General features: G+C 35.6%; 7 protein-coding genes across 8 annotated transcripts; 3 read left to right on the forward strand and 4 right to left on the reverse strand.

The window, feature by feature from the left end:
- Positions 1-15,258: 15,258 nt before the first annotated feature.
- LOC114358924 (uncharacterized) lies at positions 15,259-20,414 on the forward strand. Its single transcript, XM_028313097.1, has 9 exons — positions 15,259-15,388; positions 16,356-16,467; positions 17,060-17,157; positions 17,246-17,356; positions 18,074-18,283; positions 18,916-19,034; positions 19,116-19,218; positions 19,502-19,728; positions 20,072-20,414. Exons 1-9 carry the CDS (start codon positions 15,281-15,283, stop codon positions 20,289-20,291), a joined length of 1,308 nt encoding a protein of 435 aa, XP_028168898.1. The 5' UTR covers positions 15,259-15,280; the 3' UTR covers positions 20,292-20,414.
- Positions 20,415-20,457: 43 nt separating this feature from the next.
- LOC114358916 (Golgi-associated PDZ and coiled-coil motif-containing protein-like) lies at positions 20,458-21,735 on the reverse strand. The gene is made up of 3 exons (XM_028313088.1): positions 21,625-21,735; positions 20,774-20,901; positions 20,458-20,478 (listed from the first exon to the last, which is right to left on the reverse strand). The coding sequence occupies exons 1-3, from the start codon at positions 21,710-21,712 to the stop codon at positions 20,458-20,460; spliced, it is 237 nt and encodes a 78-aa protein (XP_028168889.1). The 5' UTR covers positions 21,713-21,735.
- Positions 21,736-28,902: 7,167 nt separating this feature from the next.
- On the reverse strand, positions 28,903-32,212 carry Rheb (Ras homolog enriched in brain). Its single transcript, XM_028313098.1, has 5 exons — positions 32,022-32,212; positions 31,867-31,938; positions 31,345-31,552; positions 31,094-31,223; positions 28,903-30,933 (listed from the first exon to the last, which is right to left on the reverse strand). Exons 1-5 carry the CDS (start codon positions 32,068-32,070, stop codon positions 30,844-30,846), a joined length of 549 nt encoding a protein of 182 aa, XP_028168899.1. The 5' UTR covers positions 32,071-32,212; the 3' UTR covers positions 28,903-30,843.
- Positions 32,213-32,720: 508 nt separating this feature from the next.
- On the forward strand, positions 32,721-34,695 carry Vta1 (vesicle trafficking 1). 2 transcript variants are annotated; one of them, XM_028313151.1, is made up of 5 exons: positions 32,721-33,093; positions 33,176-33,326; positions 33,507-33,664; positions 33,848-34,328; positions 34,422-34,695. In XM_028313151.1, exons 1-4 carry the CDS (start codon positions 32,913-32,915, stop codon positions 34,303-34,305), a joined length of 948 nt encoding a protein of 315 aa, XP_028168952.1. In that variant the 5' UTR covers positions 32,721-32,912; the 3' UTR covers positions 34,306-34,328; positions 34,422-34,695. The 2 variants fall into 2 exon arrangements, with proteins under 2 accessions (XP_028168952.1, XP_028168951.1); XM_028313150.1 differs by having other exon boundaries at positions 33,848-34,695.
- A 347-nt stretch (positions 34,696-35,042) lies between these two features.
- On the reverse strand, positions 35,043-42,802 carry LOC114358959 (transmembrane protein 35A). The gene is made up of 4 exons (XM_028313154.1): positions 42,080-42,802; positions 38,849-38,987; positions 37,605-37,749; positions 35,043-36,191 (listed from the first exon to the last, which is right to left on the reverse strand). Exons 1-4 carry the CDS (start codon positions 42,188-42,190, stop codon positions 36,116-36,118), a joined length of 471 nt encoding a protein of 156 aa, XP_028168955.1. The 5' UTR covers positions 42,191-42,802; the 3' UTR covers positions 35,043-36,115.
- A 265-nt stretch (positions 42,803-43,067) lies between these two features.
- LOC114358958 (NADH-cytochrome b5 reductase-like) lies at positions 43,068-44,457 on the reverse strand. Its single transcript, XM_028313152.1, has one exon. The coding sequence runs from the start codon at positions 44,141-44,143 to the stop codon at positions 43,259-43,261; it is 885 nt and encodes a 294-aa protein (XP_028168953.1). The 5' UTR covers positions 44,144-44,457; the 3' UTR covers positions 43,068-43,258.
- Positions 44,458-44,875: 418 nt separating this feature from the next.
- On the forward strand, positions 44,876-46,812 carry Hmga (high mobility group protein A). The gene is made up of 4 exons (XM_028313155.1): positions 44,876-44,982; positions 45,613-45,718; positions 45,805-45,960; positions 46,047-46,812. The coding sequence occupies exons 2-4, from the start codon at positions 45,647-45,649 to the stop codon at positions 46,170-46,172; spliced, it is 354 nt and encodes a 117-aa protein (XP_028168956.1). The 5' UTR covers positions 44,876-44,982; positions 45,613-45,646; the 3' UTR covers positions 46,173-46,812.
- The last annotated feature ends 4,855 nt before the right edge of the window (positions 46,813-51,667 follow it).

The following is a 51,667-nucleotide window of genomic DNA, read 5'->3' on the forward strand; positions in this document are numbered from 1 at the left end:
GGAAAAACTCCAGCTACGTTGTGGTATATCTAACATGACGTCAGCGCGCACTATAAAATCATGACCGAGGAGGGTACGATTCTCAGCCCCAAGTATCACGTAGAAAGTGGTAGGTATGCTGCGTCCAGCCAGCACAACGGCGGTATTACAAATCAAAACATCTCGTACCTGCGAGGTTCCATCGGCGAGTCCTACTGTGTGACGTGCGGCGTGAAACTTAACACCATTCTCCAGAAGGATCGCGTACAGTCCAGGGCTAGCCACGGAGTGAGTAGCACCGGTATCCAGCATCGCGACACCCGCGCGGCCGGCCACCGTGATGTTAACCAGTGGGCGCACGGCGCGCGTGTTGTCAACAATAACATTCTGAAAGTCAACTTTGTTACTTTCCCTACTCACACTCGCACTTTTATTCGCACAAGTGGTACATTTAGAGCGCACTGTACCTTCCTGACCGCATCCATAACAATACAACTTACCTGCCGGTCGGTTATTAGGAACAGGTGGTGAAACATTCGCTTTAGCAGGTGTAGGTTTCGATCTACATTCATCGGTGACGTGCCCAAAACGCTTACAGACATTACAACGTGGACGATTACGTATAGATTTCGCTGTGTTCGTACTAGAAGAGGCCGTGCTATTTAAGGCGATTAGAGTCCTCAATGACCTTGAGCGTTTGACCTTCACGCTTCGCACAACACCCGCGCACCCCGCACGAAAACTCCGATTTGACACCGATCAAAAATACACGGGCATAGGTAGGTACAGAATAGAAGCTCTTTCTTCATACATTACTGCCTATTATTTTAAACTTGAATTGATGAACCTTGATGTCGATGTCATTCAACCCAGGCGCAAGTGATCGCCCGAAATGTTCTAAACTAGCGCACCGTATAGTAAGGTATTTATATTTAACAAAAATTACAAATCCATGAACATTTTGTATGGGATAATATTTTTTATTTTATTTTATTTAGCTTAAAATGTATGTTGTGTGTAAACTATGTTTGTTCGGGTGGAATTTTGCAAGCTGAATTAGTTACGGCCGAATACTGAAACACTACTCAAATCTGTCACTCAGCTGACGGGCTCCTAAATTTAAGTATCCTTCAATTTTAAATGGTATTCTCAAACGCTACTCAACGGATTTGAAGCCGTGATCAGCTAAGCAGCTCTCAAATGTTTACATAATGGCAACATTTACCAAAAAAAAGTATGTTTTTATTTACACAAATGATGACTTTACGTTTTTTATACATTACACGCAGCATCATTTGGTTATGTATTGTCTTTTATGGACATATACTCAATCAACTTAACATAGAACAGTTTATTTTTAGTTTGTATTATATATGTCACCGTAAGATTATAAACATCGTTTGATTACAATCTATCTCGTGAGATTGTAAACTGTCGAAAAATTGTGAACCGTAACATATGATTGCAATTTAACGCATTATTTTTCGCTTTATTGTAATCTATCGATGGGAAGCGGTCAAATTGTGATCTCAGGCGCTGATTGGTTGAACGTTATGTACCCCCCGCCGTCCCGGCACTCGCCATATTTGTTTGTTATTTGGTTTGTTGTTAAATGTAAACTATTGTTTTTGTGATTATAAATAATTTCGTGTTAAAAATAACAAATATATAAATAAATAATTAATAGAATTAGTTATGTAAAATTATTGTGGACGTAAAAAAATCTGTGATAAACCAACGAGTTAGTGCTAGTTTCCGAACATAACGTAAATTACATAAATTTTTCGTGTTTTAATATTTGTATGCGTGTGAAGTGAACTTAAGTGATCATTGAATACTATTTGCCATGTCGGATATTGAGCCTGGTCAACAAAATACCTCTGAAAAAACAGGTATTGTTAATCCAAACGAATTTACCATAGAGTTACAAAAATATTACAGTGGGCATAATGAAAATAGTAAAAAATTAGAATGGACAAATCAAAGAATACAAAGTATAATAAAATTGTTAGATGAGTACAGCATAATTAAATCTCAAGGTATTTTAATTTGTGTTAGAGGACAAAATGATTGATTTTTTATATGTTTTTTTTTATAATTTCCCAATTTCAGTTCGTGTTTGAGGACAAAATAACCGTTTTTGTTTAATTTAATTTTTTGTTACACGACAAAATATTTTTTATAAAAGTGTTTTTTTAATATTTCCAATTTTATTTTATGTTTAAAGACAAAATAATTGTTACCTACTAAATAATAAATAAATACTTGAAGAATTTTTGAAGTGTATTTATTTTATTTAACTAACAACTCAATTTCATTTCTAACTCTGTGGGGACAAAGAACGGCTGGTCGTGATTGGTCGCTCTTACAATAAGACCGACCAATCAGGAAGAGCTTTCGGACAGTTGACAATTTGACGCGGGACAGATTGTAATTTTACAGTTTCACTTCGATAGATTACAATATAGCGAAAAATAATGCGTTAAATTGCAATCATATGTTACGGTTCACAATTTTTCGACAGTTTACAATCTCACGAGATAGATTGTAATCGAACGATGTTTGTAATCTTACGGTGACATATATAAATCTCGTTTTATTATATAAAAAAATTAATGCTTGCATTTTTATTTAATTTAAAAAAAATTTAAAGGTGATACTTTTTATTGTTGAAATCTATTAAGTGGCGATCGTGGACCGAAACGTAACCACAATTGACATTTATCATTGTTGACAGAGCATCAAATTGACAAATTAACAACTCTTCGAAATGCTGCTATAGATGACCCACGCTGAACTGTCCCACCAAACTCAATGACAGGGAGGCGCTACCATCGTTAAACTAAATGGTTTCGAACATGGCAAAAATCGGAACCAGCGATCCGGTATTGACGGTGGCGCCCCACTGTCAATGTCATTGATAGGACAGTTCAGTACCTACTTTGGAACTATATAGCTTAAACCCATTTGCGATGTCCCCATATTCCTCAGAAATAGGCCTGTTTATGTAAAGCGATTTCATAGCAGCTATTTAGGTTGTTACTTTGTGCACTATACGATGCACAGTTACTGTTGGCTGTNTTTTGTCGTGTGTCGGGTGGAATTTTGCAAGCTGAATTAGTTACGGCCGAATACTGAAACACTACTCAAATCTTTCACTCAGCTGACGAGCTCCTAAATTTAAGTATCCTTCAATTTTAAATGGTATTCTCAAACGCTACTCAACGGATTTGAAGCCGTGATCAGCTAAGCAGCTCTCAAATGTTTACATAATGGCAACATTTACCAAAAAGAGTATGTTTTCATTTACACAAATGATTATTTTACGTTTTTTATACATTACACGCAGCATCATTTGGTTATGTATTGTCTTTTATGGAAATATACTCAATCAACTTAACATAGAACAGTTTATTTTTAGTTTGTATTATATATAAATCTCGTTTTATTATATAAAAAAATTAATGCTTGCATTTTTATTTAATTTAAAAAAATTTAAAGGTGATACTTTTTATTGTTGAAATCTATTAAGTGGCGATCGTGGACCGAAACGTAGCCACAATTGACATTTATCATTGTTGACAGAGCATCAAATTGACAAATCAACAACTCTTCGAAATGCTGCTATAGATGACCCACGCTGAACTGTCCCACCAAACTCAATGACAAGGGGGCGCTACCATCGTTAAACTAAATGGTTTCCAACACGGCAAAAATCGGAACCAGCGATCCGGTATTGACGGTGGCGCCCCACTGTCAATGTCATTGATAGGACAGTTCAGTATTTTGGAACTACACTCGACATCAAATAAATCGCACCTCCCGCGACAAGCCATTTCAAATGTATGCATCCCCACTTGCTACCAATATTGGCACCATTTAAAAGCCTCGTTCTAAACTTCGTTTCATTAAAGGAAAGGTTTTTACCTTAATAATGTGTCTTTAGAAGGATCCAGAGTCATTTCTTCAAAAAATAGGTAGTTACGCTTGAGCCAACTTTTATGGCTATAAAACTGTTAAGTTGAGATTAATCGCTATCCACCTGTTAAAGAGGCCACGTGAAATCATTATTTGATTTTATAACCATAAAAATTGGTCTAATTGATCCCAGAGGTGAGCCCCAAGTGAGGTCTTTTTTTAAGTCACATTTTTTATGGTATATGTTAATCGTTTATTAAGAAATTAAATGTGTTAATCTTTAAGTTTATTTATTGGGCTTTCAAATAACACCAATATTTTTGGGGCACCATCATTGTGTCAGAAGAAAACCTTTAAAGTTCGCGTCGCGGAAGGTGCGGTTTATTTGATGTTGAGTATAAATAGCTTAAACCCATTTGCGATGCCCCCATATTCCTCAGAAATAGGCCTGTTTATGTAAAGCGATTTCATAGCAGCTTGTTACTTTGTGCACTATACGAGGCACAGTTGGCTGTTCGATGTGAAAGAATCACTTAGTACACGTTCATAACTTCCCGTTGCGTAGAACCGTAGGGTTATAATAAGTATTTGGTCCACTAGTTGTATGGCGTTTGGTGAGGTGTTTCAAAGAGCTTCCAAATTATGAATCCAGAAACAGACGCGGAACCTCGCTCGGAAATGCATGCCATTATAATAATATTTTTCAATAGCGTTCAGCCTTATTGCGTTCCGTTATGTCGACTTTCAGTAGCAACAACAGGGTCAACAACAACAAAAGCATGAAATAAATTATTTTTCACTAAAAATTAAAACCAACTCTAAAACAAATTACCAAACCGTAGGCTGCCAGTGCTGCCACCGACTCCGAAAATATCAATCATGGTATAAATTTGACCTAGTAAATAAATAACGGAATATATTTTCTACTTTTACTTATTTAGTGCAGTTTGTTTTGGAGTCGATTTTTTTACACTAATAGATTATATTTAGGTAGATAATAGCGTCCAAGCATGGCTTAATTCAATCGTATCGTCTGACTGAACGTACTCTATGAACAACTCTGACATAAAATATATTGTCAAACAACGGCTGGGTTGCACCATCTTATTTTAAATTTGACAAAAGTCAAATATCTGTCAAACTCCATACAAAAAAACACCGGTTATCGCCAAAGCTACGGTCAAAGTTAGGTCACGTCAGGTGGTGCAACTCAGCCAAAGAAAAAATTCATTTTGATCGCTAATGTCAGTTTGCAGCGAGTGACACAACCTCCCCGTCTGAAGGCCAGCGGCCGACTGCCGCCCGCACCCCGCGAAGGCCCCCTCAACAGCAAAACGTTCGGAATTTATCAAAAGTAAAATTTATGAATGAAAGTAATGTTCGATTGAAAAACGCAACGTGTCATTTAAAGATACACAACCTCCCCGTCTGAAGGCCAGCGGCCGACTGCCGCCCGCACCCCGCGAAGGCCCCCTCAACAGCAAAACGTTCGGAATTTATCAAAAGTAAAATTTATGAATGAAAGTAATGTTCGATTGAAAAATGCAACGTGTCATTTAAAGATTAAAGAATTCTTAATCTATTCGTGCAAAAATCTTTAAAATTAACATAGCCGTTTGGGAGGAGTAGGGAATTGAAGTAAAAAATCGATGTCCCGTATTTATTTTTTTAATCCACAACAAAGAGACATAGGAAAAATTCAAACGTGTCAAATGTAGTCCTTAAACTGTTGTATAACATATATTTTTTTCAACTATTTCTGTCCAGCAGTAAAAGAGGAGTAGGCTTTACAAAATGACCATTTCACACGGATTGAGGACACTAATCGCCTTAACAGGCGAAGCGCAGCCCGCGCTGGATATCATAATCACCCGAGCGGGCACGGCCGGCGCTAATTGTCGGTGGCCATCGCCTGTGGCTCCTGGAGCCACTCGCAGCCGCGGGCCCTATCATTGCATAACGACGTGGGAAGCAATCAGTGAAGGGCAATATGAGAGCAAACACTCGATAACTCGCCAACGATGATTTCATACCGGTCAAGGAAACGATTGAAGGAAAACCGTGTACGCATATCGTAAGTGCTTTTCTATAGTTAATTAAACGTACGTAATATATTGCTTGCCGCTGTAATAAAATTTTTATTACGTGTTATTAATCTGGCGGGTATGCGCAAGCGCACATAGAGGCTCTTGATTGAGGGCTCGCCTTGATAGATTTTGGGTGACTAAACTTCATCAAATGCAACCCAAATAAAAAGTAATAGATATCGAATAGTGCCAATAAAGAGCGAAATTCTCAGTCACAAGACTGTTAGCTAGCTAGAGCCTCGATGAATGTAATTAATTAGGTGGATCCCACAAGCTTGAATTTCGTTATTTAGTAACAGCTCTTACGAAGATACTTCCTTTCATAAAAGCAAAACCGTGTTCGGTTCGTAAAGCAAATTCAATTATCCAGCGTACGATTATAATTAACGGCCATAAATTTTGTGCATACGCGAATATGTCCGCGTCTGGTCCTGAGACTGCAATGGACTTTCTCGCCTGTAAATTGTGTTTTGTTTTAAGCAAATAAAGGATGTAAGACTTATTATCCTGGCTGTAATGGTAGAGCAATATAATTGTAAGGAAAATAAAAATAATAATTTAACACGCAGAATTTTCTCAGTACTTATATAGGTGCATCATAATGCCACATACAGATCATGTGCGAACAGTGTGAAGCGTCAATAAAAATATGTAAACATTACATAACCTATCCTAAGCTGTTAAACTGTACGGTAGCGGTGTGGTCGTTTTAAGGCACGCGCCATTAGGGTCCGCTATTAAATCGGGAGGTATGCGTGTCAACGCGAGTAAATAACACGGTGGTGGTGCTCCCGGGTGCCACAAGTGCGTTGTATTTGCGCTGTACAAACAAGCGCCAGTCGCGTCTGGTGGGATGCACGAGACATAATACCACAGATCATAGGATAACGCACTTCCAACGCAAGGTCAAACATTGACGCCGTACTTGCTAAAGCAGACACGACTCTTCTTTTGTCGAGAAACAAAAGTTCCCACCGTGAAAGAATAAGACCTGCGTGGAAACGTTTCATGGAATATGTAAATATTATTAGGTAGACGTTCTTTATTATTACCCTTGAATTTATGTAAAATGCTTATTCTGTGTGATATTTCAAGAACAAATAAACATTCGCCACACCAAAGCGTCGAGTGAACGTTGCAAAACCAGTTGCCAAACGAAATTTATTTAGCTTACCATCGTTTGGATTAGAAACTTGAATATGGCGACGATTATTTATGGATTATGACACTATTATAGGGCTTAGCATCCTATATCTGAGTGAAGATGTAACTTTGTTTTCTTAACCTCCATACTAACGCGCGTATCAGTTGCTGCGACGCGAGAGAAAGTAAACGCTTCATTTCGTAACTTTTGAAACATGGAAAATCGATATTTGTATGAATTGTTTTCTCAGCATACACAAGTTTGCACAGACTGGCACAAAGGAATGCTTAATTAACGTTCACCAGCTTTCGGTGGTCACTTTTACATAAGTAAGACCGATAACATCTGCTCGAGCCTTCCTACCATCCCTAGACAAGTCGTCGTGCACCACGACGACTAATTTGATCGGTATATAGGATTATACATTAATAAACCTGGACTAAAACGGTTTAAGTTCTGTGATACCTAATTGCCACATCATTTGGCCACTCGCTTTGATAACTCTGAATCTGTATCACATTAACCAGTTTGGCAATTTATTATAATTTAGTGCTAAATACTGGACAGTTAATTTTAAATAATTTTATGCAAAACTACGACAGTTATAATAAACCGGATATTTTATTCGCAGTTGGAACTCTAAATTCACTAGTTAGACTGCTAATGTAACAAATAGGATGATTAATAAATCAACTAAAAATAGAGAAGCTTATTTGCACGTGTATGGTACTGATTGTGTGTGATCTTCACCTCCAGTCACCTTTGCATAGACATCATCATCATCAATATAAGTCAGCCGGAGACCTCGGTGCGGTCGTCATTTGAATATGGAGCGCAAATTATAGCGCTCTACATGTCGGTCGTGACAACTTCGCCTAATGTAAATTCAGAGCGAATCATCGCCATGCTAATAATGTGATTCCGGAGCCGGTTCGCTAACATTTGCAAGACATTATGACGACCCCACCGATGGCAGAGGTGAGCGAGGCCGAGCTTCCAAATATTTTAAGATAAACAAATACGCACCAAATCGGATTATTCGAAAAACCCTTCCTCGATGCGGACCGTCTGTCGAATGCATTCCTTCCCCAACGGGAGCACTTAACTCTGCGGAACATTATCTATTTTCCAACCATTTACGTTGTATTGTTTAAAAGTTTTGTAGCGACACAATGCATTAACGCGAAGACATTGAACCTGGTTGTGTTGAGGTTGACCCCCTTGACATGCCGGAGTCGCGCCTCGGGTATACCACAACTATGAATCAGTCTCCTTTCTAAACATTTATTATGTCGCTTGGTAATAAAGTAACCGATGATATCATACGGAGTTTCTTAGGAACGTTAAATAAAAATTACGCACGTAAAATTATCTAGAAAGACATTGTTTACTCTGTCATTACAGGTGCGAAAGGAGGTTTTCACTCAGAAAGGTGTCGCCGCGAGTCGCTAAGCAAGCGGAGTTCATCTATAACAAAGCGATATTGATCCGGTTTGAAAATCGAATTTGATTAAGCAATAGACATTGTCTCGGCTGATTTTATCTGGTTCGGAGGCACGCGTGTGCCGGGCCCGCGCGAGGTCCCCAGATTAGAGCGGCGCACATACAGGCTGCCTCATGCCAAAAGTAGTGACAACTGCAACTTGACAAGCGGAAGTCCAAAGGCAGAAACCATTGACGTACCCGGAATACCGCGATGACTATAGGAAAGTATTATTCGTGTTTATTATTCAGCAGTTTCTCTATCTAACTGGTGTCTCTAAAGTCGTCAGAAACATTAACTATTGTGGCTTATGAACATAGACATACATTCACGTTTCACTATAAAATTTTCTTAACTCTTCTGTTTTCTTTTCAATCTTACTGCTCTACTTTAATTTTCATGTGGACTTGTCTACTTTTAGCACATCCTGTGCATGCAGTAGTCTCCCAACATTGCACAATGCGAGGTGCAACCACCCACAGGCTTCGGGACACTGCTATTTCCACTAGAGATAAGCTTATACGTGTTTCTGATTTCATCATCATAATTATTTTAATTGCTCCAAAGCAAACAATTCCATTTGGTATATTATAATCAAAACGAGAAACCGTACTCACGATTCGAATTAATTATAAGAAGAAGCTTCAAAGAAACTAATAAAAGGAGATAAATGTGTAATCGGAGTGAACAGTGAAGTGCCATTATAAAATACTTTGTAGGTAGTTTTTCTATCTACACGGTATCAAACAATTGAAAGAAATATATTATTACCTTTAATAGATTTGGTATTAAATAATAATTTACAAGCTGCCTACGGGGGAATCACGCAATATTCTGACGTTTTTGGGATCCATTAAATCTGAGACCACTTTCATTTATGACTGTAGATCCCACAGTTACGCAGTCCATAGCCGATATAGGATCGATATCAAGCCTCATAAAAAGTTGAACGTTTAAACGGTAGCAGCACGTTCACGCAACAATAATTACATAAGTATCTTCGGTGATTTAAACGATTTTACCATAATTGTAACTACAAACTAAGCAGAGCTTGTACTATATCGAACTGATAACGGAATACGTAAATAGATCCCTAAAAGTCTTAACTCTAAAGAAATCCTTCAATACGTATTTATAAATAAACGACTCCAAAGATTTTTCAGCATTCATTTTTATAAAAAAAATATTATGATCGCAAACTTTGCAACCATGCAATACATAACAAATCCATAATGGTGACAAGCATAAAATGTACGGGAAAATAGAAAACTATAACCACTGGCAAAATAATAACAACCAACCTCAGAACCTAATAAATTCATAACATAAATCGCTTAGAGAACGCAATGAATGATATGGGCTATAACCTAATTTCTTACTGTTATTTACGACTAATAGATAAACCTAGAGTAGAGACATCCACAATACTTCGTCGTATTGCTTTGATTAAAATTATTATTAGAATTGTACTTGTCATCTTTAACTAAGGGTCGATTTTCAATCACCTGTTTTTATTTACTGGATAAGTTCATCATAATTTTAGTTATCAATTTTTCTAGGCAAGTAGTAAACATTTTAGTAGAGCTTTAACTTCATTAAGCGGTAAAAAGTTATCTACAACCCTATGCATAGAGTATTGAATGCTGTAGAGCTTGGCTACCGGCATTCGCAAAATTCCGAATAGGTTAAATCTATCAACTTAGTGGTTGATACCAAATAATTGGCAGCCGGTCCGGGCGAGTGGTCGCCGCGCCGTCTGCGCGCGCGCCGCGGTAACCCACTTGGGTGAAGAAGTTGACACTAGCCAGTTCAAGGACCTTTACCACATACCATTGTTTGAACAAAACACCCAAGATACTCACCTGAGGCTCACTTCTTTCAAATCCATTCCAGAATATCCATTGGTGTTACGATAACAGGCGACAGTGATGAGGCAACATTGACACGAAACGTTAAAACTATGCACAGACAAACATGATTCAACAGAAGCAAAACTTCTGAAAGGAGGACAAACGATGAAGTGACGCGAACTGATAACAGACGTACAAGAACATACCATCAACCACTATTAATAACATGAAGATAGTTTGTAGAAATTGATACTGCAACTAGTAGTAAGTAGTATTAAACTGTAATATGGCAACAAACACAAAAGTTACTGTTTGTTCATCAAGAGAAGACAGTTTAGACAGTTCGCTTACATCATATCACCCACAAGTCTTTAACGTAAATACATGTCATCAAGTGGATTAACAAGCTCCGTTGTGGGAGTGATGGTGGCAGACACACATGTCAAGCACGTCATATTTTGGAAGTGGGCTGGTACTGATGATACCTGGTGACCGGAAAGGCCTGTCTCGAAACACAAAAGCTAATTATGCGGAGTCCCTTCAATCTGTAATTTACAATATTAATTTTTTACCTTCAAGTCGAATTCATCAATGACGAAGTAATTTTAAAATGGCTGGAGAAGTAATTAAGGGCGGCTTTTTGCATTAAAAAACTTGAATTGTAAAGAGAAAATTTTAAAACTGGTGAGTCATGGAATTGCAACATAAAGGCAAATTTATAATCAGCTACCCGACGACATTCCACGAAGCTCGCGTAGTCGCGCAGAGGTAAAGTTGGCGGGACATGCCCCCGCGCCCAGCAGATCGTGGTGACTGACACAATAAACATCTACGACTAAATTCCTCGGGCGTTGTTGTCTGATGAATACTAATAGTCTTAAACGAATTAGCCAGTAAAATCCATGGCCTAAATCTGTTGACATGGAAATGGTTATTTATTGACTCCACTTTCATTCAATCGATAGCATACCCAGCCATAGAGATGTCTCACTGACCTCCTTCCGATGTCATTGCTACGTATTGGATATCGAAGGGCATACCATGCTGAACTCGAAAAGGATTTAACTAGTACTGACATGATCCGCTATTTATCTTTATTAAGATCTACGACATTAGCCCGACGGAGTGGTGGGTAAACCATTCAACACGGATTATGATATCTTGTTACGCGACTGGTGTGACTTTTGTGCATGAGGAGTTACAAACTAGTATTCGTGTAGTCATTGTACAGCCTCGTCACTATCGTGGTGCATTTAATAAATCAGACGACTGTGGAGAGAATTAAAAATAAACTAAAGACGGGCAGTGATCTCGGGTGGTCTTTCCTTTTCATTTTGTGTACATGTAAGAATCTCCGAGATGCATTAGAAAAAAAATAATAGGACATCTTCCTTCCCTACATTTTAATTTAACAACGGAAGCCGCATGACTCGGCAAGAAAAAATCAGATTAATTTTTCACCGTTACTACGCCGCGCCGCGGCGCACCGACTACTGTTGAAATAAATTGCTTCCAATGTAGCAGCTTAGATTTAGAAAAACCGAAAAAGGTAAAGAACTTACACGTTTTTGATCATGTTTTTTCAAGTAAATTGGGTATGATAATTATTAAGAATTCGTGGTACCTAATATCTGACAAAGGATAAGAAACATAATGAACAAAAAACCCAATTCCTATGTTTTGCTTTAATCATCTCTAGCTGTCTCATAAAAAATCTCTAGGACTATAAGGAACATAACTTGTTTTGAAACTTGATCCGGGAAATGTCCAGCTGGGATTACAGCGATAAATAGACGTAAAATTATAAACTCCGCGTCTAGACGTTAATTAGGTTTCATTAGAACGTTTGTGTTCCAATAAGAGCAATGAAAGTGTGTTTTAGCACCTGGAAGTGAGCGCTCTGTAGCCGCTTTGGCTCCGTTCCAGCTCCACTGAACTTTGACAAGCTCCGCTGTATTCGCCACAGGAAATCTAAGTCAGCGCGATGACTTTCTATTCACAATACATCAATATTCAGTGACACCAAAATGTCATAAACATCGTTACTTGCACATACATTGCAATCTGCAATGCACGCATTGCATTCGCGAAGGTCAATGCACCACAGGAACGTCCATTCTTTTCCCTTTCCGAATTTTCGATTGCCTCCAGGTATGTAACAGGAACAAAAAATTAATGAGGGGTTCCGTCAATTGAACTGCACTTAACAATATTTCTTTACGAGTTGTCTCGACATATTCAACGAGGCCCAGTAAAGAGAGGCGTCTTGAATTAAGGAGTGTTTTCTTTTTAGATTTATAAGTATGTGGGGCGCCTTTTGATTTCATCTCATTAAGGCGCTATCATTCATTGATCATGATTATTTAGCTGTCAATGATCAGTGTTAAATCATCGTCTAGTCTGGCAAGCGCTTGGTAGTCGGAATCGAACGTCAATTATCAGATACAATCTCCCTGGCGGAGGGGCCGTGACGAATGCTCCCAGGCACCGAAAGGAGCGCGGCTACGTGACGTGACGACTGTCTACCGGCTGCCGACACCATCAATACATTTCTTACCACATGCAATCGGGGTCTAATAACCGTCACTTTTAATACATTGACCTACTGTCAATACTGTATCTAATTGCATCCTTTCCTCTTTGGATGCTGCGTTAATTAAAACTTTGAAAGCATGCCAATGATACGCAATTTGCTTGTGTTTACAAGTTGAATTGAAGAACCTGAAATTAGAATTAAAACCTAGTAATCTTCATAGTGAAGTAGAATTAGATTAGATTAGACCTCGTCGATTCTCTTCTTTCTTCAAGTCTTAGCAATACAATTTCAGAAAAAAAAATAGTCATAATAATAGCAAGCGGGGTTATGTAATCATGTAAACGTCAAAGTCTGACGAGGCTGACCCCTCGGGCGTGGGCGTTGGTAGACAATGATAATCCCGGGGTCCACGAACTGCACCGGAATGCAAATAAATAGATGCACATAAACAGGACGAGACGGCACACCTGCCGTTGATCGGTGAAATAAACAATGCATGTCATCGCGCCGCGAATGATCATGCGCGAGCGCGAACAAAAGCACCTTTCACGCGTCAAAATTATAATTACACCTATCAAAACAAATATTGTAATTGATATGAGAATTGTTGAACACGATTTCATAACCTGATTATCCCTGACGCCTATTTATGATTCAAGTATTTCACAGCAAGTGCAAAGATTTGTGGGAGGGGAGGCAACTGGTTTTAACCAACTGGAGAGTTCTATTCTAAATCTAAGTACCTACTTCATTGACTCCACTTTTGTTAATCTTATTTTATACAACAAAATCAGAAGTTTCTCTGATTCACGTTAATGTATGCTGCACATTCCCAAATTTTAATGTTTGAATTCTCTTTATTTTAATATTTGTACTGAGGTGTCCTCACCCGGTGACCTTATTTGTGTACTTTAAAGTTCCGTTAGCATCGGTTTTACTTATTGGCACTTTCTTCAACACTCTGTCTTGAGTGGTAATAACTGCACAAGATGATATCATAAGATTAAAAAGGTTATTTATAATTGCTGTCCAATATACGGTGGAGACAGCAGCGTGTCGGATCCCCGTTGCAAATGGGAGCAGACTGATATGCAGTAAAAATTGCGTGTGCATTCCCTCGGTGCCGCGCGCGATGTTTATTTTATTTACGGCCTCGTTGATGTAGATAACAATGCCATCAGCCGCAATAAAAAACAATAAAGACGACCATATTACCAGAATCTTAATGGAGAGCTTTGGTCAAATGTTTGTTTTAAATATGTAAATTAAACTTTTTAAAACATTTTATAAAATCGATGAAAGAGATGACAAATGCGTGTTAGCATACATACTTCTAGATGAATTGTGATGAAAGTCAGCTAGTAATGCTATAATTTTGTACCGAAATGGCAAATACGTTAGTTAAAAGTTAAACTTACGCACGGGAAGAGTTAATGAAGTGGTAAGAGAAAGAGAAGAGAACTAAAATTTTTAACGAAATAAAGAATTTTAACGATTACCGCATAAAGCAAAGCCTCCTGCCTCATATCAATAACCCGGCACGCGAGACGTCCCACCGTGTTTGTTTAGCCAAGAACTGTGCTGGCAGACAAAGGAAGGCAGTAATAACAACAGATTACATTAATGCACGACTTGCGGAGGTGTAAACGCTTTGCATCATAATGCCCATTCATACAACCGCTCGTACAAAACGCACATTTAACAGACCAGAGGAATTCCACTTCACAAATTTTACTGAGATTTTAGTGGAAATGTGGTGAACAAGTTTTCCTTTCCTTATCAGTCAACGCTGAAAGATAATTAAACTTGACATAATTTACATGACTTCCACGAATAGATAAGAAAAGTACAACAATTATGTTACAGCATATGTTTCACATAAAATCTCTAATCTCTACGAGAAAATTTATGAGAACAAGCAGTAAAGCTTTCCGTTTAGAACTTTCTGCGTTGCTCAATCTTAAAACTAGGTCTATGAACAAACAGTTCAGCTTTAGATTCAGAGCTTTCATCGGTGCTCAAGGGATGGGCATCCCCAGCCTTAAAACTAGGTCTGCCAGGTTAACGTGTTACAAAGTCGTCGGATTTTTAAAATTTCAAACTTAGTACATAGTAGTTTAAGCCACGATAGCAGAACGGTGAAGGGGTCGGACTAGCCGACTCGTGATTCGGGGAACGCGGGTTCGGTTCTCGCCGCGCCTCGACTATTGTGGTGAGCTCACTCGTGACACAAGTATAAAATTGAAATGTAAAAGAGATTGATTGCATGTTTCAGACGAGGCGATGTTAAGCGCGACTGTGGCGGCGCTCGCGTGCCTCTGCTTGGCGCGCACCTCGCCCGCCGAGCCTCAAAACTTGCGTCTGTACGCCAAGACCATAGTCAACCAAAAGGTAACTATTTTCTTGTCTTTGGCATCTTTAAATCATTAAGTTTACACCTTCTTCATCCACTTGGAACCAGGATCGTTTTGCTGGGATTTTCTGAAAGGTAGCGCTCTCTGCTCGATTTGAGGCTCTATTGCTGAAGGATAAGAAATTCGTGATGAAACCTCCTCGTCCCTCTGTCACACCTCTGTATTTTAAGGTAGTTTTGTTCTTGCAGTAATTTGTATTTGTCTTTTTTTTTGTCAATACGAAAGTCATAACGAACGAACTAATGGACGGATTAACCTTCATCGTTATCCGATCTGTATCTAAACTTTAAAAAATCCCCGAAACGAATGCACCCATAAGCAGCGTCTACATTCTTCTATATCAAGGTTAAGGATAAGTCATTGGAGTCATCAAACCACCATAGGTTAAAATGTATAAGGAAAAAATTGGTCAAAAACCTTTACATTTAAAACAAAAGAACTAAATTACTTATGTAAATATAATATGTTGTACTCATTTCATATTTCCATATTTAGTAAAGATATTCCAACTAACTGTACAGCAAAGTGAAACAAACAAGGAACATTTCCGTTTGGTTAACAACTCATCATGCCGCCGGTCGGCAGTTGCGCCCGCGCGTGTAATTGTTTATTTAATGGTATTTAATTTGCTTCCCCAACCCGTCTGGCCAAATCCTCCATTAGCATCTCGTAAATTAAAGAGCGACGTGCTCCTGCACGACCGTCATCATTACAGGAAAGACTCCCTATAGACTACAGACTTTTAATCGGCGGATAGTTTGGTCAGCTTCCAATAATTTGTATGAGGAATCGGTGTAAGGTGCGAACTGCGGACTTTAAAGTTCTGTACAATGTTCACACTGATTATTATCAGCCCGATCAAACTATCAGTCTGTAGTTTGCGGGGTGTCTAACTAATGGAGACTAAATGACCTGAGGATCATGATGTAACTTATTGTTTTCAGGACTTGAGCGGGGTCCTGGCGAGCATCGACGAACGATTGCGGGTGCTGGACGCTGTCAGTGCCGCGCAAGTCAAGCAGGCGCGGCGCCTCGACGTCATTCAGGACAAACTTGGTACGAAATTTTACTTTGTAATTGCATATCTCTCGTAAAGATGACCCTGAAAGTAATGTTTTGCATGTCATAAGGAAGACAGGCAAGGCAAACCGGTGTAGCTTACGACGAAAACACATAATTTTTTTGAGGATTTAACATTGCGTTTCCTATAGGTATCTCACATGTGAGTTCAAAAGAAAACTTTTAGGGTTTCATAGTTTAACAAACATTTTACGATCTCGTGCCCTATGGGGCATATACTCTAACCTCTCTCTAACTAAAGGAACATTATTATTTCTTATCTTAAAAATTAATAGCCGCTGCAAACTCTGTCTATTAAATGGTATTTTATGGCATATTCACCGAACAAATGACTCATAGAGCATAATCTTATTGTGTCATATCCTATTTTAGAATGTACACGTTAGTCTAACTTTCGCAATATTGCTCCAACATCACCCGCAATTGACCAAACAAGAGCAACGTTTAATCAATTGGTTAAAAGATCCGCTTATATCGGACGTCTAGTTTGCCTACATTAACCACAGCCCTTTGATGAGTAATTGAAAACGAATAGGAAATGGTAATAATCGAATCGTTTACGTTTCAGATCGAGTAGAGACGGCTCTATCTCTGAAGCTGGAGAGGGCACAGTTAGCCGCAGAGCGATTGGAACATCGCTTGCATATGCTCCAAACGAGTGTACAGGTAATATACGTAGATTTTATACCAAAAACATCTCGCTATCAATAAAAAGCAGATAAAATAAAGCTGCATAATATGTTTTTCTTTACAGACATCAATTAAGGAGAGCAGTGACAAATTAGAACGCACTCAGACGAGCCTGGTGGAGTTGGCGCAGAATCTGACGAGTCAAATCGATTTACATCGACGTCTTTTAGACAAGGTAATTTGCGGAAAATAAACAATTTTTGTTTTGAGCTGTTTTTCCTGCTAAGGCTCTGTTTAAGACTCTTTCTTTGTTCTGTTCCACAAAAAATTGTAAATTGTGGTTCTTGTAGCAAATAATATCGCACTTTATGCCTTGATAACCATCGGTTGCAAAATCCCTATTAGACATTTTAATTTTACTCTATCAAGTTTTGTTCATCGACTAGGTCTATGATTCAAGCGATTTGGTAGGGCCCAAAAGATAAGGAGACATGTAAAGTGCCCCATAAGGGCTACCTTTTTCTTTTTTTATTATTTTCTATTGACGTTCATAAGTGCCACTTGTGGTCTAAACTGAATAAATATTTTTGCGTTTTTCCTGCTAAGGCTCTGTTTAAGACTCTTTCTTTGTTCTGTTCCACAAAAAATTGTAAATTGTGGTTCTTGTAGCAAATAATATCGCACTTTATGCCTTGATAACCATCGGTTGCAAAATCCCTATTAGACATTTTAATTTTACTCTATCAAGTTTTGTTCATCGACTAGGTCTATGATTCAAGCGATTTGGTAGGGCCCAAAAGATAAGGAGACATGTAAAGTGCCCCATAAGGGCTACCTTTTTCTTTTTTTATTATTTTCTATTGACGTTCATAAGTGCCACTTGTGGTCTAAACTGAATAAATATTTTTTGATTTTTTTTTTTTTTTATTTATTTGTGTTGTATAAATTTCAGGTTAACGGCGCGTATGCGGACACGTGGCACCGCGGCCTGGTGCTAGAGTCGCTGATGAGGGACGGGCTCTCGCTGGTCAACGTGACGCGGCGCGAGCTGGCCGACGGGCTGCGAGCACTGGCCCGGCGCCAGGGACACGCGCGCTTCGCCCCCCTCGATACCGGCCTCGCGAGGCAGATCAACGACAACACCAACAAGATTGATGCTAAGGTAACATCATTACTTGAGTATTTAGCTCGCCGATGGGCTGCGCAATTTGATCAGGCGCCAGGGACACGCGCGCTTCGCCCCCCTCGATACCGGCCTCGCGAGGCAGATCAACGACAACACCAACAAGATTGATGCTAAGGTAACATCACTAGTTGAGTATTTAGCTCGCCGATGGGCTGCGCAATTTGATCAGGCGCCAGGGACACGCGCGCTTCGCCCCACTCGATACCGGCCTCGCGAGGCAGATCAACGACAACACCAACACCAACAAGATTGATGCTTAGGCAACATGATCATTTTCAGGTCATTAAGACTCTACTACAGGACCACGAGACCCTCTCTAATTTACCAACGGCAAATGGAGGATTTGAGAATTCTACACTTCGTTGGCTAGACGGCTTCAAGAAGCTTGATGTTCACCTATTTGCCCCTCGGCGCTCCCTTGTAAAGCGGCGCAAGCTTTACAGTTAAAACTTTCGGATGGCACCATCAAGATTGATGCTAAGCTAGGGTTCGAAGAAACTTCGTTAGGGGAGCTCTAGTAGTGTACATAGAAACAGCTAAAAGTAACAACGGCTAGGCGTAAAAGACCTGATACCTGTTGAAAATAACATTTCCTTTTTGCATTTCAGATGAACGTATTATTGGATGCCCAAAAGCGTTACGTCGATTCTTGCCAACGAGTACAACTTGACGATCCCAATCAAGTCGCCGATGTTTTGGGAAAATTGATCGACACACTAATAAATAAGTATGTTTTTTTTTCTTCATTTCTTAAATTGGTTTAATTAATTATTAAGGAATGGGTACTAATATCTAATAACTGTTTCAGGACTGCGTCAACATTCCATGAACTTCAAAACATTCAAGTCACTATAAAGAACCACGACGCGAAAGTGACCAAATTGCTAAATTCTGGCCGTAATAATGTACAGGTACGTCTTTAGTCAAGTCAAAGCTTTTTAAGCGATAATTAAATGGTGCGTCATTCCAAGACATTCTTCCAGAATAATACAAAGATAAGCTGATTAATCATCTAAGTGTATAAAATTATTTTCCTGAGAAGGGTTTCAAAGTATGGGAACCTAATAAAACATCCTTCAATATTTAGCATACTTTGAATTCTGAGTCAATCCTTAATTTGCGGAATTCAGAGATAAAACCTAAAAGGACTATTCCGCAACTAGACACCTATTTGCAAATACACGTTTTTTCCAGAGCGATTCCACCTGTCGCCGCCTCGAAACCATCATGCGCAACTCAACGAAGCCGTCGTTCAAAGAGACTGAACTTCAGCAGCTGACGGAGAAACTGGTGGACCTCACGAACCGCGCGGACGCGGCCCTGCAACGGCTTGAGACGAGACTCAAGGACGACGGCGACGGGCCGGCGCCCAACATCACGGCTGCTGCAGACCAGCTTCTGCTGAAGCTGAATAGCATCAAGTAAGAGATATTTTAGATATTTGAAGGCTGTATTTTTGAGTAATGTTCCAACTAGCTTAATCTCTTCAAGGCTGTATTCTGATCGCATCTCCCACCCCTCAGAGATTGCTTTATTACGAAAAACATATCGCGCACAAGCAAAGAACACTGTTTGGCTATATCAAAAACTCCTAGTGAAATCAATTAAATACTTAGCAAGATTTAGATACCTACAATTACATAATATTAGCTGCTTTGTTACTAACTTTTAATGAGAGACGTGATTATTTCAAAGTTTAAGGCTTTAGGCACAGAATAAATAAGTTAAATCAGATACTAATCCATGTATGTATTTTTTTCACAGAGGTGAGCAAGAATATGATGACGAATTTAATTGGGAGGATGACGACCCAGAGTACAGCTTTTACGACGATGGCGGCGGCGGTGACATGATGGACGAGGATAAAAAGATACTCAGCAGCAGAAGCTTGGACAAGGGCACAGAGAGCCCCACGGAGCGGCCACCGCACCGAAGACATCTCCACAAACACCCATATGATCGCGGTCCAAGTCGAGGGAACTAGCCACTATATTTTTTTATGTGAAAATGTGTCATTTGTATAAGAACTGTATTATAATGTTTTAATACTATATTAATTAAGTATTACTTGATATAAATTGATATAAAACCGTATTTTGAAATTTTACCCCTGTGTTTATTTATCCAGTTCCCAGTCATAGTATTTTTAATTACGTTTTAACTTCTAAAACCTATAATTTTACAAGTTCATTAACTTTATTTAAATAACCATTTCATGTAGTACCAGTCATCTTCAATGACCATTTATAATTAATTATTTGGGGCTTTTAATAGTAAAAGTTATCACATAACACAAGGTTAAGTGATCTTTTCTTACATCCTATATGTATTGTTAAAGCTGTATACCTTTATTTTATAAGTTAAGACACACAACCCATACAGGAGATTGTATAGTAAATTATACTATTAATGAAAATAGGTAGAATCAAAGTTCATTAATTTTAAGTAAAATTCTTATACACTTACCTCCAATTTGGCACTATTCTGAAATATAGTCAGTGATTTGTGTGAGAGTTGTGCAAAGCAAGAGCTCAGTGTAGCTATCTTCTGCCGGGCTGAGAACACTATGTCAGGCTCCTCCGTCTCCAAATCCGCTGAAATTATTAATAATATTGTATTACATTCATTATATTTCATAATAATATTATCTCAGGGAAAATTTAATAAAAGTTAAATAATTTTTAACATGTTAATAACCAATGAACAAAGTCCAATTGGAACATTCAATATTCAGCATGGTTTATTGATTTACAGTCTTGATATCCAAAATCATTATATATTATTTGAACCGTCTGGTTTTTGGCACTCAACTAAAACGCTTGTAAAGTCAAGTTATCTTGATTCACTTTGATAGCTTACAAAACTAACTAACTAATAGGAGAAATGTCGGTAAATAACATTAACAGTTTTGTACTCCAAGGATTACTAATAATCCTTTTAGTCATATAAATTTCAATAAACATTGGCGTTAAGGTGTCTTTCTTTAGTGTAGTTAATTCCTTACAAAATAATAATCAATTGAGTCATAGTAATAACAAAAGAAAGAAATATAGAAACAATAAAATTGCTAAAACATGATACATAATGTACCATCGTATGCTTGAAGAAGGCTGGTCTTCTCCTGCTGTTAATAATTATAAATGTGTGCAAATCGCTTTAGATTAAACGTTTCTATAGATAAATTACATAAACAATTTGATTTGATTGATTTGAAAGGAAATAAATCGACAATCTTGGTGCAAGCGAAAAATGATCAGTGGAGAGTAAGGTTACGGTTATGGTATACCAATAACTGACTCATTGAAAATTATACTTACTTAAAGACGTTTCGAGTTCGACACATGCTTTATCGAATTCCTTTTCTAATATATCTAACCATCGAAAACCAACCCCGGTAGTCGCCATTTTCACAATAAAAAGTTGTTGTGTGTGTTGACATGTGTAACGTCAAATAGACATTTTATCTTTTTTGGCGTTAGTGCATGGAATATAGTGTTATAATCACAGATCACGTTATGTTATATTAATATTCCTAAATATTATCAAACATTCCCCAAAATCAAAAGTTGGTGAGAACCAGTCAAGATTTTTTTTTTTCTGAAGTCGACCTGAGTCGAGTTGGTATGCTAGGCTAGGTACTATAAATGCTGATTTTACAAAGTTTCGGCCAAACCAACGCGTTATAGTCTGCGTGGGCGATGGCGATGGCGATGATGGCGATCTGTAGGATCAAGTAGGATCGCCATCGCGCACTTTGGCCATAAGTTTTTTTCACTGCGCCCTAAGCATGGAGGTATTATACCTCCATGGCCCTAAGTTGCAACATTTTTTTTTTAATTTAGAAGTAGTAACTGGCGGGAAAAGTTTTAAAACTATACGTTTGCCAAGAAAGAAGTGCACAGTAGAAAAAAAGCGCGGGAAACGTTAAACTGGTCGGGCGCGTTTTTGTTTCTCTTAGCTTTAAAATTAAAATTTATCTGTTGTAGTGATCAGAAGAGGTGTAATTAGTGTTTATATTTACTTGATTATTTATATATTGTGTAGTTAGTGTATAATTGCTGTATATTGGTAAGTCTTTAAAACTATTTAGTCGTCAAGATGAACGAGCCGCCTGACCCGGGGGAGGCTCCCCCGGCGGGCCACTTTGTGACTATCCCTGTAGATGCGAATACTTTTGCTCCCCTTTTAGGCCCAATGGTGGCTATTTCCAATGAGTCAGCTATGGACACGGATGGTTCTCCTGCAACTACAGCTAGAAAACGCTGCAGAGTTCACAAATGTAAAAATTGTAACAAACGTAAAAGGAAACATATTGGACAAGAAGTAAAGGAAAATGATTGTGCCTGCGATCTGCCCCCTACACCTACCATTTCGGAATCCCCCCCAAGTCCGGCAGCAAAAAAACATAATAAAATTAAAAATATTACGCATTTTTGAAAGGACTTACTGTACATTTTGCTTGGATTCCCAGTCACAGAAACATCAGGGGAAATGAAATATCTGATCGGCTAGCAAATGAGGCAGTGCATTGTGGAGACTTGTTCCCCTATCTGAATTATTCTCACGACTTAGTGACGTTACCTAAACTACAATATATACAGAAATGGCAAGAAGAATGGGAGGATAGTAGTGTAACTAAAGGGAGAACATTTTTTAAAATTCAACCAACAATTCCGTTGAAGCCATGGTTCTTCAAAACTAAATTTAACAAGATGGAAACATCCATCATTACAAGAATGCGTTTAGGACATACTTGCACACGTGCTCATCTATATAAACTACGCATTATTAATGACGAAATGTGTGAGTGTGGGATAGAGGTCGAGGATCTCAATCATATTCTCTTCACTTGTCCTCGTTACAGTAACCGAAATGTCCTCCTGAACTCATTAATCTCTCTCCATATTCCGTTCCCAACCTCTATAGTATGTCTACTATACTTAAACTGTATAAATGTATATAAATGTATTATTTCATACTTAAATTTCAATAGTATTAAGATATAAACCTGTTGTTCTTGTATTTAATATTTTAGTCGTTATGTATTTAGTACTAGTAGTAGTTACCTATATCCTATGTCCTCTCCTGATCCTAATTTCCTAAATTTAAATCCGTTGCCGAAAATATTTTAATCTCCCCGTTTCCCCGTTTTACTCGACTCTGGCACGGCGCATACTGCGCGGATTGCCATAAAAAAAAAAAAAAAAAAAAAAAAAAAAAAAAAAAAAAAAAAAAAAAAAAAAAAAAAAAAAAAAAAAAAAAAAAAAAAAAAAAAGTGCACAGTATTTTAGTTATAATTATGGCTGCTGCGTACTGCTGCTTAACTATAATTACCTACTAACACTGAAACTTTTCAGATAATAAGCTGGACAGCAGAAGAAAATCTCATAAGGTAAGTTCTATTTTTTGTAACCTATTGAACTTCGATGAGCTGTTAAACAAGCGAATAATAAATTAATTTAAAAAATCGTTTTTAACTATTTATGTGGGTGGCAAAAGAAACAAGTTATATATCAGAAGCTATATTTTAATTTAATATTTACAAATAAAGTAGGTACACAACTTAACATAATTAATAATTACTTACTTTGATCGAGCTATAAATGAACCTAAAAGCGGTTGCAGAGCCGGGGTTTTAATTTGAGATTGTAAATTCGGTACACTATGTTACTTTTAATCGGCCGATAGTTGAGTCTGCTTCCAATTTGTATGAGGAATCGGCCGATACCAAATCGGTGTGGTGTGCGCACTTCCATACATCTTCCTTCATACTGATGAATAACAGCCCGACCCAACTATCAGTCGACTAAAAATCTGTGGTCTGCGTGGAAGCTTAGGTACTGATATAATTAATAAGACCTACCTATTACCTATTTACCCATTGTTACTGACCACGTTTACAAGCAAATAAATTATTTTAAAGAAAAAGTGTAAGCTATTATAAAATAAAACACGGTGAAAAGTTTTGTACTCGTGTATTACAAAACTCCAGAAAAACCCCGACTTGGCATAGCATTATTTTTAAATGCACATTCCTGTGCAAGACATACAAGTTCTGGTAAGAGGCATAAAAAATAAAACATCCAAAATACACAATGAAACAGCAGTTTTGTAATGATTTTTTTGTCAGTTTACAGCACATCACACTATACTTTTTTTGTGCCATTATCACACCTATTACCATTACTTAAGATGCCCACAGTAATTTTACCTTGATGAGTCATCGACCATTCTAGTTAACAAATGTAAGGCCGTATACACGCATTTTGTTTAAAAAATCTACAAATTTTACAGAATATTACATAATTAATTGTTATGTAATTTGCTTGAACGAACGCGTGACAAGTGCATATTAGTTATACCACGTTACTGTACAAATAATGAAAATATATATTTTACCCAGTTCATAAATAAAAAAAAGATAAAAAATAGTCGGATAAAACGGTAAGGAGAGGACTAGCTTTTAGCGAAAGTTTTACCTAGTCCATGAGGAAAGTAGTGCGCCTTAGAACAGGGTGTGTTATAGTAGAAACTATTTACAAAAAAAGTAATGGAGTCCATACGTTTATAAGGTTTTTGAAAAAGTAGCTAACAATATTTACCTAGTTGCACATAACACCAGAAATGAAATAAAATACAGTAAAGGGATAGAGTAAGAATATATCACATTCACAATTATTTACATTAGAATCCAACGCAAACTCATATGCTCATGTAAAAATCAATACTCTATTTGGGCAAGTAATAATAACGAATCACACTACAAATACAGTGTGAGTCACGTTAAAGTGTACATATAAAAATAGATGAAACTAGACCTATTTTAATCGACAAAAAAGAGGTCAAAAAATTTTTGAGATTTTTTTAAAAAATTTTATAGAATTTTTTTTCTTCCAATTACTTATTGTAAAGAAAACGTAATAACTTTTAAACTAAGCGGTATATCCTGACAAAATAAAAACAGTAATAATGCTAAATAACAGGCAACACTAAAAAAATACATAAAATACACAAAAAATGCCAACGAATAAAAAAAAATGATACTTTTTGAAAAAAATCTGCTTAAAAATTCGTATTTTTTTGGTTATTTGATAAATTTCTCCAAAAAATGCCCCTATAACAGATGGTTTTTATTACTTTTTATTATTCTCTATCGTATTACTTTTGTAAAACCAAAAATCGCATGTCTCTATCCCTATCACAACATTTGCCATGATCGTTTGAACAAAGGCTTGCCACCACATTTTTCTCCGCTACAGGTAGAGACAATTTTAATTTTAACTAAAATGCTTATTTTACTTTGAAATATTTTGTTTTTATTTGAAATCTAACTTGTCTTTATCAAAATTACAAATCTAGAGTCACTTTCAGTTTCGTTGTTAACGAAGCGTTGAATGGCGCGCCCAGAGAGGCTTAGTTCAAACGATCATTGCAAACGTTGTGATAGGGATAGAGACATGCGATTTTTGGTTTTACAAAAGTAATACGATAGAGAATAATAAAAAGTAATAAAAACCATCTGTTATAGGGGCATTTTTTGGAGAAATTTATCAAATAACCAAAAAAATACGAATTTTTAAGCAGATTTTTTTCAAAAAGTATAATTTTTTATTATTTGTTGGCATTTTTTGTGTATTTTATGTATTTTTTTAGTATTGCCTGTTATTTAGCATTATTACTGTTTTTATTTTATCAGGATATACCGCTTAGTTTAAAAGTTATTACGTTTTCCTTACAAAAAGTAATTGGAAGAAAAAAAATTCTATAAATTTTTTTAAAAAAATCTAAAAAAAATTTTGACCTCTTTTTTGTCGATAAAAATAGGTCTAGTTTCATCTATTTTCATATGTACACTTTAACGTGACTCACACTGTATATTATTATTTACCCAATAAATGTAAATCATTCCCATATTATCGAGTTCAAAGGTTCGACTGCACGTGATTGAGTAAACCGCAATGACTCACGTGAAATACGCATATCATAGATATCACACAAAAGGTCAGTAAATTTAAAATAATAACATGATTGAAAACTACCATTTTTAAATAATCAGGATGGAATTTTGTGATGTCATCTGCAGGAAAAATACTCTTGATACTGTAGATAAAAAATTTTAGTCAAAGAAAACATTTCTTTATGATTGAAAAGAAAGAACTGCATTCAAAGATTTCCAAAAAATCGTTCTTCACACACGGGAATCAAACCGACTAAAATCTGTTAAAATTACATCCTGACTTTTATTGCATCGATAGTTAGGGTCAATTATAAAAATCCTAGAATGCAGTTATCTTTCTTTTTAATAAAAATAAAGAAATGTTTTCTTTAAGAAAAATTTCTATCAACAGTCCCTTCAGGTGGAATTACAAAATCCATCCTAGTTACTTCGGTCCGGGTCCGTTAAACGATTTCGTTATTAGAACTGTCACAAATGTTACTGAGGTGCAATTTATTTGATGTCGAGTGTAGTTGGCTTGTATCGGATATTCTATCGCAAACACAACAACTTGCGACACCGCCGAATAAAGTTGTATGACCGTTACCTAGGTAACGACTATAAATGGAAAAAATATAAAAGACGAGTCTTTTTATTTCAATTAAAAGTTTTAGGAGGTTATCAACCTTACTAAAATACTAATAAAGACTATCAATGGCATAAATTATTCGTAGGCGTACAATAATTTTACTGCAGAACCACGTGTGCTGGATTGATGGAGAAAACTTTGTTGCATGGAACGGTTTATAAATTAACTAGCTTTCCGCCCACGGCTTCGCCCGCGTTAAAAAAGGGCTGTTTTTAGGGTTTTCCCGGAAATTATTCGAGTTTTTCTCGCCGTAAAAACCATCCTTGGACTTCAACGAACATTAAAAAAAAGAATTGGTAAAATTGGTCCAAGCGTTGTTGAGTTATGCGCTTACCAACACATTTTGCGATTCATTTTTATATTATACAGGGTGGAAACGTTAAGTGATCTCACTCGATTATTTCTAAACTATTCAAGATATTGAAAAACTCGTTACTGATCCTGAAAGTGCTTCATGAGCTCTTTCAAACGGTTCCAATAATAGGTTACAAAATAAACTGGATCTATCTGAAAATTCAATGTTTCCAGCTTCCATACTAAATGTATGCCAGACACACAATATTAGAAGTGTATTTTTTTTCATTGAATAATAAACTCTTAAAATAAACTCGTAAATTGTATTCTTATTTAAAATTATTCATGGAAAACATTGGTTTTAGGCTTTACTTGCTATAATATTGTCAAGAGATGAGTGTCATGACTGTGGTAGTACTAAATGTATGGAAGAAGGAAACATTGAATTTTTGATTGATCCAGTTTATTCTGTAACCTAATATTGATACCATTGGATAGAGCTTGTGAAGCACTTTTAGAATCAGTAATCAGTTTTACGATATCATGTGTAGTTTTTAAAATAATGTGACTTTACCAAATGTATGGAAGCTGGAAACATTGAATTTTCGGATAGATCCAGTTTATTCTGTAACATATTATTAATGCCGTTTGATAGAGCTCATGAAGCACTTTCAGGATCAGTAACTAGTTTTTTGATATCTTGTATAGTTTAGAAATAATCGAGTGAGATCACTTATCGTTTCCACCCTGTAGATACCTACAGTAAAATAATTTTAACCACGACCAAGTGCAGTCACTTACATACGTGCTTACATAGTATTTTGGATTGTTACAAAAATAAAATAAATTTCATAAATGTAGCATCAATATTCCTATAATGTGCGTTATTCGTCTAAAAATTAGGTAGGTGTAATAGGTATGTATGTCCGAGAAAATATCGAGGTTCTTTTTAAAAGAAAGTAGGTATTTTAGAGGTAATGCGGTTTTATGGTTAATCCTCTCTGCTAGTCACAGGAACTAAATTTGTGGAGCTGCGGGTGTATTGTATTATTTAAACAAATATTGTACATTTTATTGCTATCAAACTTATCATCCACACACCAAAGCGAATACTTACAGAAATACCAACCTACATATTTTATAATAGGTGTAGGTGGTGTACATTGTTTTGGTTAGTCGTTTATTAAATGGCAATGCCAAATACAAGTACCTAAATAAAAAAAATGTTATGTATATTCGCGACTAAATACTAAGTACGAGAACACTTTGTAAGAAAGAACCAACACTATCTTTTGTTTGAACATATTGTAACGAATATCAACTTTAAGTAAATATTCATACGAATTTACGTCATCAAGGTTTTATAAATAACATAAAAATCTATAGTAACTAATTCAAAACATCAATCAGTTAAAACTGAAACAATTTTGAATCTAAAGCATAATAAGTATGACTACCAGTTGGGCGCCACCCTCTCCCCTACACCATTTGTATCTATCCCTGTCGCTCATACCAGAACCTTGCTACGAGTGAAAGGAAAAGATACATACGAAAATACGGACGCGTTTGAAATCCCGACCTATATGTATTTTACTAACCTTCGAAACTTCTATTTCATTGGTGCAGTTCTGTATCGTATCACTACATCTGCTTTTCGTTTTTCAATTACATATTATTTTATTTTATTGGCAGTATATAAATTCATTGTGTTCGCGCATGTTTCAGTGATATTATAGGTAAAATAGCTTATTTGGCATATAGCTTAACATTTTATCTTTGAATACAACAATAAGGTTGAGCGTAAGAAGAGAAGCAGGTGGACGTTCAGTGAAGAGCAGATAGGTAATCCAGCAAATATGGTCCGAATGCATACAGTGCATGTTTCAAGTCAAGTCGACAAACTGCGCGCAGTAATTCATATTACACCTCGAGTCGATGTACTATGCACCTTACGTCTTAGGCATTCAGGAGTAGGTACATTTTCTTGAACATAACTAGGATTATCTGCTCTTCAATGTTGTCTATATTCTGCATCGCAGCTTACGTGCAGCCGAGTTTAGATATCCAAACAGAATTGAAATTCCCTTGAACACTATCGTAAAAAAAAACTATTACATAACCAACACTAAATGCAAAATCTAAGAATTACACCTACATATCCTGTTTTTAAATATGTACACACATAAAATATACTATTTACACATTTTACAAATAAACCCAAGTTCTTTTCTTGCCTGAGAATCCTACTGTGTAGCTTAGAAATATTTTCCCCAACCTATAAATTAATGATCTTGGTTATGTAATTTCCAAAACTAAAAATATAATGGCTACGTTATTATTGATTACTAAAAGCTAATAAATATACATTATTACAAACGAATTGGACTTGTTATAAAAATATACATTTACATCATGTAATTAATCGGTAGATGTACAAAAATAATTCCAACTGAAAGTTATTGCAACTTGTTGTACTGTATGTATGTAATGATTTCTCCAATGCAAGACAACAAAGCAAGTGGTCCAGTGGCATATAAGAAAGTACGATTAGCTATTATTACATAAATATTTGAAATGCTTTGTGTGAAATTAAATCATCAAAGTATTTTTTAAGTGTGAGTGTTGGCCAAATCCGAAAAGACAGCGAACAGTTAAATAACTGGGCGATTCTGCGAATTTAAAAAAGAAATATGCATCATTATATTTTGAAAAATAAATGACCCTACCTGACTTGAGCTCCTTGATTATGTAAAAAGATAATACAACAACCTGCGTAATTACATTAATCATTACTCATTAGATATAAGAATCCAATTCTAAGGATTCAATTACTGGTTAGGATTATTATTTTTCAAGTTCTAATAATGCAATTTTAGTTTTTGTCAAAAAACGTCCCTTACCCTTCTTCTTGTTTAGGATTGTCTATTATTTCTTATACTTTTGGATTAGACCAATCACACACATGAAAAATCTCTTTAGGCCACATAATATAGGTATGGATCAGTAAATTTTATACCCCACCTTTGCGATGCTATGTCTCATATAAATCTCCCAAATCAGCATACAACTATCTTATTTGCACCATTTTACATTATAAATATGACAACACAGACTTAGTAAATAGTTTTGTGGAAATCACTTTGAAGCTAGAAATTATGTTGTATATTTCTAAATTTAGTTGGAACTGGCCGTGGCTTATTTAGCAATAGTAAAAATATTTGACAGTTTATATTAAATAAAATGCTTCTCAGAAGATGCATTATAGCCTGACCAAGGTCTTACAGGTCTTACATTTTTGTAGTAAATGACAATCAACATCCTATAGAAAAGGGAAGAAAGTTTTGGAGATTTAATTGGATATTGACTTTAATCCCCAGGCCTTATGATTTTGGTCAGACTATACATACATTGGCAAATGTGACCTACTGAATGATATTTGAATTATGCCATTCCAACTTTTACAATGTATGTAAAGGTATGACAGTAGCTTTTGTGCCTGACATCACATTTCATTAGAAAAAAATGCATTACATTCTTAATCACATTCGCCAATGGAGAAGCACTTATTTATGATATCATCATAGCTATGCACACAATCATTAGATCTAATTCACTTTTGCTTAAGTAAAAAGCACATTGTTCATAACCTATGCTCTTTTACGAAATAACACATCCGTTTTTTGCTTGTATATGTCCATCAGATCTCTCTATCTCTGACAATATTGCGTGAAACATATCCGTGACTGACTGAAAAGGAAAGATATTTTTTCAAGTAACAAATTTTTTTTCATAATACTTGTTTCTATTAAATAATAAATTATTTTACATCAGTAATAAGTATAACAAAGTTCAACATTACTGAACAATATCATTGTTTTCAATAAGAAAGAAAAAAAAAGATTCTTACCTCATTTCGTTTTGCACTGGTTTCCACAAAAGCAGCTTTCCATTTTTCAGCCAGTCTTTTCCCTTCTTCTGTACTGATTTTCCTTTCTAGATGAAGATCTGTTTTGTTTCCAACTAAAACTATGGGTACACTAGAAGATAAAAAAAATATGCATTATAAAGTAAATCAATTAAATGTCAATGAAACTGTCTCAAGATTATATTTACAAGTAATTTTTAACTGAAAATTCAAAGATAAATGTTTATACATACTGTATTTTTCCAACCATATCCAGAAGCTTATCATAAATGATTTGTACTATTTGAAAACTTTTGCTTGAAGTGATAGAATATACAAGGACATAGCCATGAAAGTCCATGCTGTACTGTAGGGGAAATATGCTGTATTCATCCTGGCCTGCAGTGTCCACCAGCTTCACCTCATATTCAGTTGAATTTAACCGGATGAATTTTGTAAATGCTGAAAATATAACATTTTGAAACCTAAACAATCACACACGAAGGTAAGTTAATATTATAATGATAAATAATGTGGTTTGAATGAGTAACTGACAGCTGCAATGTTATGACTATAATATACACTTGGTAAAAAAGGCAAAGAAAATTTTCTTAAAAATAATTATTACTTAACAACTTAACAATATTATTTCAAATGACAATCTTATCTGTTTATAAACACTGTTTATTTACTAATTATTATGAAATAACATGAAATCCTAAAAGAACACATGGCCACTTCAGTGTTACAAAGAATTAATAGAAACCAAAACTCACTGTTTTCTATAGTTGGGTCGTAAGAATCCACAAATTGACCTTCAACGAACTGTATGATTAGAGATGATTTCCCTGAAAGTAATATTAAATAATGAGACGTCACAAACTTAAAAAATTAAGACGCACAAATGCGAGTAAATGATGTTGTACTTTACCTACGGATCTATAACCCATCATGGCAATTTTTCTCTGTTTTGATGGCATTTTAGCAATATGTATAAATTTTTATCACACTAATTCACTGAATTGTTCCCCAGATTAATTGTATTATCCCAAAATAATGAAAATGTTACTCAAATTCATCGTAAACCTCTCCGTCGCAACTGACATTGACAATTGACAAATTATTGACATCAAACAAAAAAATATAAATTTAGCCATAGAGGACAGGAGAAGGGACTCTTGGCAAGTCTTGGCAACGGTCTCGTACCGTCATCGTACTACACGGCCACAGTGTTAACTATCCATTTCCGTTTTTGCTCTCGCTGTCATCAAATGGTGATTCTTTGCGATAGAACGAGACGACATGATCGGCAATGCACACGCCGCCACGTGCACGGAATCACACACAAGTTCACACAACACACAAGTTCACACAACACACGACACGACCATGACTATAAAAAATATTAATCCATTACCGAGTCTGCGTTGCTGTGATTTTTCATACAAGTTGTATTTCTTTGTTGTTTTAACGCATCTTAACGTATTTTATCTAGAAAGAAAAAGAATGCTAATAGAAAAATCGAAAGCGATCGTAAAATGATCGTATCGGTTACAAATGATTCCACTATCATCATCAATATCCTCAATGGTGAGTAATGTGCTTTATGTCAAAACTCATAATTGACAATCGCTGTCAAGTGTCACTGAATTAGATCATCATCTTCGTCGTATTTTCGTTTACTAATTTCACAAAAAAACAAATTTTGCTCTGCTTATAATAGTATTTGTGTTTTTCTAGTTACGAGCTCCTCAAATACCTTGCCATAATCGTGGGAAACTGAAGGTTTAAAAGGAAAATTTTGGGAATAACAAATCCAAAAATGCCTGTTAATATTCCGGATTGTCCTCCTAGTCTAAAATCCATTCAGCACTATCTTAAGACTGCTGCAGAACATGATGCTAGAGACCCAGTTGTGGCTTATTGGTGTAGACTGCATGCTTTGCAAGTTGGCTTGAAAATTACTACAAAGAAAACACCGGAGGAAACGAAAGTTCTAATGGGTAAGTGTACAAAAGCTTAGTCTTTGATCGAACAGTAAATTTTATTTTATATCATTAACAATTCGTATCTTTATCCTGTTAGCAATAATGGACTGGTTAGAGGAAGCAAAAACTACTCACAAAGATAATGAAGCTGTGTCCAATGAAGTGGCAGCACAAGCACACCTGGAAAATTATGCATTGAAGTTGTTTTTATATGCAGACAAACAAGATAGAGAGCAGAACTATGGAAAGTAAGCATTTTACATTTCTACAATAAGAAGAATTCCATAAGCCTACTTTAACTTAAAAGGTTACACAAGGTCACAAGAAAATGTTATGAAAAAATAAAAGAGATTTGTCAATCTTTAACATGTTTCAAATATTTTAATTGAATGTTATAGTTACTACAATACATAATTTATGGTTTTCAGGAATGTTGTCAAAGCATTTTACACTGCCGGAATGATATATGATGTCCTGTGTACTTTTGGAGATCTAACAGATGAAGCGACACAAAACAGGAAATATGCCAAATGGAAAGCTGCGTACATCCACAACTGCCTTAAAAATGGAGAGACCCCTGTTCCAGGTATATGCAGTGACAGCACATTGTACTTTTTTGATAATCTGAAGTCCAAACAAAACATTATTTTTACAAAAAAAATCCACTAAGCCGGTTTTCAAATTTAATTTTTAAATACATGGTATCCCCTTGATTGCATTGATGTTTTTAATATTGATATTCTGGCATGTAATCGATTTCATTTTATAGGTCCAATGCCCACCGAAGGTGACCAAAATGATCAGAATACCACCAGCGACAGCCAGCAAGCTCCCTCCGATTCCCCTCAAGTATCTGGCTTCACAGCTGTCACACCAGCTACTCCTCCAACTGTCCTCCCCACAATACCTACTAGCTTCAGCAATTCTCTACCAGACCCTAACGCTGCTATGAGAGCTGCTTCTCAGTTACCACCAGTACCATACACTCCTGATCCCAACCCTGGGGGGTTCGTGCCCTATGACCCCTCGCAGCAGCCGCAACAGCCGTCAACCGTCTACGGTGACAACTCAACTGCTGTAGCTCAGCTCACTCCTGACCAAATTGCTAAAGCTCAGAAGTACTGCAAGTGGGCCAGCAGCGCTCTCAACTACGACGACGTCAAAACTGCAATCGGCAACCTCAGGAATGCTCTGGAGTTGCTCCAAACAGGACGAGACCCTGCTTAAAAGTGTGAGATTTATAAGATCAGGTTGGTAATCAATTAATTATTATTTAAATGTATCATAAGCATTATTTACACTAAACTTTAAAATTTAAATATTTTTTGTAAAATATGTTGCAGATTTCAATGTTTATCTGTAATGTACACTGTCCGTTAGTACACCAGCCTTTTCTTGTTGCTTGAAGTTATTAAAATATTGTGCATGGTAACCGCCATGCAGACATGCAAAAAAGGCTTACATTCGGTCCCATTCAATTTACTAAGGCTTATATGTATAACTATCAGTCTCAGTAAATACTATTCAACTTGCATAGATCTAAAAAGTTCCAGAAAGATGTAAGCAAATATGACTGAAAAAGTGTTATAAACTCTACATACAGCAAACCATTATAGGCCTAAAAAAGATCTATTCTATTATTTATAAGTCATTATTTATAATATTATGTATAAAAACGCAAACACTCATTTATTATTATTATATTTAAGTAAGATAGACAGATCTATATTTTTTTTATGGAAATATGATGTGTTTTTAGTGGGCGTCACAAAATTAATAGAAAAGTATGAAAATAATGTTATTATTTTATTTATTTATAATAGTATAAGTACATTAATCATACCTGCTGCAACAAAATATACTGGTTTGCTGTGATATAAATATATTTAATGAAAATATTTATGTTGTAAGTAAAAAATCGATTAAATTATATGTATTATTATTACTAAAATAAAACAATATAATAAAATGTACCTCTCATATTTTATTCAATGACCATCACACAACATTCGGCAAACACATTAATTCACACACCACATAAACAATGAGATAAAAATTACACAAAGGCAAACACAGTTTCACGCATCTGTGTTTTGCGGAATTAATAGCCTCATTCGGAAGTTGTTACATGACGTTTATGAAATACTTGCATCAAAAGTTAATTTTAATAAAAGTAGCAAACGGTATTTTAATTATGATTTGGATAATGTTGACCACTTTGTTATCGCAATCTAATATTTTGGGGAAGCCATTGATGGTCTACCTACTTTATTATAAATAGAAGCTTATTCGCTAGTATCTGTTCAATCTATAAATTAAAAAGCATTGTCATGATAAATTTTATATTTTTATTATTGAGCAAACAATATTTATATTCAGTGACCAATGTCGTGATAAGTATTAATATAGATAAATTACTAGTACACATATTTATTTTAAGCAGTGGCAGTTACTTATAAACCTACAATACAAATTATTTACGTTAGACACCACGTCTACATAGTTATACAAAATGAACCTAGCACAAGTCGCTTAAATTAATATCACTTTGGGTACAAAATATTTATTCGCGCGCTCCGGTCGGGCTACGCCTAGTTGGTGTCTAAATGGTATTTTTGTGGTATTCTAATTATAGCTTACCAGATGCTCGACATTATAATCAAGTTTGAACTACGCATACTGACTAGAAAGAAGTTAACATGATTTGACTAGGATAATCACAGTAAGGTGATGGATAAATTTAAAATAATTCAAAAGGATTTAACTAAATAAAGTTCAAAACCCTGTTTAATTTCATGTTGGCTGCAACATACAGCTGATTAGTACTAAATAAAAATAACTTTTCATGTATGAAACATGTCTTTAGCCATTGTGTTAGTAGGTGTAAATATTTTGTCATGACATCAGCGACAATATTGTATATTTACATGAAAGTAAATAAATCAACATTGTAAATAAGTGCGATTCAAAATATTTTCCTACGAAAAATTAAATAAATATCCAGCTACAGAACGATAGTAACATAATATTATTAAAATTATTCCCTTTTGAGCCCATTCCCGTTCTGAGTTGCAGCTGCTCTCTCCAGCTCTTCACGGCGGCTGGTCTGGTACCTATGAAAATAAATTTTAAATATTACATCAACTGCTCTTGAACAAGTCACCATTTCGGTGTCAGGTTTTTTAGTTCTAATTGAGTCCTACCTACCCTGAATAAAATTGAAAGTGGCAATGAAAATCACGGTTAGCGAATCTATTAAACTTCGGCAATGAATAGCTCGTAATATCCAAATCAGCCGTGCGCTTTTATTCGCGCGACAAGAGTGTAGACGACTCACCGCGGATTCCTGGCTGTAAGCCAGAACAGCGTTCGACCACGAGATACTACTGAATTTATGTCGTAACCACTGTTTACATAGTAAAGAAATTGGTCAAGGTAAAATGATGGATTACCTTTATTGTCGGTGTATTAATCTTAAATTCTTTACATTCCTCATTCATTTAAGATATCCATCCTAATCCTACTAAGTTTTCAATGATTTCATTGAGTCAACATCGAGACTTCTATATTCCGCAGTTCCGCACCTACGATTTTTTATTAATACCCATTTTATTGCATTCATACTTATTTTAATATTTTATTATGAGTTGCCTCAGTTTCAGTGGCAGCATAACATGTTTTAAGGGTCATCTAAAGACACTATTTACGAGTATTTATATTTAGTCGCCATAGCACTAATCGTATTCAACCTTTACTTAGTTTGAGGCTATTTTTTAGCATTAACCCTGTGTGTTATGGATTTGAGGACCTTGGGAAGATATTAGGGTAAGGTGGGGCACAGTGTTACACGGGGTACAATGTTACAATGCATATTTCGCCGTCCCTTTCTATAGTTGTATGATGTTCAGCGGCTCAGTTCAGCAGCTCTTATGAGCTTGACAAACGTGTATACCAACATCATACAACTAATAGAAAGGGACGGAGAAAATTATGCATTGTAACATTGTACCCCGTGTAACATTGTGCCCCACTTTACCCTACAATCTATGCTAGTAAAATCAATAATCATAGAATTCAATGATGTCCTTGAATCGTGTTTATCATATTATTGCCAATATTTCAATCGTTACGTTACGTTGTTGGGTGAAACATAAGCATACAGAAAATTCAGCGCAACTTTAACGTCAAATCTACCCACGAAAACAGTAAATTGTTTATAACATAACTTGTCAGGTTTGTTGCCAAAAGCTTTGTCAGATTTGAATTATGCTTATTTAGAACTACATCACTGAGAATATTTTTTTTATGCAGAACAAGGCAGGTGTTTGACCGCAATCGCACCTGAAGTGAGATGCTGCCAAGGGGTACATATCTGCCCTATAAGTCCTTATTCACTCTTGCCTTAAAAAGCCCCGGATAGTGTTTGGGAAAGGAAAGATTTAAATGGAAGAGACAAAAATACATTTGAAATTGAGCTACTTTGGATAAACAAATTAAAGAAATTAAGAAAATAAAATGAGATTTACCAAACGACCAATCTTCCGCTTAGCATGAAGAAGAATACCAGAGCTGGTGCGCATCTGTCGAATGGATCCCCCACCATGATATGCGAGTAAGCAGCCAGGATCATCAGCGTCACCAGTCCTATGTTCGCAGCATTCTTTAGTTTGTCTAAAACATTGAAATACAAACACAAGTGAACATTGCCTAATATCGATGGGAAGAAATACACAGTTGTGGAATACCTACCTGCAGACTGATTGATATTTGACAGACATGGTCCAGCATAGGCGTAAGTAAGCCGCTGCCGATTGATACAAGAATTCAGAGGTAATCCAGTGAGCAATTGAGTATTGAGAGAAGGGTATATGACTAGAATTTGTAATGTTCTTTTGGCCCCATGGTTTACGCTCCGAATTTGGAACCCAAAGGTTGTGGGTTTGAATCCCGCATCAATTAGTAGGTAGGTAAGTACTACAACAATAACCTGATTGTTTTATAGAATGGTAGAGCAATATAATGGTTAACTTGGAGTAATTTGAATAAGGGGTATATACAGGGTGGAAACGATAAGTGATCTCACTCGTTAATTTCTAAACTATACATACAAGATATCCAAAAACTGGTTACTGATCCTGAAAGTGCTTTATGAGCTCTATCGAACGGTATCAATAATAGGTTACAAAACAAATTGGATGTATCCACGTAACATTAAAAACTATACAAGATATCGACAAACTGGTTACTGATCCTGAAAGTGCTTCACGAGCTCTATCCAACGGTATCAATAATTAATTGCAGATTAAACAGGGTCTATCAAAAAATTCAATATTTTCAGTTTCCACACATTTAGTACATCCTCAGTCATGTCACTCATCTCTTGATAATATTATAGCAAGCAAAGCCTAAAACCAATGTTTTCCATGAATAAATTGAAATAAGAATGCAATTTACGAGTTTATTTTAAGAGTTCATTACTTAATTAATTTTTTTAACACTTCTAAAATGTGTGCATGGCATACATTTAGTATGGAAGCTGGAAACATCGAATTTTCGGATAGATCTAATTTCTTGTCATCTATTATTAATACCGTTTAAAAGAGCTCGTGAAGCACTTTCAGGATCAATAAGCAGTTTTTCGATATCTTGTATAGTTTAGAAATAATCGAGTGAGATCACTTATCGCTTTCACCCTGTAATATTGAAAAAAAAATAGAGTAAAAATATTTAAATAATCTGATGTAAGGCATTAATTTAAATTTATACTTACGGCTGGGAATGATTGCTAGAATTAATCCAAAAATTATCTCGAGAGCGCCCACTGTCCTCCGGTACCATTTTGACGGCAACTTGAAGTCCAGCGTCTCCGTTAGAGGAAACACTTTGGCATATCTTACATATTCTTTTCTCTGAAATATGGACAACACAGTTAACATTCTTCATTTACTTGCATTTTGAAGTTAATGGCTTACGAAAATTAATAGAGTGCTAAATTAAGCAGGCTCAAAATGCTCCATGGATTGCAAATTATTAGAACATGATCTATTATTCCATCTCTGTTCTATTTTGTTGGTTTTCAGAACCTCTGATCGTATAGAATCATAATACTAGTACGCGTTTCCTCTACGCTTTTAAATTGGCAGTCTTGGCACACATAAAAGTCATGTAAAGCTCGTTACTTTGTTACATTTACTATTCGGCTGGCCTAATTGTTTATAGCCTAAGGTACTAGGTTTGATTCGGGCACGCTATTGAAATTTATTTAGTTTGTTATTTATGATGTTCTTTTTTTATCCACATTAGTCATAGCCTATGACTCATAGGAGTCCTATGATATGACATGCACTGCTGGATATAGCCCCTCCGAATCATTTCCAGATTGTTCTTTTTTCAAATTTTTTTCCGCAACTCGCAATAAATTATAATTCATTCGCGCTCCTGAAGAATAATTTCCTAATGCGTACTTAGGTATCATAATGAATTACCTAGGAATTAGTTTCCAATATTTAAAATTTAAACGTTCAATTTATTTGTTTGTTTAATTTATTTAAAAGTTCGCCGAGTCAGCTACACACACCGGCAGATTTAGAGGAACGGAAAAAAAAGCATCAATATCATCATTATTTTAGGAAAAAAATGCCTAATTATGACATTATTTTTTAATTTAATTCTAAATATGAAAAAAATAATTGCCAACAGTATATTTTTTTAATTATTTTGTTTAAATTACCCCATCAACAGTTTCGTTGAGTGTTTTGAATTGAATGAAGCTTTTGCTAATTTGGATTTCTTTTACGTGAAAGATGTTTTTTTCTGAGAATTTTGTTGTGTAAGCATTCAGTTACTTATAAGGGTTTATTATGCCCAGCTTAGCACCGTCAGAAATCATTAAGGCAGATGAAATGAGAAGTAACGGCCATGCATACAAATCGGCTGCCGTAAGACGTCGTTGATCAGTATCGACCACCCATGGCAGTAACCAACGGTACAGATTGATCATTTCTGTCGTTAGGAGGAGGGTTCAAGTCAGAAAAAGGCGTACTTCGCGACGGGATGACCGTTTTTTACAACTTCGAGTTTTCAGAAAGTCGCGGTTACCTGCTGTTCAAGCCAGAAATAACCTTAAAGACACTCGAGGAGTAAGAGTGACTGAGCCCACAGTTCACAGGAGATTTACTGAAGTTGGTATAGGGTCGTGCATACCCGAGAAAGCTCCAACTTGTGACACAGCACCGAAAAAACATATTGAACTTTTCACGTGAATATCGTGATTGGGTCTTGAACGACTGGAGGCATGATCTCTTCACTTATGAGTGCAGAGTTCTCTTAAACCAGATCGATGGAAGATAGCGAATATGGAGACACAAAGAGAACGTAACATTTAGTCTTAATTTTGAAAATATCGTGGTTTATGGAGGTAGCTTAATTCTGGTGTGGGGAAGGATTTTTTTGGGAGCTCGCACGGAGTTAGTGGTGGGTGATGGAGGAAATACGACTTCTGAATGGTACACTAGGAACATTTTAGAAGAACATGATGTGCCATTTACTCCATTTATTGTGGACTCCTTTAGTTTAATTCACGATAATGTTCGTTTTCACAGTGCTCGCTCAGTACAGGCACATCTAAACCATTTGGATATACCCATGATGCAGTGGCTGGCAAGATCCCTAGACAAGAATCCTATAGAGCATGTCTTGGACTTTCTTAAAAGATGTGTTAAACTCAGAATACCACCGGTGGTGTTGAGAAACGCGTTACTAGAGGAATGGCAGACATTGCCCCAAAATACCCTTCATATCATTAACTGCAGCATGCTCAGATGAATGGAAACCATCATCAGAGCAAGAGGGGGAAATACCCATCATTAATTCATTCATTTGGATAGTGATAAGCTACCCTAATTTTTAATCTGGCCACAATTTCTAATTTTTGTTCAAAACTGAAAAATTGAAATTTCGTTTCGATGATTTTTTATTAAATAAAAACGACTAAATATTTAAAAAATATATGTTATTTTATTTTATTTTAATTATCTCTTTATTTTGTATAATAAATATTTCATAGATCAGTAGTAATTTTCCTTATTTTCATACTTTTTTTTGCGTTCCGCTAAATCTGCCGGTGTGTGTAGTTTATGATAAAATGGTGATCCATCCATATTATGTAAATCACCTCTCGGACTCTGGCTCAGGGTTACTATTCCCTCTTCTTCAAGGCGACTCCGAAAGTAAAAAAAGTTTTTTTTAGCAAAGTAAGGTTTTTCTTTACAGCTCCAAAAAAGAAGTTGATTTTGTAAACTAATGTGACGGCCCTCCGTCGTCGTTCCTTGTCGGAAATAAATCAATTTCTTTGCCACCGGGTGGGCGCGGGTCCGTGCGTGTCGTACTCGTACGCGAAAGCTAATCGCTAGCGATTACCTCAACATCTGTGCCTCAACAATGTCAGTGGTAGTAGGTAAATTATCTTGTCGCGCACCCTTCTGTAGGGATACGCGCGCCCGAGTCAAACAAAATAAAACACGCTCTAATTAAAGAAATAACAAAAAAAAAAATGGAACACAAATTCAAATCTAATTTCGAACTGTTAAAGAGCTGTCAATAACGTGAGCGGTAGCATTCGAATTTACTTTCTGCGACCAAGAAAATTAAATATTCAGTAAAATCACGGTCCATAAAACAAAAGTAATTTTAACGTAGGGTCAAGGGTTATTTTTATATCCTTCAGCTTTTGATCAGATGCAGGCTGGGGCGAAAGGGTATCAATCATTGCGTTGTGTTTGCTGAAGGCTAGCGGGCACCACTGTTGCCCGTAGCCTCGCAGGGGAGTCGCGTCGCGTCTCACTGTCGCAACGAGGCGACTCCGCGGTGGTATTAGGCGCCACGCCAAGTACTAAAATAGCAAGCTACATTGCTCCGCAACAAAAAAACTCGATGCATGCACCTAGCGACCTTTCAATAACTAATAAAATTATTGTAAACATTAAAAATATTTTATACTTACTAAGTCTTTGTGTAATTCCTTTGATATAAATGGAGTCAACTTTGTTATACCGACGAATATGAAGAACACCCCCAAAAGGATAGATAAACTTTTTAGCACGATAGAGCCCATTTTACAAACGTAATTTGGACGACACTATACACTTAAAACATTTATATTTCCTATCATAGACGAACTTTACGTAATTATCATCATCACACATTTATTCTCTCCGACAAACATGATATTTATGTAAGATAATTACATGTATAATCATATTTGTTACAAAATGTAAAAAATATTGTAAATCAATTTCAGGAAATTGGGTTCATAGAAATCTTGCACACGTTTCGCGCCGGCGCGAAAAAATCCATACCGACTGAAATTGTGTTGCCACTGCAAATAATTATAATGTGAAAATAAAAAGTGTTTTTTTTTTAAGTTTTCTCAGAAAAATAATTGCAAATATGTATGCCTACTTTGTTGAATTAAAGCTAATCCCTAAAACCTGCGAATATTCCTTCAGAATTTTGTGAAAATATCGTTAACATCACGGGTTATGATACCGTTCCACTTAAGCTCTGCTGCTGTTTTTGGTCTATGCTTGAAGTCGCGCACTCGTGGTCGCGGGAGTTTTGAATTATTTCATTGAGACGAATTTTACACCTATTGATAGTCGTAATTTCCATTAATGATTACTAAACTTCTGACCGAAACGCGTATTGACATGTTTATTAGGATATTTGATTTTCCACAAATTCGAGTCTAAAAATTTTTTAAATATTCTTCGACTTCATCGTCTTTAAAAATATTCACGGCGTTTCTCGATTTTAATGATAAAAATATTATTTTTAGTTTAGATTCCCATTGCCATCTTGCTAAATAATACTTACAATAAATTTTTAATTTACACTCCGTTGATTAATTCAAAAGACGGTGCGGTGATTGAAATCTATAAAAAGCCAATTGGGAAAATGGATTTGTTGAAGATGGAAAAAATAAACAAAAGTATACTAAATTCATTTAATTACTGTCTTTCCAATTCTTCTAAAATATAGCTCTTCTCAATCGATATTGTTCTTTGATTCACATTATGGTGTTTTCTTCTCTCATGTGCGTGCCCAGGGGGGCAAGGGAGGGCAGCTTGACGAGATTGTGAGTTGTTCATAGTACAATAATAAATAAATGAAACGTAAAAAGTCAAAATATAAACACATTATTCACTTCTTGAGTTTTTAACCACAACTTATAATAGTCCATAAAATTTGTGGATCCACACAAGAGAAACTGATCATTCTCACTAAAAGGAACAAATTGAAGAAAGTCATCTGGCCTCAATTTATGATTTATTATAGGTTCTTGGTACTTGTAAATTTCATTATAATTACTTTCACCCAAGAAAATCGTATAACTAAAATTCCAATAGCATTTCATGGAATACAATTCATTTCTCAATGGAATTGAATTAACGTTGTGACAACAATATAATAAAATGAGTTTGGTCATATCATCTTCGTTTTCTATAATATTTTCTATGATAGACATAAATGGTGTTATACCAGTACCTTGAGCTATCATAAAAATTCTGTTAAACTTATTTTGTATGATCTCATAGGCACCGTATGGACCACGCCATAGAGTTTCTTGTCCTGGTTTTAAATTGTAGAGATAATTTGAAACCACTCCTTTGTCATACCTTTTAACTATAATAAAAAAATCTATTTCAGTATTATTTTTTTCTTTTAGAGGAGTGAAAGCTCGAGTACATGAAGGATTTTCTTCTTCTGTATATTTAAAAAGAAAGTGGTCCCCAGGTTTCCATACAACCTTAAAATTATTTTCGGGCGATGATAGTTTAAAACTAAGGCGTTTGTGAGCTTCGCATAATTCAGTATTATCCACAAGCTTAAACTGAGTATAATTTAATTGAGATATAGCATTGACCAAAAGTGATTCTGAAATATTGTCACCTTCTTGATATTTCTTAAACAATAACAATTGTTTTTCATAAACGTCGAATATACATGGATTACATCCACTATTGCAACAGTCTTCTTTATTTGGTTCTACAGGTCGATTCATCATTAGTTAGATAGGTATGTTTTATAAACGAATCAAACATAATTAAGCGATGGTGGTATAATACCTGAATCAATCCATAACCTAAAAATGGTTCTACATTTTCTTGAACTTTGATGATTAAGTTTACATTTCATTTTGTTCATGAAGTACAATCACTAGATACAAGTACGTACTCGCAACACTACAACGTAGCGCAACCTTTTTATTTTTAAATGGATCAGCAATTTTGTTTCTGTTTGATGAGGATTTTAGATTTTATTAATTAATTTTTTGTTCGTTCGTCCTAGTTCTTTTTTGTTTGTTTTATATTTCGTTTGACAGCGACATTTTACTTTTTCTTTGCAAAAAATAGAGTTATTTTGATTGCTTATTTTTATAATGTTGTTTATGTATATTTGGTTCGTTCTGTCTCACGTTAACTATTTTAATCAGTTTTATTTTGAGAAATTTTGATTTCAACATTAAAAATGTATAATTAAATTTTAATGTAACAATAGAGTGGTGTCAGTTTTTTATTTTGAAAATGGCAATTCTAAGATGCGATGGATAGGCGCCAAAGTTTGAAACAGGTACATTAGTTAAAAAATATATTATTTAGAGACTTAATTTAAAAAACCAACTAAATTTACTAAATATTTGCTACTAAAAACTATTATTTCCCTTAATTTATCACTAGCAATTAACTCTATTTAGCTCTACATACATTTTGCACTTTGTTACACTTGACTCTTGGCGCCCTCTACAAAGACGCCAAACAACGCTTGTTCGTTTAGCCGCCCGCCGCCACCCGCCATAATAATTTCTTTGGACATAGCGATAGCGTACGCCGCTGTAAACAATTTGTGAGTATTAATTTTATTCTAACTAAAACCAGTGTTAATCAATATAATTATTTCATATATTTTTGCCATCGTTCAGTCAGTTTTAATCATTATAAAAGTGAATCCAATACGCGTTAACTATTCGTATTTACTCTAATCTAAGCGGACTCCATTATATTGGCTTGGTCCCTCCTCGTAAAATTACTTCTCTTGATAGTCATCAATAAGCCAGGGTGTTGATGTTTTTGCTGTGAAATTTAGGAATCAAGTGAATTGGATAATTTGTGTATGACAATATTTTCGTTACATTACTGACTTTACCACTAAACTCCATAATTAGTTTACCCTGTGGCTTGGCGTCTTTACGCGGTTGTTGACATTTCCTTCATTCTTTTCTTTGTAAGTGCTTGCTGCGCAATGAATAAATACGTGACTGAATTTATGCAGCTTTAATTATGTAGTTGCTGCTCTGTTCGTTTTTTTACATATTTGTTTTTATATAAAGTCCACTTCCTGAAGCATCATTTCTTGTTCATACTGTACTTTATGTACTCTGATATTAATCAGTAAAGGAGTTGTGTTTGAATGTACATAGCAGTAGTAGGTACATACTTTCACTTACATGGACATAAAAATAAAATTCTTTTTCAGATTTTTCCTAATTAGATAATAATAACTGACTGAAATGTCTGATGATGGATCAACAACTGTTGAGAAGAAGGGGCGTGGAAGACCTAAACCAAATGGAACACAAGCTGTATGTATTTACATGTAAAACAATACTGTTATTGATTAGTTGTAATGAATTAAATATTAAATTCATGTTGAATTTTTTTTCTTCAGGAAGCTAAAGGAGATACTAAAAAGCGAGGCCGAACACCAGCACCTGCTAAGGTCAAGGAATCTACGAAGTCATCTGATGATGAGCAGGCACCGGTAGCGAAAAGAGGGCGAGGCAGACCTAAGGGTTCTAAGAAAAAAGCTGCATCCAAGGCAAAGGTACTACTGATACTACAATTAGATCTGAATAATGTTTCGAACATTTTATTTGAATGTTCAGTGTTTTACTGTATTTTTTTTCACAGAGCGCACCTGTTGAAGGCAGAGGCCGCGGCAGACCGCGCAAGGACGCCGCGCCCCCCAAGAAGGATGCAGCCTCTTCGGACGAAGAACAAGAGGATGATGAAGAAGATGAAGGCTCTGACCAGTAAAATGTGTTTTATTTTCTGACACATTACACACATTTTAGTGTAATTTGTTTGTCATGATAACTCTTACTGTTTTTATAACCACATTAATTTGGTTGTAGATGTTTACATTTATGTAAAAGTTGGCACGAAGCAGTTTAAACACTGATAATAACACAAGGGGTTATCTTGACACTACAAAATTCTCAACCAAGATTGTCTATCCAAACTTTACTCATGTGAGAAAAGATTCAGAATATAATACACAACATACCTAGTTATATAAGAAGAAGTGTATCTGTGTGATTTAATGGCATTTATTTGATGTTACAAAAGTTCTTGCATGATTAAATGTTGGTCAGACTTAGCTCTCCCTAGACACGTACAACTTTAAGAAATAATTTGTAAGATTCTTTTTTGTAGATTTATTCTAATAGGTATTTTGTAATCTCTTGATTTATACTAAGAATTGATTCAATACAGTATGTAGATTTACAATTTTTGACGTTCAGTCAAGTATTATTTTCTATAATAAATATTTTCATTTTGATTTATTATATTATTTTTATTCCCTTACTCGTAAGTATCATAAGGTCAAAAATTTTACATTTGGAAATGGTTGAATCATTATTGTAAATTTGAAGATCTAGAAAATTGCTGTTCCCTATTATTATCATTGTAGTAGTGGTATGGTAGTGCCATTTTGTATTTTTTTTTTGTATTTGGAACAGACTGAAAATTGTTTCGAAATGACATTTACTGTGTGTATGTGCGTGAATGTAAAATTTTAGAGAAATATAAATAAATCTATGAAATTCTGTGTATATTTTTCTGCGGTAAACATAATTTCCATCGCGAAAAAGGGTGAAAAGGGCGTAGAGTGGGGTTCTACTTCAAAACTGTTTTTTTACTGCTAGAAATGTAACGGAATATAAAAAACCGTTAATTTTTTACGGTTTTGCAACAACAGTTTGCTGTTGATCATTCCATTCCATTGGGTGGGTCACAGATATGGATTAGAGCGGTGAGTCGATAGGGATAAGGGACAAACTATACCTATATGTCATCCTTGCAAGGTGCAAGTTTAGCTCTTATTAGGTAAGGTAAGCGACGCATGCGTGCTACGCGTATTTCAGTGGTCATCAACCTTTTACATCGGACTTCGAAATGGTTTATTTTCCGTGGTTTTCTTTTATGACTTGAATATACCTAATTATGGGCCTACTTCTGCCATATCGAAAAAAAATGATCGAAAATGAAGAGGTTTTAATTAAATTTCATAAAATATGATTAATGTAAATAAAACATAATTTACAAACACATTTTTTTTTTTACTGGGTTACCATTAGTCAACAAGGAATCCTTACCTCCACCTTCCTAAAAATGTTTTAAACGTTCGATCATTTTTAATTCGATATGACGCGGATGGAGGTAAGCTATGCTCTGACTTTCCCCCGGGACAAACTTGACCTTCACTGATTGGGTTTTTATTGGCGGTCAATCTGTAGATCCTGAGCCCCGATTACGGTAATTTTTAACGTCAACAATCCAGACACGCTTCTCGATTCTGCGATACGATTGGTCGTTCAACAGCGTACGTCAGCTGTTTTGACCAATCGTATTGCAGAATCAGAAACGCGTCTGGATTGTAAACGTTAAAAGTTACCGTAATCGGGGCTCAGGCTACACAGGAGTTGCAGCGGTGGGAAAGAGGGTTGGGAATAGTACCTAGTTAGTTTGATATAAAATAGGCTAGGTACTCAACTACGTCATGTTATACGAACTGTATGTTTCCCAAAAATAAATATAAAATTAATCTTAAAGCTATTAAAATTCTATAACAATCTAATACTCTCTCATCTGTGATTCTAGTTTCATCAAAATCCGTAAGCCGACGTTAGTGTTATCTATTGGTAAGGTCTGCCAGGGGTATCATTTCATAATTACCTATTTAATTATAATTAATTACATAGGTAATGAGGATCATTTTGATTTTAAGCTGTGAATGCAGATTTATAGGGCTAAGAAATCCTTAATATACAGTCCAAAAATTTTTGTTCTACGACTAAAATTGACGAAGTTATGGCCAAATTACTAAAAAAGTTCGCTGACCGCCCGGCGCGCGCGGGAACGATGACGTCACTATATCGGATCCGAACGCTGCCGGCGTACTGCGTGGATAGAAGATATTTTTTTCTAGCTAAACTATCAGTTTTAGAGAAAAACTTGTAATGACATTTATTCATCAGAATAAAGTAAGCTATCGATAGGTATTTTTTTAAAATAGAAATTGTGAAAAATGTCGCATTTTAAATCCATACGCTCATACGATTCAATGGAACGCGGAAACGCGATTGGGGTCTCCGCGGTGGTATATTTGGCGATTTATTCAAATAAAGTGTTCATAAGTGTTGTTAGAGTCATATCTTCTTCCAAGTAAAATATAAAAACTGACTCCCCCCTCGGCCAGAAGTTTGGTATGATTTATTGAATTTTCTATAACAGTAATGATCCTCATTATGAAATGATACCCCTGGCAGATCGTATGATTCGCTTAATCTCATGATAGTCGGGGTTTAAATAGGGAGTAGTAACTTGTAAGTACTATGTAATTTTAATAACCCTCCTTCTGGTGCAGTCGGGTAAAAAATAATTTGCACAAAAAGTAGCTATATCCCACCTGCGGCCAGTACAGTGCTGCCGTCAGGGTTTCCCCGTGCAATCGTTCCCGACTTCGCGTTATAATCATTGAAAGAAAACTAAGATAGATAAGAAAGTCTAGAACTTGGCACATAAGAGCACTTGGCACTAAATTTCCTTTAAATTGCAATAGTTAAAGTTCTACAAAAAAGTACAGTTTTCGTTTCCTTGAATTTTCAAAAGTGAACTTTCTTCTGGGCCACCATGTACCTAACTGCCTAAATCTAAACCATCCGTGGCGAATTCGACGACACAATGAACTTTACTAAACATTGCTAACCATCTTCATAACACTACATAACATGGTTTTGGTGAGTAATGTTAATAAAAAAGCACTTATAAATTAACTAATTAAGTAGGTAACTTACATAACTTAAGCAAATAGTATTTATCGCACTTAAAAGTAGCGGCTTCACACGTGTCTAGGCCTCGGTCAACCTACTTACTGGTAAGTGGTAGGCGTTAGTTTAGTGCGTCAAAAAAGTTCAAACATAAACTCAGGAACTCACAAATCACAATACAATACAATTTTCTTATCTTTAGAATTTACTACAGTAGATTCTAATTTAAGATGTAACAAGCTATTCCGCAAATTCGTTCGTTGCAAAAATGGCGGAAATGGAAATGGACCTAGTGCCCGGAAGTTACAATTTTAATTAGTTCTAAAATAACATTAGAACTATTTGTGTTGAATATTATATAAATATATATTTTTTCACTTTTTTTTTTAATTGAATGACGCTTAAATTACTTACAATATATACAAAATATTAGAAGCAGAACTTACAACCGGAAGTTACAATACGTGTTTTACTTGAATTAGTTAGATTATTTTGTTTAAAAGTTCTTACAGAACTGGAAATGTCTATACCTACGCAAAAGTGATTATGTACAAATTTTTTTTTCATTGTAGGCTTGCAGAGTAATTGCTCGTAAGCTCGTAAGGCAAGAGCAGATTAGGTATGTCATATTTACTGAGTTCAAAAATGAGCGTGCCCTATTGGGCTTAGATTGATCTCCTTAGGCTAATTTGTAATTATCTCCAATCAATTTATGAGCCTGTAGCTGCAGTCCATACTCTCATCTGTGCTGCAGGGCTGCAGTCCAGTTGCATTGTTTTTTTAATGGCGTAACCTAGCGCCCTCTGGTGATTGGTCAACAAAACATATTTTCTTTCTTTTTAATCTGTGCAAATGTCAAAGTGATACTAGTGCGTCCATGAGTTGAGGGCAGCGTACTAAAATACCACCTACTGTTCCAACATACTACATGATATTGTGATATTATCACTATAGGAGTATAATTTTATTATGCATGTCGAAAAAAGGGGACAAAGTACCAATGGTCATTTAAGCAAAATGATGGTTGATGTCACAGTTTACTCGGAATAAACTGAAACTTTATTATTGATAAAATAATTACAAACAACATATTTTATACAGTGTGTCCGGGCATGTAGTGATCAAACTTTAAGGGCGTATTCTATGGGCAATTTTATCGATGAAAATACTTCAAATTTGGTGCTTGACCCATTTCTCGCAAAATTACGAGGATTTAAGTTTTTAATTTTTAGTTTTCACCTCTTACTTTAAAAACAAGTGAAAACGTGGGTAACTTAACATTAATAAGCAAATATTTTATATCATGCGATAGCCAGTAAAATTATCTATTAGTAAAAGTAGAAAACAGACACAAGTTTCATACATTTTAAGGAAGTAAGAATGGATTTAATTAGAAAAAAACATGACTTTTTTCACTTCTTTTTCAGTTATTTTCCAACACAAGAAAAACCAGGTCGTTAAGGTATGTTTTATTTGCATTGTATTATTAGTATTTGAACTATTCTACAAAACGAATGTAAATTTATTAGTCTACGTCAATTAGTTTCGACGTAATTGTTGAACAAAGATACTCCTTCCCAGCTATTCCATAGCGCGGCTAGTATGTAATCGGAATAGGTCGTGTGATTCTTTCAGGCAGTGCATTTTTGCATGTTGCGTGCGCGATGGAAACCGCTGGGAAGGGGTATCTTTGTTCAACAATTACGTCGAAACTAATAGACGTAGACTAATAAATTTACATTCGTTTTGTAGAATAGCTCAAATACTAATAATACAATGAAAATAAAACATACCTTAACGACCTGGTTTTTCTTGTGTTGGGAAATAACTGAAAAAGAAGTGAATAAAAACATGTTTATTTCTAATTAAATCCATTCTTACACCCTTAAAATGTATGAAACTTGTATTTGTTTTTTACTTCTACTAATAGATAATTTTATTGGCTATCGCATGATATAAAATTTTTGCTTATTAGTGTTCAGCTACCCACGCTATCACTTATTTTTGAAGGAAGAGGTGAAAACTTAAAATTAAAAACTTAAATCCTTGTAAATTTGCGTGAAATGGGTCAAGCCCCAAATATGAAGTATTTTCATCGATAAAATTATCCATAGATTACGCCCTTAAAGTTTGATCACTACATGCCGGGACACACTGTATAATAAATTATTAGTTAATCGAAGTTCCAAAATAAGTTTATATTGTATTAAAACTATTTTTGAACAGATTGTCCTTACTACCGACCTGCATCTGAAGTCTATTTAAAGACTTCCAGGGCCCGATTACGCTAAAAATTTTCATCTTCAATGTGCCCGGACGATGAACGCACATCAGTTGTTTTGACAAATCCGTATCGCGGTGTATCGTTTTGACAGATAGTTGAAGAAACGAACCATAGACGTAAGCAGAGAGCAGCTGCGCCTTCGAGTAAAGTTAGAAAATTCTTCAAAACAAAGTAAACGTCATTATTTTCTGTCA

Source organism: Ostrinia furnacalis, unplaced genomic scaffold (genome assembly GCF_004193835.3).
Source record: "Ostrinia furnacalis isolate ACB-3 unplaced genomic scaffold, ASM419383v2 OfSCF4153, whole genome shotgun sequence".
Lineage (NCBI taxonomy): Eukaryota > Metazoa > Arthropoda > Insecta > Lepidoptera > Crambidae > Ostrinia > Ostrinia furnacalis.

What these genes read in the sequence shown, in the direction of transcription:
- LOC114358924 (XM_028313097.1), top strand. Translation starts at nt 15,281, where the DNA reads ATGTTAAGCGCGACTGTGGCGGCGCTCGCGTGCCTCTGCTTGGCGCGC. An exon ending in CTGGCCGTAATAATGTACAG is followed by an intron (nt 19,219 to 19,501) that starts GTACGTCTTTAG and finishes CGTTTTTTCCAG; the next exon opens with AGCGATTCCACCTGTCGCCG. An exon ending in CTGAAGCTGAATAGCATCAA is followed by an intron (nt 19,729 to 20,071) that starts GTAAGAGATATT and finishes TTTTTTTCACAG; the next exon opens with AGGTGAGCAAGAATATGATG.
- LOC114358916 (XM_028313088.1), bottom strand. Translation starts at nt 21,712, where the DNA reads ATGGCGACTACCGGGGTTGGTTTTCGATGGTTAGATATATTAGAAAAG. An exon ending in CGAACTCGAAACGTCTTTAA is followed by an intron (nt 20,902 to 21,624) that starts GTAAGTATAATT and finishes TAATAATTTCAG; the next exon opens with CGGATTTGGAGACGGAGGAG. An exon ending in AGAATAGTGCCAAATTGGAG is followed by an intron (nt 20,479 to 20,773) that starts GTAAGTGTATAA and finishes GTAAAATTATAG; the next exon opens with GTTTTAGAAGTTAAAACGTA.
- Rheb (XM_028313098.1), bottom strand. Translation starts at nt 32,070, where the DNA reads ATGCCATCAAAACAGAGAAAAATTGCCATGATGGGTTATAGATCCGTA. An exon ending in GATATGGTTGGAAAAATACA is followed by an intron (nt 31,224 to 31,344) that starts GTATGTATAAAC and finishes TTTATCTTCTAG; the next exon opens with TGTACCCATAGTTTTAGTTG. An exon ending in CCAGTGCAAAACGAAATGAG is followed by an intron (nt 30,934 to 31,093) that starts GTAAGAATCTTT and finishes TTTCCTTTTCAG; the next exon opens with TCAGTCACGGATATGTTTCA.
- Vta1 (XM_028313150.1), top strand. Translation starts at nt 32,913, where the DNA reads ATGCCTGTTAATATTCCGGATTGTCCTCCTAGTCTAAAATCCATTCAG. An exon ending in GGAAACGAAAGTTCTAATGG is followed by an intron (nt 33,094 to 33,175) that starts GTAAGTGTACAA and finishes TTATCCTGTTAG; the next exon opens with CAATAATGGACTGGTTAGAG. An exon ending in TGGAGAGACCCCTGTTCCAG is followed by an intron (nt 33,665 to 33,847) that starts GTATATGCAGTG and finishes TTCATTTTATAG; the next exon opens with GTCCAATGCCCACCGAAGGT.
- LOC114358959 (XM_028313154.1), bottom strand. Translation starts at nt 42,190, where the DNA reads ATGGGCTCTATCGTGCTAAAAAGTTTATCTATCCTTTTGGGGGTGTTC. An exon ending in AGGAATTACACAAAGACTTA is followed by an intron (nt 38,988 to 42,079) that starts GTAAGTATAAAA and finishes TCCATATTTCAG; the next exon opens with AGAAAAGAATATGTAAGATA. An exon ending in TCTAGCAATCATTCCCAGCC is followed by an intron (nt 37,750 to 38,848) that starts GTAAGTATAAAT and finishes TCAATGTTTTAG; the next exon opens with ACAAACTAAAGAATGCTGCG.
- LOC114358958 (XM_028313152.1), bottom strand. Translation starts at nt 44,143, where the DNA reads ATGATGAATCGACCTGTAGAACCAAATAAAGAAGACTGTTGCAATAGT.
- Hmga (XM_028313155.1), top strand. Translation starts at nt 45,647, where the DNA reads ATGTCTGATGATGGATCAACAACTGTTGAGAAGAAGGGGCGTGGAAGA. An exon ending in AACCAAATGGAACACAAGCT is followed by an intron (nt 45,719 to 45,804) that starts GTATGTATTTAC and finishes TTTTTTCTTCAG; the next exon opens with GAAGCTAAAGGAGATACTAA. An exon ending in AAGCTGCATCCAAGGCAAAG is followed by an intron (nt 45,961 to 46,046) that starts GTACTACTGATA and finishes TTTTTTTCACAG; the next exon opens with AGCGCACCTGTTGAAGGCAG.